The sequence below is a fragment of the Oryctolagus cuniculus genome, chromosome 9 (genome assembly GCF_964237555.1).
Source record: "Oryctolagus cuniculus chromosome 9, mOryCun1.1, whole genome shotgun sequence".
Taxonomy (NCBI): Eukaryota; Metazoa; Chordata; class Mammalia; order Lagomorpha; family Leporidae; genus Oryctolagus; species Oryctolagus cuniculus.
The window spans coordinates 59079411-59151499 of NC_091440.1; the positions used below are offsets into that span (position 1 = coordinate 59079411).

General features: G+C 38.3%; 1 pseudogene; it reads left to right on the top strand.

Moving 5' to 3' along the window:
• Window positions 1-673: 673 nt before the first annotated feature.
• LOC100355542 (splicing factor 3A subunit 1-like) lies at window positions 674-33719 on the top strand (annotated as a pseudogene).
• The last annotated feature ends 38370 nt before the right edge of the window (window positions 33720-72089 follow it).

A 72089-nucleotide genomic window follows, 5' to 3' on the forward strand; every position in this document is an offset into this window, starting at 1 on the left:
AAGACCCTTCAGTTATACAGAGAATAGAGGAAAAGAGCCCAGGAGAGGTTACCCATAGAAGTCACAATAGCCTCTCAGTGGCTAGGATCCGACAGCTGCTTAATCTGAAGGAGAGATGTTACCCAATGTCCTCTAATGCAGGGTCTCTCAATAGCAGCACATTGACATTTTGGACTAGAGAGTTCTTTGTTGTGTACATTGTGGGATGTTAGGTGTCAGTTCTGGCCTCTATCAACATATGGGAGTGGCATCTACCTCTCTAGTTGTAACAATCAAACATGTCTCCAGGTGTTAAAATCACCCCTGGAGGAGTTGTCCAGAGCACTGTAAATCCATTCCACTGTCATTTTACCCAGTAAAAATTTTAGCCTGTATACAGATGAACTGTTCTTAGGTGCTTTTCTTTTATTTTTTAAAAAAATATATACCTTGTAGGATTGAAAATTCTTAAAGTATAAAAAAAGTTTTTGTATTTACTTTTGTGTTCAATAGTCAGCCAGGACAGCAAAATCTCTGCATAAATGTTCTGATTCCAAAACTTTTTGGAAGGAAAGTTTTGGTACTTTAAAGGATCTTTAATCATATCTATAAAGTTATAAGAATGATTCACATGTTTATAATGCAGGATACTTTACAAGCACTTCTGTATTCCTTATTTAATTTAAACCTCACAATGGCCATGTACCCTAGGAACAATCTCTATTATATAGAAGAGAGTCTAAGTGACTTGTCTAAGTGCATAGAAAAGCATTCAAGAGGAGCCAAAAATCAAACTCAGGTATTTTGACATTAAATGCAAGTATTTTTGAATGAATACTTGGTATCTCTACTAATGAAGCTTTAAACATTCAACAAAATATTCTCATCACTAAGATGAGTAAACCCAGAGAAATTAGTGTGTTAGAGTTCTCTGAATTGGCATACTCGATTGGATAAGCTTGCTAGTTTTTGAAAAGGGCTTAAGATTTTATCTAAATGAATGATTTGGGGGCCAGCACTGTAGCACAGCAGGTAAAGCCACCACATGCAGCACAGGCTTCCCATATGGGCATTAGTTCGAGTCTGAGATGTTCCACTTCCCATCTACCTCCCCACTAATGTGCCTGGAAAAGCAGCAGAGGATGGTCCCAGTGCTTGGGCCCCTGCACCCATATGGGAGACCTGGATGAAGCTCCTGACTACTGGCTTTGACCTGGCCCAGCCCTGGCTATTGCAACTATTCGAGGAATAAATCAGTGGATGAAAGAACTCGATCACTCTCTCTCTCTCTCTCTCTCACTTTCTCTCTCTCTCTCTCTCTGCTTCTCCCTCTCTATAACTCTTTCAAATAAATAAATAAATAAATCTTTTAAAAAGAATGATTTTAGCTTTTAAATTTTGTCTTTTTTTTTTTTTTTTTTTTTTTACAGGGAGAGTGGATAGTGAGAGAGAGAGACAGAGAGAAAGGTTCTCCTTTTGCCGTTGGTTCACCCTCCAATGGCCGCCACGGCTGGTGCGTTGCGGCCAGCGCACCGCGCTGATCCAAAGCCAGGAGCCAGGTGCTTCTCCTGGTCTCCCAGGGGTGCAGGGCCCAAGCACTTGGGCCATCCTCCACTGCACTCCTGGGCCACAGCAGAGAGCTGGCCTGGAAGAGGGGCAACCTGGACAGAATCCGGCGCCCTGACCGGGACTCGAACCCAGTGTGCCGGCACCGCCAGGTGGAGGATTAGCCTATTGAGCCAAGGCGCCGGCCTAAATTTTGTCTTAAAAGACAGATGTAATCTCACATGCCATAACCTCCCTGGTCTCAGTGCACATAATTATCCATTTCTTTTACCTTCTATTCAGGCAAAAATTAGACCAGCTTTTTGTCAGATGTAAAGATTGTACTAGTCACCAGAAATCTTAATGGACTCACCACACCTGGAGTAAATGAGGTTAGGAGAGGACAAAGATAGAATTATAGACCTATCTGTAAACATAGCAGAAGATCCTAGGTCCTATTTAATTCATTCTACTTGCACTTCACCTTTAGTAAACGTTAAAACAATGGGGAAAATGGGTTTCAGACCCGGATCTACAATTGACTACATCATTTCACACAAATCACTTTCCCCTTTCCTATCCTCCACTTCCTCATCCAGACAATGAAGATGATAATAGTACCTGCCTCAAAGGTTTATTGTGCAGTTTAGCTATGACAATGATTGGGATGTAACAGGTGCTCAAATGTATATATCAATATTAACTATGCTATGGAACAATTGTGAATACCATCACAGAGTCCATCTCTTATGCCACCACGATGGTAATAATTTCTAACAGCTCAGCTATCTACTCATTTGCATGACACCAAGTCCTACCTCAGACTCTGCTAATTAACACTTGTTTATACAAATGAATACTGAAAACTCTGCCCCATGTAATCTTTAACCTTTTCAGTTTAAATATGTTTATCACAGAAAATAACATTAAAATATCTCAACACACTTCTAAGAATCCTTGACAACACTGTTGAGAACTTTTGTCTAAATAAACAAGCTAATGGAAACAACAACAACAAAAGAAAACAAAGTGTCCTAGATTGTGCAGCCTATTTATATAGACCACACAGAAGAGATGCAAGAAATTTGGGGACCATCAAGGAAACTCAATCAATGAAGTCAGTGAAATTGAATAGTATTATAAAGAGCATCTTCTCTAAAACCAAAAATCAGGATTGACATTAAACAAACTCTCTGGGTATTTACCCATCCTTTCTTAATTTTTATGTCAGGTAGGAGCAAACAAATAGATTATCTTAGAAAGATAATATATATTAGCTAGTTAATATACATATGTTATCTTAGTGCTTAATAAAAAAATTACCCCCAACATTCAGCAGCTTAAAACAGCAAGTGCATATTAGCTCACAGTCTTTGTTGGTCAGGAGTCCATGCACTGCTCTGTCCTCTAAGCAGAATGTCTCACATGGCTGCAGCCATGTCAAGACTTCCTGGGTTGGCTGGCGCCATGGCTCACTTGGCTAATCCTCTGCTTGCGGCGCCGGCACCCCAGGTTCTAGTCCTGGTTAGGGCACCGGATTCTGTCCTGGTTGCTCCTCTTCCAGGCCAGATCTCTGCTGTGGCTCGGGAAGGTAGTGGAGGATGGCCCAAGTGCTTGGGCCCTGCACCCTCATGGGAGACCAGGAGGAAGCACCTGGCTCCTGGCTTTAGATCGGCGCAGTGCGCCGGCCATAGCAGCCATTTTGGGGGTGAACCAATGGAAAAGGGAAGACTTTCTATCTCTCTCTCTTACTAACTATACCTGTCAAAAAAAAAAAAAAAAAAAGATTTGCTTTGTGTATGAGACACTTTTGACTTCAGCCCAAGGTTTGTTGATGAGCCTCAGTTCTTTGCTGGCTATCAGTCACAGAGATAATGTTCCTTGCTTCATTAACTTCTCCATAGGTCAACTTAGAACAATAGCTAGTTTCTCTCAAAGGGAAGCAATATAAAAATGGAGTAAGGAAATCATAACCTTTCTGGAATCTAGTCTTGGAGGTGAAATCCCATCACTTTTACTGTAAAAAGATCACAGCCCAATTTACAAACCAGTAAACAAAAATACCCAAGGGTGTTTTGTACCAAAAGATCGGATCACTGGGCACTCTCAGAGGCCTTGCCATGTGGATCAATAGAAAGCAGGTAGGAAAAAACAAATGAAAATACTGGGTAAGTAAGGTAAGTTAGGTTCTGTGTTTCTTGCATCCTTCACAGTTAATGTAGGTCCCATACCAAGAGAAAATAAGTTGTTTTTGAGTGAAGAGTTTCTGCTTCTTTTTATGATTCCAAGTTTAGAAGTGCAGCACTTTAAGAGGGGAACAGCTCTGTACCAGTCAAGGCTAATGAGCAAACACCATGATACTATTTCTAGAAGTGTCACCTTTCTGGTGATCTTTTTCTTTAAAATTCCCCTTGAGGTCTGCATTTATGTCTGTTGAGTAGGGAATGTGCAGTTGCTCACTGCAGAAAGATGGAGTCCTGCAGGAGGAAACCTTCTACAAGATATTATTTATTCTCTTCCTCCCTACTTATTCTAAAAGGAAGGGAAATTGAAATAGAGGAAGCTTTTGAACACAGCATGAATACAGAGCTTGTAACTGTCGTGTTACTTTTAGTTTAAACTTAAGTCTCCCTCATTCTTCCAGAAGACCCTTTGAAACTGCTGTTGCCAGTGCAGAGGAGACCACATTATTTCAGAGTGACTACTTTTCAAGCAAACACTGCATCTAAGTTAATTAAAATGCCCACGTTGTTTTCTTTCTCAAGCCTTAACAGCTTCAAGAAAAAAGCAGACAATTCAGCTGCCAGGAGGAAAAAAGCAAAGTCAAACAAATTGACAAAAAAATCATGGGCTGAATGCAATCATCACCACATCCTTCAAGCCGTACAATTCTTTTATTGGAGCTTTGTTTTCAACTTGTTCCTTCTTTACCTGTAGCATGCTGATGATCTCCTATCCATTTACCTCTGAGTTTTAATGACCATGTCATTGTCAATTACAATGCTTTAGACTCCTTCCCCTCCTAGGAGGTCACTGGGCTGCTGCTGTGAGCTTTGCCTGGTCTGGACAGGGAGATGACTGTGCCTTACCAGCTCAGCTACATATGTAGGCAGAATTAATGGCAACATGCTGTGATATAAGCAGAACAGCCTATTATTAAAGTGTTCAATTCTTATATTCAAAATTCCTCCTTATTTTCTGCTAGTCTTCCACTTTTTAAACACTTTTGAGACAAAGAATAACTCAGGCAGGCACAAATAACTTCATGTGGATTCGTTAATCAGGTTGCTTTTCTTTGAGAGCACTAGGACTTCCTTGAGACTATTAAGAAAGCAAAACATCAACTTATAGGGACTGTTCCTTCAACCTTAATTCTATATCCTCTCCATCTGTTGCTCTGGAAAACTAATGAGAAGTCCTTGGAAATTATAACAAAACTTCTGATTGCTACAATCTGTTAATGGAGCTGGGGGATTGTTCTCAGTGTGTCTGTTTGGCTAGGCAATGGTATCCAGTTATTTAAGCAAACACTAACCTAGATGTTTCTGGAAAGCCATTTTGGAAACTTCTACAATTAGTTGGTTGTAAGCAATGGAAAGTGCCCTCCCTAAAGTTTCTGGGCCTCATCCAATCAGTTGACAGGCAGTAAAGGCAAAGCCGAGTTTTCCTGGGAAATATATTCTGTCCCATTAGTGTAGCATCAACATAAAATATGTATGTACAGAATTCATTTTGAAAAGTCTTCTCTTTCATTTCATTATCCAGTGACATCAAATCTACCTTATAAATGCCTCTGCAATGAGGGTAGCAGGGAGCATAGCAAGAGAGGAAGGAGTTTGCATCTATTAGGCTTGGTCGCCAATTAGATGCACTAGAGAAAGGAAGAAGAGCAAAGGATGACTCCAAGATTTTCTATTAAATAATGACTGTATAGAGATATCTCCAATTGAGAAATTAAACACAGAGAAAAAAACATTTTTTAAAAAGAGGTGGATTTAACTTTAAAATTTTGATCTTTAGGTGTCGGTGAGTTTGCTAAGAGAAAACACATAGTGAATTTTTGACTTCAGAGAATTCTGGGTTAGGAATAAAAATATGAGAACCCATTAGGCTGTGTGCATTAACCTAGGACAAAAAGGAGGTGAAAAAAATCTTGGTAAGATTCCAGGAAACATGAAGGGAAGTTGATCAGGAAATGTCAAGGAGATCAAGAAAAAGCAGTTGAGACTAACTAGAGTTTTATTTTCTTCTTTTTTGTTTCTATAGAAAGGTCCAGGGTCCGCCGTCAGGATGGCCAAGCGGTCTAACATGCTGCGATCAGAAAGGTCCAATGCTGAAGTGACAAAAGGTAAGATTTCAAAATTGCCCATCAGTGTCAAAAACAAAGAAGTTATGTGGTGAGGTGAGCAAGAGAATTTCAGTGGAACAGAAGCCAGAAGGCATCTGACTGAAGAATGTGTAACTGGGGATTGTGATTATACTGTTGAGGGGAAGAAGAGAAGCAGTTCTACCTAGAAGACAGCATGCTTTCAAGGAAGAATGTGCATTTTAACCACAGGACAGCCTGCAACATAAAATTGTGCATTTCTTTCTTTCTTTCCTTTAACTAGAGCTGAATCTTTCTAAAATATATTTACAAGCTAAAGACAAAGAAAGATGGGGACAGGTGTTCATAATTTGAGAAATGCTTCAATAGTCTGTAAAAGATCCAAAAATCCCCAAAATTATATTTATCTGTGTATCTCTCTCTAGATATACTATTTTATTTTTAAAGAATTATTTATTTATGATTTGAAAGGTAGAGTTACAGAGAAGCAGAGCAGAGAGAGAGATTGAGAGATCTTCTATCTGCTGGTTCACTCCCTAGATGGCTGCAACGGCTGGAGCTGTGTGGTTCAGAAGCCAGGAGCCAGGAGCTTCTTCCAGGTCTCCCACATGAGTGCAGGGCCCCAAGGACTTGGGCCATCCTCTGCTGCTTTCCCAGGCCATAGAAGAGAGATGGATCAGAAGTAGAGTAGCCGGGACTTGAACTGGTGCCCATACAGGAGGCCAGCACCCCTTGCTGTGGCTTTATCCACTACGCCACAGCGCCAGCCCTTCTAGATATACTATTAAGTGTAAGGGCTTTTTTTTTTTTTTTCCTGGGGAGAAGAAACCAGTCTTTGAAAGGTCTCTAACACACACCTGTGAAAGTTTGATTGAATTGATAATTAATGAGATAATCATGGGGATCTGTGGCAGAAAATAAAAGGATCAAAGGAATCTTCAAAGATTACGTGAAAGGAGGGAGGAACTATTTTATACCAGGTAGAATAATATTTACATCTAACAACATACAGGTTTTTACAGACCCCCATGTGGACCGCACTGAATATATTCAGAGTCCCCAGTTAACTCTGAGATGACAATGTGTTAGTTTCAAAGCCTACCCAGCATTCTGAAAAACCTGTCAGCATATTAAGCACCAGGCCAATTACATATGCTTGATGAAAATCTCTTATTTTTGAAAAAGAGAGAACTCTATTATGAATTTATAGACTCTTTCTCTTGTTTTCCCCTGACTTTATATCCCAAACAAACGCCTTCTGATAATTGTGACCATTAATGAATTTCCTCACTCACAGAATAGTTTGAAAAAAGGCAGTGAATTTTAGTCTGGTGTCTAGTCTCAGTCTCTGAGAAGGTCGTGTGCAAGAGATGAGCTGCACTTATTTTTTAAAAATTTTTGCAAGCTTTTCTCTTAATGAGGGTCTGGAGAAACAGCTAAGATGAAATTGTAATGGGAGGTATTCCATCCTGAAAGATTAACATAGAAACAAGTACTAAACCAAACAAACCACAAATATTTAAGCTGTAAAATGAATGAAAAATATATTCTAAATCTATATTAAAAGTAATGTCATGTAGCTGTATAAAGCTCTAGTGAGGGTTATGGAATGAATCTTTAATGGTATCATTTACGCTTGTCCCAATGCACTATGTTCACAATGAGAACTGCCTACAAATCTTGATGTACCATTTTATTGCACAGAAAACTGGCCACCATCTCACAGAGCAGCAATTGTAAATTAGAAATATATTCTGTTTGGTTTGAGCACAACACATTTGGAAATTTATGAAGTTGCATAAAAGCACACAAAAGCATTTCGGAGACAGTTTAGTCCTGTGTCTTTCTTCTGGTTTTGGGATTCAGAGAAGGGGGAAGTGGAGCTGCTGACTGTGCTGTTACTTCATCAAGAGTCTCTCAGAGCAAGTGTACCTCAGTACAGCGTCCCACTCCTCATTACTCAGCTGGTAATCACTCCAGCATTCCCCTAATGGGCACTCGTAGAGATTACCTGATGGCTGCAAAACCTGAATCCTTAAAACAGTAACTCACTACATGAGCATGGTGAGGTATGTTCCCATCCTTCTTAATATTTGGCCACATTTTAAGCAAACAAGACCTTCTTGTAAGTATGATATTACATGGCAGACACAATAAACTTCTGAATCAAATTTTCACAATAAAATTTGCTTGTTTAAAAAAATGTTTTTCAGCAGTTATTTTTCCTCTTGATTTGGATCAATATATTAAAGATCTTGATTATATTTTTAATTAGTAAAGTGGGAAATTTCTCTTTCCCTGGTTCCATTTTGCTAAAAATGATGCTGTATCTGGTTAGTTTGGTCCTAAATTATGTACTGATAAAAATCTTGAAGAATGGGCTTGACTTTCATTAATTCTCTTCAGTATTCTTTGTACTTAATATTGTTTTATTTCAAATCAAATAGAAAATTTAACAATCTATTTTCTAGATATTCTTCCTGATTTATGGCAATCATATGAACTAAGTATTCAAGACGGGATAGTAGGTAGTTAAGAATGATAACTATATTTTATTTTTACAAATTAAATTCAAATTCGATATGAAAAATGTACCTAGATTAAATAGACTCAAGCTTTACTTTCTTCTTAAAAAATTGAGTTTCAAATAATTAGAAAGTACAAGAGGGCAGAAAAATTATTGTCACCGAGAGGAGAATGCTACAAATTAAAAGATAGAATTGGGAAAAAAAAGGGAAATTTTTAGTAGTTGGAAAGATTCATTTTCTTTTTTTTTTTTGACAGGCAGAGTGGACAGTGAGAGAGAGAGACAGAGAGAAAGGTCTTCCTTTTGCCGTTGGTTCACCCTCCAATGGCCGCCACGGCCTGCATGCTGCGGCCGGCGCACCGTGCTGATCCGATGACAGGAGCCAGATGCTTATTCTGGTCTCCCATGGGGTGCAGGGCCCAAGCACTTGGGCCATCCTCCACTGCACTCCCTGGCCACAGCAGAGAGCTGGCCTGGAAGAGGGGCAACCGGGACTAGAACCCGGTGTGCCGGCGCCGCTAGGCGGAGGATTAGCCTAGTGAGCCACGGCGCCGGCCTGGAAAGATTCATTTTCAAATACCACTTCTAACTTGAGAACTAGTGGGGAAATTATAGAGAAATATAAGGTGACTGAAACTGGTCAGTAATTCCCACTATATACACACAAAGCAGGGATCCGTGCTAAATGTATATTTTAACACCTGACTATGAAGGTGACCGTATTGATGCAAAGAACTGCTCATATCTCGGGTAGAAGGTGCTTGAAGTTATTAAGCAGAACATGGTTGAATATAATAAAATATGATATCCAATATCAAGAATTCTTGAAATTGAATAGGTTCACTCTATATCATACCAAAATATGCCACTCTGATATAAGCATAATTTTGTGCTCAAGACAATTGAGAAAAAGCAGACATGGGATGAGACCTCAGCCCTCCCCTATTCCTCTTGTAAAGGTGTTTCCTCAGTCTTTTCACACAACCTCATTTAATATTTTTAATAGAAAACCTTTATTTAATAAATATAAATTTCCAAAGTACAACTTTTGGATTATAGCAATTCTTCCCACCATAACCACCCTCCCACATGCAAACCATCCCATCTTCTACTCCCTCTCCCATCCCATTCTTCATTAAGATTCATTTTTAATTATCTTTATATACAGAAGATCAACTTTATACTGAGTAAATATTTCAACAGTTTGCACCCACACAGACACACAAACTATAAAGTACTGTTTGAAGAATAGTTTTACCATTAATTCTCATAGTATTTCTCTTTTCTCTTTTCTTGTTCTTTCATTCAGACAGTATCTGTATAAGCCCCAGTTCTAACTATTTCTTTGAGTTACTCATCACTGCACACGTATGTTTGCTTACACATTAACAACTGTGTTTACCCTGTTCAGCTGTCTTGTCAGTTTAAATTTTAGAATTCAAGTGAAAAACCTGGGAGTGTAGAAGTGAATATTTTTCTCCTCCCCTCTCTTACAGATTCTTCAGGACTTTGAAATTTTCCACCTACCAGAAATCTGGTAAAGATGTTTGAACAAAATTACTGATGTGTTTTAGATGTTACACTACATAAGGGTTGATGCAGGTCTTGTTTGTAATGCCATAGAAACACTCTAGTCCTATAGCATGATATTGATTTTTCCTTTGAAGAATGACCCAACCTCAGAATATAGGATCTTTAGCTGCCAAACATATATTAATGATTGTCTGACTTCTGAAATCACTATGGTTACTCAGTTGCTTATGCACAAGTAAAAACAATATTTATTTTGGAGCAGTTTTATAGAAATTGAGGAATTGTTTAGGAATCAGCAGAAAGAGAAAAGGGAAAAGTGATAGGGAGAGGTTAGAAATTGAAGTTCGTTGACAAAGTTCACATGACTTCAATGAACCTATTTTTTCTGTTCAACTGTTGAAATCTTTACTTAATATATACTAAATTGATCTTCTGTATATAAAGATAATTGAAAATGAATCTTAATATGAATGGAATGGGAGAGGGAGCGGGAGTTGGGAGGGTTGCAGGTGGGAGGGAAGTTATGGGGGGAAAAGCCATTGTAATCCATAAGCTGTACTTTGGAAATTTATATTTGCTAAATAAAAGTTAAAAAATGGAAAAAATATAAAAGTATTCTTAAATTTAAAAAAATTAAGTTAAACAAGTTTTATGTATTTCCTATATACAGATTTAGGAACATGACGGTACTTCCCTCCCTTCCACCCATGCTCCAAACCTTCTTCCTTCTCCTTCTCCAATTCTCTTAATTTTTACAGAAATATACTTTCAGTTTGCTTAATGATAAGGTTAACCCTACACTAAGTAAAATAATTCAACAAATAGTATGAAGAAAAAAAATTGTTCCTCAACAGAAAGACTATAAATATTCACTGAATCTCAGATCCTACAATGTTCATATTTTGAGTAATTATTCAAGAATTAATAAGCTTCCTATTTTTTCTATTACAAGCTCATTTAATATTATTTTAGAAAAATATGCTATTTTTCTCCTGATTTTACTTAGCTAACATAATTCCTATATGCCCCAAATTAATTGTTGAATAAACTACCTTGCAAATGCTTCCATCTGGTTTCATAAATGAAATAATTAAGGAATAGTTTTTTGATAATGAAAAAGTAATATATTAGAATTAAATATCTAAATAAATTAGTGCAATTAATGCAATGCATTTTAAAGCACACTCATATTTCACATTATCTATGATAGACAACTTCTAACTAAGATGGCCCCCATTGGTCATCCTTATCTTTTAATCCTTTTCTTCTGGGTTCAGACTGAATCTAATGACTTCTGTCTAATACACAGAATACAGCAAAAGTGACCGTATGACATTTTTGAAATTTTATTTGAAGTTGTTACCATCTTGCTTGTCATCACTCACTCTTGCAGACTTGCTCTCAGAGAAGCTAGTAGCCATACCATAAGCTGCCTTAGGAAGATACTTGCATGACAAGGAACTGACCCTTAGCCAGTGAAGATGTCCAGCCTATCATTAGCTACTTGGAGTGAACATGGAAACACGTCTTCCTCCAGTTGAACCTTAAGAGTCTTGCAGCCCAATCAATACCTCATGAGAAACCCTGAACTATAGACATCAAAGACCAAACTAGATTCCTTTTTAATTTTTTTAACTTGAGAGACAGAGAGAGAGGGTGGTATAGATAAAGAGGGAATGCTCCCATATGTTGGTTCACTCCCAAAATGCCCACAATGGCCAGGGTAGGGCTGGAACCAAAGCTGGTAGCTGGGAATTCAATCCAGATCTCTGACATGGGTGACAGGAACCCAACTACCTGTGAGCCACCATTGCTGCCTCCCAGGTTCTACATTAGCTGGAAGCTGGAGTCAGAAGCCAAAGTTAAAATCAAACCCAGGTACTCTAGATCTAGGACATGGGCATCTTAACCACTAGATCCCCATCACCTCAATTTCTAATCCACAAAAACTTTGATATAATAAATGGTGTTTTAAGTCAGTATGTTTTGGGTTAATTTGATATGTAGCAATAGATATATAATACGTCATCTAAAAATAGCATTCATCTCAGATCATTCTTATGAAATTCTGGTACCTGGGAAAAATTGTTTTGTGTCCCCAGTGGGAACATTTGTACAAAATACCTGTATGCAGATAATACTTGGCTAAATTTATAATTAAAGAAATTCTTAAGAAGAAGAGATCCAGTCAAGGTAAAGTGCAAAGCCTGAGTGATACAAAACAGTAAGAAAGGGAAAATGTGCTTGCTTTTACATAGTGGAATTGTGGTGGTGGAAATACACGGGAGATCCATCTGCAAGGATTTCCCAGGGAATGTACACTGGCTCTTACCACAATAATTCACACATTTTTTAATAGCTGTTGTTTCTGAATATGTAAGAATTTCATCAAGTAATGAAGAAGGAAATCAAGAAGGAATTTTGAGATCTTATTTACTGGCTTTTCATTGGGAGAACCATGTAAACTAAACACTTTATATGTCATTTGCTGTTTTTAATGTGTGCTGTCCAGCCTTAAATGTCTATAGTGACTCAAGCACAATAAATGCCCCATTCTTGTTTAGATGATGTTTGAGTGTCAAGAATATAGAATAACTATAATTAATATTTAATGACTGAAGTTTGATGCCTTGTATCTAGTCACCTAATCCAAGGAGGAAAAAGAACTCATTACACTAAGAAAGGTCTTCATTCATGAGTCACTAATCAGAAGTCTTAAGGGGAAAAAATGAAATTTGAAAAGATAAGTAAATTGGAATTGTGGGATGACTACAATTTTATTTCAAGGTAATATTTCTTTACATTTTCACCATGTCATGCCCTTAATGTAACTTTAGCATGAAAATCCCTAGACATAAGTAAAAAGGATTTTGGGTACTTCAAAATTTCAAAAACGCAACTGAAAAAGAAAATCTCCTAATTAGCGACCTGACATTATTTTGCAAAGATTCATGGGATAAAATAACAACCCTCATATCTTTTCTCTCCTTAACAGTCTTAAGCCATTAGAGAAACAGAGATGGTTTAAGGGCTCTTAACACCTAGATTTGCCAGATCCGGTCACTATTAATTCTAATGTGTTTTCTGTTAACACATCAAATCAAAGGACTTGAAATAACAGACCCTGAGCTCTCTGCTTCCCAGGAATATGTCTATATACTCTGCTTCACAGGAATATGTCTATATACTCTGCACTTCTGAAGTCATTTTCAGAGATTATTTATTAAAGATTGTATTGAGTATGTAATGAAGTTTAAGGAAAGTTTTTTTAGTTAGTTACTTAATACAAAACACCTTGCCACTTTAAACTTCAGATTAATTAAATATCTGCTATTGCAAAGTCTGCTTTTATTTTGTCCCACTACCACAAAGCTCATAAAACTCCCTCGCCTATAATTTCCTAGCTTATTCATTTATATACTTATTTTGAAGTGTTTTTACAGGAGACTTTCTACTGAACCTTGGTCTGTGTCTCTATAAAGATTTAGAGTAACATCAGTGTTTTATAAGCAAAACAGTGGTGATCTTCCATAATGCACACAACACAACAATGAGTAACCCTCAGTAATCTTTCTCTGGCACGACCTCCAATCTTAGGGTTCTGGAGCTTTAAAGCTATCCATCAACGTTGTATGACAAGCAGCAGAATCTGGGATTTGGTGTGACCTTGTACCAGCAATCATACCCTTAGCACACTTTCTGTCTCCCCTTAGAACACAGGCGAGCTCTTTACTTCACTTTTGACAGCAGTAGGAAGATAGTGATTAAGATCAATATGTCAGAAGTCAAAAGGAAAAGTTATTCTCAAAAAGAAAGCAGAATCAAAGCCACAGTGAGAAGGCATTCTAAAAATCGTCTGTGTTTGCCGTTTCCTTCTTAAGATGCTTTTCTGAATGAGGCAAATATCTATATGATTAATAAGAACAACAGGAAGCTCTTACAAATCCATAAAATAGAGGATAGAATTATTAATGACAAAATTATTCCTAATTTTATATTTAAAATTCTCTAAGTATTTGTTTACAGGTAATTAAGTTTATATGATGAGAAACTGAATGCCTAAGTGTCTCAAGTCATTCTTAAGTATCAGAAATTATTAAGAAATTTAAAATTATAATAATTAAAAGACATTTTCTTTTTAACCTACTAGACTCTTAAAACCTAGTTAGCAGGCCTCCTCACGGCTCATTAGGCTAATCCCCCACCTTGCGGCGCCGGTACCCCGGGTTCTAGTCCCGGTCGGGGCACCGGATTCTGTCCCGGTTGCCCCTCTTCCAGGCCAGCTCTCTGCTGTGGCCAGGGAGTGCAGTGGAGGATGGCCCAAGTGCTTGGGCCCTGCAACCCATGGGAGACCAGGAGAAGCACCTGGCTCCTGGCTTCAGATCAGCGTGGTGCGCCGGCCGCGGCGGCCATTGGAGGGTGAACCAATGGCAAAAGGAAGACCTTTCTGTCTGTCTCTCTCTCACTGTCCACTCTGTCTGTCAAAAATAAAAAAAAAAAAAAACCTAGTTAGCAAAGGCCAGCTCCACGGCTTACTTGGCTAATCCTGCGCCTGTGGCGCTGGCACCCTTGGTTCTGGTCCCGGTTTCGGGCGTCGGATTCTGTCCTGGTTGATCCTCTTCCAGTCCAGCTCTCTGCTGTGGCCCAGGAGTGCAGTGGAGGATGGCCCAAGTCCTTGGGCCCTGCACCCCATGGGAGACCAGGAGAAGCACCTGGCTCCTGGCTTCAGATCAGCGTGGTGCGCCGGCCGCGGCGGCCATTGGAGGGTGAACCAATGGCAAAGGAAGACCTTTCTGTCTCTGTCTCTCTCTCTCTCACTGTCCACTCTGTCAAAAAAAAAAAAAAAAAAAAAAACTAGTTAGCAAAGGCCAGCTCCACGGCTTACTTGGCTAATCCTGCGCCTGCGGCGCTGGCACCCTGGGTTCTGGTCCCGGTTTCGGGCGTCGGATTCTGTCCTGGTTGATCCTCTTCCAGTCCAGCTCTCTGCTGTGGCCCAGGAGTGCAGTGGAGGATGGCCCAAGTGCTTGGGCCCTGCGCCCACATGGGAGACCAGGAGGAAGCACCTGGCTCCTGGCTCCAGATCGGCACAGTGCACTGGCCGCAGCGCGCCGGCCTTGGCAGCCATTTGGGGGGTGAACCAACGGAAGGAAGACCTTTCTGTCTCTCTCTCTCACTGTCTTACTCTGCCTGTCAAAAAAAAAAAAAAACCTATTTAGCAAAAATACTAGATTATCCCCCCTCTTTTATCTTCCATGGTCTCACCCTTCATCACCAGGGCTGGAATCTCTCTCAGATGCTCTAGAGAGAGGGAGATGGCAAATGGATGATGTAAATATACATATTTTCCATCCCTTTTACCCATTTCTATGCCACCTACTTAGTCCAAGGTCCACCATTTCTCACTGAACTCCTTTTGCCACAGCTAAAGAAAGACCATTCTCCAGCCTCTTCTTCACAATGCCCTTTCCCACCTCATCCCTTACCATGCCCACAATTCCTTTCTGCTCTCCATGCTTCAGCCACACTTTCACCTCACAATAGTTGCTTCCACTACTCATCTTATCTCTTCTTTCAATTGCTTTTCTTCGTACAAAATTCTGTCCTTAGCTCACAAATCCCCAAATGCTTTTGGTTGAATTCCCATCAAAATAACATTTTTAGGATAGGAGTAGTGGCACAGCATGTTAAGCTACCTCTTGGGACACATGCATCTCACATGAGATTGCCACATCCAGTCCCAGCTACTTTGTTTCTTAATTTTTTAAAAATTGTATGTAAGGTAAACAAATTTCATGTATTTCATGTATACACATTCAGGAACACAGTGACACTTCCCACCCTACCGTCCCTCTCACACATGCCCCACCCTTCCTCATCCTTCTTCTCTTAGTCCTTCTCTTAATTTTTACAATGATCTATGTTCAGTTTACTTTATACTCAAAAGATTAACCCTACACTAATTAAAGATTTCAAAAATAGTAGAGACAAGGATGGAAAACAATCATTACATCTCAAAATGGTTTATTTCACCAAGTATAATGGCTTTCAGTTACATCCATTTTCTTGCAAAAGACAGCACTTCACTCTTTTTTATGGCTGAGTAGTATTCAATCACACACACACACACACACACACACAACAAAGATAAAGCCAAAGGCATTAAAATACCAGATTTCAAGACATACTACAGGGCAGCTATAATCAAAACAGTACGGTACTGGCACAAAAATAGACATGCAGGCCAATGGAACAGGATAGAAACTCCAGAAATCAATCCACACGTATAAAATCAACTAATCCTCAACAAAGGACAATCTCTTCAACACATGATGCTGGAAAAATTGGTTCCTGTGTGCAGTTGTATGAAGCAAAACCCCTACATTACACTTTTTACAAAAAAACTCAAAACAGATCACAGATCTAAATCTATGACCCAATACCATAAAATTACTAGAGGCGAGCATTGGGGACTCTCTGCAAGACATTGGCATAAGAAAAGACGTCTTGGACAAGACCCCAGAAGCACAGGCAATCAAAGCCAAAGCTGACAAATGGAATTACTTAAAGCTGAGAAGTTTCTGCACTGCTGAAGAAACATTCAGCAAAGCAAGGAGACAACCAACAGAATGGGAGAATGTATTTGCACACTATGCAACTGATAATGTGTGGTGGAATGAGAAGGCCATGCCAAGATGACCACTGGCAACAGAAACTGCCTGGCAACAGGCTGTGATTGGATGGTTTCAGAAACCACACAGCAACAGAGCCTGACTGACAACAGGTCGTGACTGGATGGCTTCAGAAACCACATGATAACAGAGCCTGCCTGGCAACAGGCTGTGATTGGATGGCTTTGGAAACTGCCTGGCAACAAGCTGTGATTGGTTCGGGCATAGACTGCTCCTTGAGTGGATTGGCTGCCTTGGCTATATAAGCTGCTGTAGCAACTGAAATAAACAAATCTGCAGGCTGCTCGCCTTTGGCCTGCTTTCATCCTGCTCCCTGATTCCGTGCGGTGACTCCATGCCTCGCCTCCACCATGCTCCTCCTCTCAGAACAATTCACAGCAACAATAAAGGATTAATATTCAGAACCTAAAGCTCAATGAACTCAAAAACAACAAAACATGCCAGTTAAGAAATGGGTAACAGAATTTAACAGGCATTTTTCAAAAGAGGAGATTCAAATGGCCAACAGTCATGTGAAAATTCTCTGGATCACTTGCCATCAGGAAAATGGGAATCAAAACCACAATGAGGTTTCACCTAACCCCCAGTTAGAATGGCTCTCATATAGAAATCAACAAACACCTGCTGGCAAGGATGTGGGGAAAAAACTGCCCTAAGCCAATGTTGATGGGAGTGTAAACTAGTACATTCATTGTGGAGTACAATACAGAGATATCTAAGAAAGCTGAAAATAGATATACCATATGACCCAACAATCCCACTCCTGGGAATTTACTCAAAGGAAATGAAATCAGAATATGAAAGTTTTCTGTGCCCCTAGATTTAGTGCAGCTCAATTCAGAAAAGCTAACATATGGAATCAGCCCATCAGCCACATCAGCTGATGCCTGGGTAAAGATATTGTGGTATATACATATAGTATGGAATACTACTTAGCCAATAAAATAATGAAATGCTGTCTTTTGCAACAAAATGGATGTAACTGGAAACCATTATACTTACTGAAATAAGCCATCCCAAAAAGACAAAATACCATATATTTTCCCTGATCTGTGGTAATTAATAGAGTATCAAAAACATAATGTATAGGAGTGAACTGACGTTTTGAAATGTGAGGTTTTACCACCTTTGTTTCTACTATTGATGAACAGTGTTTTCTTCTTCTTAATATTTCTTTAACTCTTTAATTAGTGGAGTTATTCTTTTAAGTATAAAGTAAACTGAAAGTAGATCATTGTAAAAAATAAGAGTAGGAATAAGAGAAGGAGGATAAGGAATGGTGTGCATGAGGGAAGGTAAGGTGTGAAGTATCACTATGTTCCTAAATCTGCATAACTGAATTACCCAAAATGTGTTTACCTTACATAAAATAATTTATATAAAAAAAGATGAGTTGGTTTTGTCATTTCATTCTGGTCACATCTGAGGCTAGCACTCCTTGATTTTGAGTTAGTATTAACAGAAACTTCTATTCATTTCCTTTTTGAATTAATTTCACATTTTTCCATTTTAAAGTCTTAGCTTCCTCCTCAGCCTCTCTTATCTTAAGACACAAGTTTTCTTCAAATTGAATTGGATGATGCCCAGAAAACTGGGTCTAAAAAGAGGTAGACAGTCACCAAATACAAAACCTAAAAATTTAAAACTAAAAAGAATTCAGCAAGAAAAAAAAAGATTACACAAGTAGTTTTCATTTATGAACCTCCCTCCTAAATGATACTGACTACGCAGTGATTAAGGTTGACAGACATAGTAACTATCTAAAAATGTTGTAAAGCATCCATGATTGAGGAGTGTGAGAAGTATTTCGAAGTAGAATTCAAGGGATGAAGTAAAGAGACAGTAAAATACCTGCTTTTTTTCTGGAAATACTTTGAGAATGGAGTTGTTAGAATAAGAAATCAAGTTCTGCAAGGAAAAAAGATAAACAAATAACAAAAAATCATTTGTTGCTCCTAATTACATAGAACAGAATTCTCTCAAGGCTAAGTAGTGAAGGATAGCCCTACAATCCCCAAATAATCTATTGGACTGGTAGAATTACTTGATTTTTTTTACATCTGAATTTTCAAATTCAATCAATTTCCAGCCAGCATTCCTACTTTGCCATCTGCTTCTAAAAGAAAACTTAACAGAAATCTGTGGCGGATGAGGTTTGTTTTGATTCTTTTCAATCTAAGATTTAGTGAATCATGTCTAGGCTAAATTCCAGGTTGAATGGATCATCAAAACACAGCATCATCCCCGCATGTTTTCTTAACTTCAGAGTTGAGCATGTCGCCTTTCTTGATGCATTCTTTGAACCATAGAAATAGATTTACAATGCTGAAAAGCATCCTAATAGCACATGCAGTACTGCTTCCTAAGTAAACAGGCAGTTAACAGGTATTTCAACACTGTTCATCTCAACCAAGTACCAAATTCTCTGCTGTGTTAACCCTAATACCTTTTGAAATTTTGTTTACTCTAAGTTTGCTGGAGCTTATGCAAATGAATTTTACGTAATTTGTGTAGAAAATTCTGGTTCATGTTGACATATAAGGATGAAGAAACTTCACACATTCATTATTCTGATATCATGAGTTCAAATTATGTGACTGGGCTATTAGAATTCACTATTATGTTACAATAAATTTCCATACAGCAATAATTATTTTGTTTTCCCTATGTATTAAATATGCAGTTTCCATTGAAGTTTGGAAGAAAAAGGAATAAAAACAATGCTCAGAATGACAAAAAGATGGTAAAATTATAATACCTAACAATTGAGGCAAAAATAATATGAGGTTCAATTGACAAACGATACAAAAGAAGTAGCTGGTACATTAAAAGAATTCAATAAATAATATTTCACAATTTTATTAGACTCAAAACACTAAAAATTCTGATTTTTAGCTTTTAAACGAACACCTAAAGCAATGAAATGCTCTCCTTTTGCACACAAAAGCTATAATTCATTTAGGTAAAGTAAAATCCATTTGGAATCTAACAGTGGGGCTGGGTGTTTAGTGCAGGAGTTAAGACACCTTTTGGGGTGCCTACATCCTGTATAACAGTGTCTGGATTCAAGTACTGGTTCCACTTCTAATTCCAGCTTCCCGGTAATGTACACAAAAGCATTTTTCATGGGCAGTGCACTATTTGCTTCCCATATAATTGGAAGATAAGGGAGTAAAGAATAAAGGAATTCTTACTATTATTTTTTCTTCCTTAAAGCCTTATGAGGTTAAAAGTAGAAAGAGCTAAAAAAAAAAAATCTGAAATAGTATACATTTAACTCTGGTTACCATTAGATATGAAAACAGTTGAGAATATCAGTGATTGTTATGCATATATATATTAATAAACACAATGTGTATGTAACATCTACATGAAAGCAAACTGCAGTATATAAGATCATTTTGGATTAATGAATTGATTAATAATTAAATATTTATTCATTCTAAGAAATTACATCAGACTTCCATTAAGATCATAGATATATTAAAGTTAGTTAATATTTTCATCCTAAAATATCATTCAAAATCCTTCTAAATAGTTTCTGTATTTATTATATATTATAATTTAAAATATCAACTTATCAGTATTTTTAAAATGACTTCTAAATAGCGATATTACCACTACTACATTTAACATAATTCAAATAGCATTCATTCATGCCAAAGATTCCTAGGTATTTAAGTAGAATTTATATGTTTTCATAATAATTATCAAATCCAAGAAAATTAGTTAGGTAAATTAAACTGGTCATCCCCATTTTTTTTCTATTTCAAGTTAACATTGTGATATGATTCAAATATGATGAGCACTTGTGTCAATGACTATATTGTAAATTAGTATAGTTCTCACTTGAAATAGGAACTATTGTCCCAATGCCTACATTTAAGATAAATATATTTCTCATCTGAAATGGCAGCTTGATATAAAGTTTGCTAAAGTATTTTAAAATTTTTCCAAATTAAAAACAAATAATTATGAAATAGTGGAAATGTTTCACCGATAGGAATGTAATAAAGACACATCAATGGCTCACTTCTGGTCTCTCAGAAATATCATACCATGACCTTTTCCCCACTTGATTCTCTGAAGTTCTTTCTAAATACATTTTGCATTGACATAATTCACTTCTCTTTATACCCAATCGTTGTCAGTCCAGCTTTTGTACTTACTCTTAGTCTTGCTTGTCTTTCTTCTACAGATTTCTACAACAGCTATAAATAAGCAGGGCTTGGAAGACAAGAAAAAGAAGATCAAATTGGTTCAGCAACAAGCTTTTGGTTCCCTTTCTCTGTTGCTTATAGAGGATTTAGCTGGTTTTGTCATTTTCCTCCTGTGCTATAGACCATGAAAACAAAACCTTTAAAGTTCAAATGCACAAACTTGGCTGGAGAAACAAATAAAGAATTGACTTGTTTCAGCAATGCAATGTTAATTGGCATCTCAGAGGTTCAGTTTTCATCAGAAGGGCTATTGGCACTGATCCTGCCAGTAAATTTGAAAAAAAAAAGGGAAAAAAAAGAAAAAAATTCATGAGGACATTAAAAGAGTGAGAGAAAGAGAAAGAAGATGCTAAGAAAGCTGGCTGGTTGAATAAGGAAAAGTTCAAACCTTTTCAAAATTAGTTCACAGTCAGATGGTTCCTTGGGCTTTCATATTTTCGGAGAGAATTCTCCAGAGTCTCTCAAATTTCTACACATCTTACAAGCAGTACGCTGATGAGTTTCATACTAGTCTATTGTTTCCAGTATATTTGTATATAGAACAGCCAAGGGTGATTACAAACTGTCTTCTTGCAGATCATAAGGTAGATTTGTTACTGTCTATATGTCAAAGATAATGTCTCCCTCTGGGACAATGTTTAAGCAAGTTTGCTGGTGGCTCATTATAAAAATTGGGGTTTTGTTAGCTTGGGTTCCTCAGATAAGACACAAACACATTGTCTCAATAGCATTCTTATCTGTCTGCATTGCCCTGTGGTACCTGAAGAGCATGGAGATCTAGTGGAAACATGAAGCTCATGCTTCCTAGTGCAACATGAGTAATAACTCCTTTGTCTGATCTAGGAGCCTCATGTTTTCTATCAGCATTTATGAAGTTACAGCTGACTAACTTCTCAACTAGCAAGCAGAGTAAAATCAGAGACCCTTCACAGTTCTTGCTACCATATTCCAATCATTTCTGAACACCCAATGCACCTGCTTTCCTCAAGCCTCACAGAAATTTAAAATTTTCCCATAAGGAGATGTTGACTTGGTGACAATGTTATTTATTCATTAGTTGCTCACATTATTTAATCTAGAAATAGCACACCAATAAGACATTAAGAATGCCAAGAAACCTTTAGTGAAATATGTATAGTACCTACCATATTGAATATATTCTATACAGTGATTCTGTCTCTTCTGGTTTCTGTTGATATACTAGTACTGATCAGAAGAGATTTGAACTGGCACACAAAAATAATCAGCAAAATATATTGGGAAAATTGTCTAGGTAGAATTTTCCACCACTGTTAATAAATTCTTCCCATTTATAAATAGTCAAAGAGATGAGTGATCACCAGACTGACACTCAGCTGGTACACAGACAGATGTACCGTCCAGATGATTGCACTAGACGCATTATGAGTACCAGTCGCTCATGGCTAGCATCTCCCCTGACTGGTCTTACAACCAAACTGTCTTTGGTATTTGATATCACATTCCCTTTGGACAACAACACTGTTTCTAAGTGGGACATTCAGAATTTTATATATATATATATATATGTGTGTGTGTGTGTGTGTGTGTGTGTGTGTGTGTATGTATGTATGTATGTATATAAACCAGGATCTCTTACAACAATTCATCTAAACAAAGTCTTTCCTAGTGTAAGGAGAATCTAGGAAGTATCAGAAAATTGGCCAAAGATCTCAAATAGAATTAGCAACCCACAGCAACCAGGAATAGTTCTGCTTAAGAGGAATTACTACTTATTATGGAACTAAGGTTGTATATGGTAGACTCAAAATGACTAAAGCTGCTAAATTTTGCCAATACTAGTACTAGTACTAGATCTGTACACTTTTAGGATAAAAAAGAAAGTGTAAGAGATTGGTGGACTAAAACTACTTGAAATTAATAAATTATTTCTGCTAATTATTGACTCAAAGAATAAAATTAACTTAAACCTAGATATAACTAAAAATTGCAAGCTACATACTAGGCAAAGATAATTATTTGCAGCAATCTTGAGAAAGTTACTTCTTAATTTTATTTCAGTTATACAAGTTTTATGTGTTTCATATATAAGGTTTAGGAACATAGTGATACTTCCCACACTACCCTCCCTCCTACCCATACTCCAACCCCTCCTCCTCCTCCCTCTTCCTTTTCCACTCCTAATTTTTACAAAGATCTACTTTCAGTGTACTTAATTATCATAAAGTTAACCCTACACTAAGTATGAGTTCAACAAATAGTATGTAAAAAAAAAAAACACTGTTCCTCAGCAGAAGTGACAAAGTCTATAAACAATCATTGAATCTCAAAGTGTCCATTTCACTCTAATACATTACATTGTAGTTATTCTAATAGTTATCTCTATTAACCCATAATTTACAAACAAAGGTTGCTACCTCTTATACTTCAAAGAGCTAAAGAGGGCAGAACACTAGTTTAAGCCCACATTCCCAAAGCCTAGTTTGATCATTTTTGAAATTAACCTACATAGAGTATGAAGATATGAAGAAAGGATAGGCAAAGTACTTAGCACAGTATCATACATATAGCAAATAACTGAATGCTATTATTGCTGAGAAATTTATTAAGGTAGAAAATTGTCAGCCATATTTGTGTCAAATTTTACTTGAACACAAGCCTGCTTCATTAATTCAATAAATATTTTTCAAATGCTCGCCTCTATACAGACACTGGAAATGTTGTAGGCTGGATATTCACAAAGAAACTTAACTCTCAGTGAGCTTATTATTTAGTAGAGCAAGCTCCTATCCACTGGGTTACTCCTGAAAAGCCCACAATGAGTAGGGCTGGGCCAAGGCTGAAGCCAGGAGCCAGGAACTCAATCCAGGTCTCCCTGGTAGCAGGAATCCAGTTACAGGAGTTATCACCGCTGAAGGTGGAGCCAGGATTCAAGACTGGGAATCTAATCCAGACACTTTGATATGAGATGCAGGCATCTTAACCAATAGGCTAAATCCCTGCTGCCTCGCACTTGGGCAATATGAATGGCCAGAAATGGCAACATCCTGAGAAACCAGCAATTTCAGCACACATTCTTAGTCCTGTTGTTTGACACTACCAAAGACAGAATTAACTTCTGTAGCTGATTTACCTTCCTCCTGAGACTAGCCTCCAGCAATGAATCAAATTGTGATATCTTCCTCTCTGAGTTTGTCAACACTCAAGAAAGAAAGGGCAAACTGTACTATTTTTCCTAAATTACTATCTGTACATCCAAAATGAATGAAGAAAGAATGTGCTTCAGGAATATATTCCCTGTTCAATCAAATTTGAAGTAAAGTAGCTTTTGACTTCACAAACTTCCTGAACCGTCTATGACTAGGTAAACAGGCTGTAAATAAAATCATTTAAGCTACTTATTATGATCCAAAGGTACATCTCAAGCTCCCTTGAGGTTCTCTGCCTGTAATACCTGCATAAAGTTTGCAGCCAACTCAAAGGTAAAGCAAATCCCCCAGAAATCAGAGCATTGGAAGAGAATGCTAATTACCTTGGGGAAGTTAATGTTGTAAAGCCACATTTCATCCTCTCCATCTCCCTACAATCTCTAAAAAAAGAGATTTGAAAAAGAACATACTCTGTCCTTTGTCCACTTTTTGAACTGAAACAACTTCCAGTTTGCTAAGAATTAAAATAGCAAACAACAGAGAAGAGATAAGTAGATCATTAAGTCTTTCATAGCTACAAAAGCAACAGTGGAAAGCCACATCCTCCTATAGTGTACAACTGCAAGTACAGGGCATAAAAACACATATTTAGATTTACTTAGGCCCATTTTTCTATAAATAAGACTAAATTGTGTAAACATATCACTGAGCTGGAGCCAACATTTACTTTCTTTCCAAGGAGACCCAAAATTTCTACCAACAGACAACCAACACAGGGAGATCCTCAAACATCCAAATTGTCACAGGAATTTAATGTATAACCTTAGAAGTGATTTCCTTATAACTCTAGGGTATCAATAAATTGAAGGTTTGTAGAAGTGACAAAACTGGATACTTTAAGACAATGCTACCTGAGCTACCAATAGCAAATTGAGATGCTAAAAAATATTTTATACATCTGATTTTTTTTTCTTCTTTAAAAAAGTTTAGGATTGTTTCATCTCCTTATAGGCAGCAAAACCCATAAACATCAGATCATTTGTCCTGATATCTTGGAGCAAAGCTATTGCTCTTGTGAGCACAGAAGATGCTGAAGCAGACTTGGTGAATTAGAGGAGATGAATTGCGCCCAAGTCAGAGCATACCCATCACTGCCAATGATTTAGGTCCCTAAACGTTTGCCTCTTTAAAACACCTTGAGTAGATGAATATCTGTGTTTACCTATGAGGTTTACACCACAGGATTCCTGAAGGGAAATGAAACAGTAGAAAGCAAGCCTGATTAATTCTGATGTGAGGGGCATTCTATGCAATGGAAATTAAATCTCAGAGCCTTGGGGACTGTTAGTTTCTTCAGTTCTTGAATAAAATTGGAGGTTGCAGAGGCTTTTGTAAGAAATGCAGTCTCTGACTTTTAGAGGAAAAAGGTTAAATGCTTTGTTTCTTTTTTCCTCAACAGTTATTCTTTTAATAATCTTAGACTTTTCACAGGAATTTTCTTGAAAAGCTTTCATTTCCATGATAGGTATGGAAATGTGCTCTTTTAAAAAGTAAAATGTTCTCTAAGTGCTTGTCTATACAAGAGAAACACACCCTTTCAAGGAGAAATAAGGTGGCCTCTCTTTGCATAGAGGAAGGCATCTAACATTTTGGGGAAAACATCATGTGCCCCAGCTATATATGTTAATCTTAGTAATTCAATAAGTTAATATGGGTAACAAATATTGATGCAGTAAAATACACTATCCTGACAGTGTCAAGTGACCACTCCATTAGAACCAGTGTGGCTACTCTTATTATCTTTCTTATTAGCACTGGTAGATGTAAAGACAGTAGTAGTATTTAGGCATATGTCTCAGAGCCATAGGATAGGCACATTAGATAAATCATTTCCAATCCTCACAATGATGCTGATGTGTACTATTATTCTCACTTTATAAACGGGGATTCAGAGTTTAAGCAAGAGTTTGATACCTTATAAAAAGTTCCGCTTGAGGAAACAAGCTGCACAAAGAGAAAACTCAGCCCAGAAGGAACCTGTGGGGTAAACTGCACCAAGGCCATCTCCCAAGGTGGTGGAGCAGTTATATATCCTAAGTCTATAAATTGGAATTTTGCTTTTCCAAGACTTAGCTGAATTCATTTTCAAACACAAGGAAATATTATAATTCTACCGTTGTCAAATCTCTGTCTATTGATAGAGTTCATCTAAGAGCTGAGGTATAGCGTTCTCTTGTGAGAAAGCCCAACAGGGAAGGGAAGTGCCTGGACCCTAGCCGATCACTCAAACTGGCATTCACTAAGACAAGTCAATTTCTTTTTGATCTTTGGCAATTGTGCCATACTGGTAAGTGCTTTAATCTACTTCTCTGTGCAGCCACAGTAATTTGGTTCTCTGAACTTGTCCACGTGTAAAGATCAAACATTATTTCTCTCATCATGTTTCAAGCACTCTGCTAATCTTTCTGAGTCTTGCCTCCATAGTTACAAACACAGATACTTCTATGTTCTCTCCTGAGAATCATCCTAGATTTTCGTGAATCTGGGAATACTATCCATAAAGCGAATCCAGAGAAATCCAGTAGCTTAATTTGTGTGCAGCTGCCCCGACCTCATCTTCTGTGAAGCTAATGCAGAGGCATATTAAACAAGATGAACACATGATACCCTTTGATAACAGAAGTGATCTCCACCCCTCCCACCATGCTGTCTCCCACTCACCACTTCCTCCCTAAAAATTCTCTGCTCTGGATAGTGCCAATATAGAATCGGGTGAGAATAAGAATGCAAGCATTATAGATTATGAAGAAATGCTATAAAGAGGATTTGAAGCTAATTGGACTTAAGGAATGCTGGAACAAGTTTCAGCTTTGAGGTCAAAGCACAGACCAAATCCTGCAGCTACAGTTTTCCAGACAGTTTGCCTATTAAAATTTTTCTTTACCTTTAGATATGTCAATGTACTCACTTGAGAAGGGCACCATAACACCGTAATTACAAGAGTTTTGTGAGCATTAAATATTAACTAAAGATAATGCTTTTATAGAGTTTTCATATGTCAGGTACTATTTGAAAGGCTTTATGCATAATAACTTATTTAATCCTTACCTAACCACATTAACATATGTTACCATTCTCGACGTTATAGCATTAAGAGTGTGGAGGTATTAAGGAAATTGTTCAAGGACACATGACAATTAAGTGACAGAGCTTGGATTTTGTCCCCCAGGGAGTTTTGTTTTTGAGTCCATATTTCTAAGCACTCCACAAGATTGCTTCTCTACCAACATTCCTCCACTAACTGGCCATATCACTGGTTGTCTAAAACATGATCCTTTGGAGTAAAAGTGGCACTATAATAACAACACTGACACAGAAAGTATAAACAGATTTTCAGGAAAACCAGAACACAGAGCATGTTCCTAATCTTGTGTCATTCAATACCGCACATTGCCCATAATATCTCAAATGGGAGAAAGAAACAAAAGCAATGATAACAACAAAAAAATGGTGATTTAATGTGCAGAACTAAGGCACAGGTGCACTTATTCTGTTGAATCCAAAAATCAGAGATTTATATTAACAGTATAAGAAACCAAAATTAAGCTATTTCTTTCATTACTAGTGGCCAACATCTATATCAAATTTCTCTCCCACTACCAACCTACAATCACAATTCTCCACTTTTGTTCTCCCACCATTCACCCACAGAAATGTTTCTCAGCATCTTTGCAAATCACACCCGTCTTCAACCAACAGAAAAATCAATCCAGGTCTGCACCTCCACTGCCTTTAAAGCCCTTCCTCATTCTTTTCTTTTCTAATGATAAAGCATCATTTATCATCCAATGGCTACCTTCTCCTTCTTCTCAGAGTCCAGAGGTGGCAACAGGAGAGCTTCACAATGAGAAGCAAAAAGGTGCTCTTTGGTTATCACTGTTGTATTTTACTTTCCAAGCACAGCTCACATTTATTTAAGCTACATTGCAACATTGATGACTCACAATCTGTCTGGCACTCAAAATAAATCAACCGACATCAATCAATGCATATGTATTGAACACCTATTTTAAGTGTACAGGAGTCTGACCTTCATTTTTACACTGTCAACTATTCCCCATTGTGCTGATGAACAGTTTGCTTTTCTCTCCAAGCCCCCTCTACTTTGCCTTTGCTCTCGCTGACCTTCATTTAGGTCTTGACTTCCTGCCCAGATCAACGTGAATCTTCTGAATTCTGATCCAGCTTTTCTGTATGTTGGCCACTCTCCTATGTCTGATGCAAGTAGAAAATGCAGCTAATCTTTTCATTATTGGTTCTCCATCTTGCGCAGGAATGACTCACAATCCGGAGTGTAAGAATGGAGGTCGATGGAAATATCCTCTATACAGTAAGTGCCAACATTGCAAAAACAACCTCTAAAAACAGTGGCTTCACACAGTAAGTATTCATTGTCTCACCTACATTCTATGGGACCAGTATCACAGCAGCTCTGATGGGTGGATGTGGTTCGAGATCTCTCATGAAGTAGTAGTCGAGATTTCTGCCAGGGATTCAGTCTTCTGACAGCTCAACAGGCAAGTTGAAAGCTCATGTCCAAAATAATTCATGCGGCTGTTGTCTAGAGGTCTCAGTCCCTTATCATGTGGATTTCTTTATAAGAAGGCATGAACATCCTCAGGGCATGGCAGTTATCTTCCTATAGAGACTGATCTAAAAGAGCAAAACAAAAGAAAGTCACCATGTGTTTTTATGATTTAAACACATGTGTGCTATTCACTAGAAGCACTATTCACTAGACAGCACTGAGTCAAGTCCCCCAGTCCAGGAAGAGGAGTAATGGGCCCCACCTTCTAGGGAGAAGATGTCAAAGAATATGCAAATCTATTTCAAAACCATCTTGACAAGATTAGTCACGCTTCTCCAAAGAAACAGGACCAATAAGTCGCATACACAGGAAAACACATACACATACTTATCCGTAACCCAGAAATAGACTTATTATAAGGAACGGTTGCACATGATGACAGAGGCTGGCTTGTCCAAGATCTGCAGACCTGATATCTCCCTTCAAATCAGAAAGTTGAACCGTGCATTAGAAACAGGAAGAGCTGATGTCCTGGTTCAAATGCTACCAATAAGCAGGAAAACTCTATCTTAACTCAGAAGAGGTACAGCCTTTTGTTCTACCCAGGCCTTCAGGTCACTGGATAAGTCTCATTCACCCAGCATCTCATTTATTCAACTTCACTAATTTTAGTGAAAATTTCACCCAAAAACACCCTCACAGAAACATCCAGAATAATGTTTTGCCAACTGTTAGGCACCTGTAGCCCAAAGTGACCCACAAAATTAACCATCACAGTCAACCTTCAAACAATTAATCAATAATGACAGAGTTGTGTTGTTCCTCTAGAATTTCATTAATTTACTAACCTGTTCTCTGGAAAACAATATCCTGTGCTTGAGCGGAATATTAAAACTTACTAACTACTTCTCAAAAGCTTTTTACATTTGAATTTCACAATATCTGTGATGAGAAAACTAAGGTTCAGAGAGGTGAAGTAAATACTCACAACTAACTGAAAGTGCAAAATTAAAAACCTAAGGAGAAGTGCTGGTTCTACAACCATGGAATTTTCCTTCATGCAACCTTTTATTTGTGGGATTGTATCAGTGGTTTCTCATAATGTCAACTGCAGTCAAATTCTTTTTGTAAGTAATTGTATTCAGAGGATATGAGTGAATCTGCCAGATAGAAGAAGACATTGGAACATGCCTGTTCTGTCTACTTTTCTCACCTTCAGGGACCTTTGGGACCACCAAGCATCTATCTGTGAGTCCTGAATTGAAATCTAGTAGCCCAGGTCATATTCATGTCCATCTCAAAAATCAGGCTTTGTGGCAGGAACTGAAAGCCTGTTTCTCAAGTCAGGAAGGGCTGCTATTGTTATTGTCATTTTAATTTCACTCAGATGGTCACCTCACTCTTGGCTTTGAAAGCAGCTCCAGGAAAAAAAATGAGTTTAGATTTAGAAGGCAGTGTATTGCACTGTGACTTATCTTGGATCAAATGCACTCACACCTTTGCATACAAGTTATAACACTTCTGCAGCTGAACTCTCTTCAGTTTTCTGTGTTGTAAAAAGAGATTTACTAAAAGAAAGTAGGATGCCAGAACAAGAAATGGTTTTGGAAAGGTACTTGGCAAAGTGAATGGGAACATAATTTAGGATGTCTGACTACATTACTTTTTATAATTAGAACATTTCATGATTAGAAATGGTTGATTATAAAACCTCAGCAGCCTGTCAGCCAGATACCTCCAAAAGCTTTAAAAAAGAGGAATTTTTAATCTCAAAAAAAGCCCCACCTCCACAAAATTAAGATAAAATAACACTCCTATGTCCCAAGTGAGAGAAGAACAGAGGTTCCCAAAAAGTCAAGCTAAAATCAATATACTCAGCTCCTATTGTCTACTACAGGTATGGGCTGCACTTGATATTACCTCTCTCTAACTTCTTCCTGCTCAGGATCACTTAATGACATCCTGTCATTGCAAGCAGTCCAAAGCACCAATGGCTCCCTATTGCCTGCAGCACAAATTTCAATATCTGATCCAGCATACTGGAACCCCAGTCATAGTTGCCATCACACAGGAGGCCTGGCTTAGAATCTTGACTCCTGGCTCACAGACTCAGCCTGGATCAGCCCCAGCATTCCCTGGGCACACAGGCAGTAAGTCAACAGCTAAGACTGTTCGCATTCACTCACTCTCTCTGACTCTGCCTTTGTAGTTTTGTGCCATCATGTATTTCAATTCAATGCAAATAAATCTGACAAATATCAGTAGAGAATTAGTAAATTCTGTGTTAGTAAAGATGATATAATCACACATTAAAATGCCACCCTGAGAAACTCTCAGCTCAATAGGATAAACTAATGGGTACACAAAATCTTAAATATGTCATGACACTTGCAATGACAGATATAAGGGTGTATCAGAATTTCATGAATGATGGGATTTGGAAGGCCTGGAGTGGGCAGGTCTGAAGCGAACGAAGGCTAAAGGTATAGGAAAGAGGGGGCCTTGAGGTGGCAGTCCTGGGGAGAGTGGAACCTCCAAAGTTAGAGGCCAATGGGAGGGGACCAAGGCCAGAGGGTGGGTGATGAAGAATTTCTCACCTGTCTCCAGCCTCTGGGTCTGACTGGCTCACAGAACTACCCAAGCTGCACCTGGACTCCTGGGACACCCAGCCTTGCTTCCCGAGTGCTACCATGGTAATGGCGTGTTGTGTGTGTGTGTGTGTGTGTGTGTGTGTGTGTGTGTCTGACCAGGGGGCGGGACTAGAAGTTACTGCCTAAGAGCGGAAGCTGTGTTGACAGAGCAACAGTCACCTACAACAAGGCAGTCTGGCAGCCCTGTGCGTTGCCAGATCTGTACAGGCGGTGCCTCTGTCGCACCTGGGGTCACGGAACCCAAATAGGCAACCAAAAAATATGCATCTCCAAAGGATTCCACCCCAACCAAGCGCATGGTGGGAATTATTTACCCTTCTCCAGAACTCAGAATATTGTTGACAAGACTGCCAGCTTCGTGGTCAGAAGGGACCTGAATTTGTAGCCAGGATACGACAGAATGAGATCAACAACCTCAAGTTCAACTTCCTGAACCCCAGTTACCTTGTCTACTATCTCCACAAAGTCAGCGAATTCAAGGAGAGGAAGGCCCAGGAGCCCTCAGCCACCATTCCCAAGGTTATGCATTAGCAGCAGCATTGCACCTACCAGCAGCTGCCCCAAAATATCCAGGCTCAGGTGATCCAAGAGACCATCATGCCCAAAGAACCCCCTCTTGAGTTTGAGTTCATCACTGACCCTCCTTCCATCTCAGCCTTTGACCTGGAGGTGGTAAAACTCACAGCCCAGTTCGTGGAGGAATGGGCACCAGTTTCTGACCCAGCTGATGCAGAAAGAGCAGGCAACTACCAGATTGACTTTCTCCACCCACAGCACAGCCTCTTTGACTACTTCATGAAGCTTGTGGAACAATATACCAAGCTTTTGAATCCACTCAAAGGCTTATCTACAAAGCTCAAGAAAGGTTGAAAACCCCTGATCAGGTGTGTTACCTGGTGGAATGGGCCAAGTGCCAGGATTGAGAGAGGACGAGGGGGAGGAGGAGCAGGTGGCCTGTGCTCAGATAGACTGGCATGATTTTGTGATGGTGGAAACAGTGGAGTTGAAGCCCAATGAGCAAGGGAACTTCCCTCCCCTCACCAGGCCAGAGGAACAGGATGCCCGAATCCTGATTCAGGAGCGATATGAGAAGTTTGGGGAGAGTGAGGAGGTTGAGTCTGATGAGGAGGATGAGAAACAGAAGGCCGAGGAGCCTCCTTCCCAGCTGAACCAGGACACCCAAGTGCAAGACAAAGATGAAGGTTCAGAGGATGACAAAGAAGGGCAAAAAGTACCCACCCCTCCAGAAACACCCATTCCTCCACCTCTGCCCCCAACTCCAGACCAAGTCATCATCCACAAAGACTATGATCCCAAAGCTCCCAAGCCCCTGCCTCCACCTCTGCTCCAGATGAGTATTTTGCATCGACCATCACAGGGGAGAATATCCCTGCCAGCAAAATGCAGGAACACATGTGCATTGGGCTCCTTGATTGGGGTCACTCCATCCGGGAGAAGCAGAGCAATGATGAGGTATATGCACCAGTTCTGGATACTGAGAGCAGCTTGAAGCAACTGGCTGAGCAGCATACTGACATCTTTGTTGTGGAAGAAAACAGTCATGGGTAAGAAGGTTGATGAGGAGGAGATCCCAAAGCCAGAGGAAAAGGTAACCTGGGACAGCCACTCAGGATGTATGGCCCAGACTCAGCAGGCTGTGCAGACCAACATTATCCTCCAGGAGCAAGCTGAGGCCATCTATAAGGCCAAGAGCCTGGTGCCAGAGAACGACACCAAAGAGAAGACTGGCCACAGCAAGCCCACTGAAATCCTCCAGCAGCCACCGCCTCCATCTTCAGCCACCAACATCCCCAGCTCTGCACCTCTCATCACTTCAGTGCCTTGACCACCCAAGTGCCACCTCCAGGCTGAACTACAGCTGTGTCTGCAGAACCTGTCATGCCCAGCATCCAATGGCATCTGTGGTCCAGCTGCCTCCGGCCTCAGTGATTGCCCCCATGCCACCCATCATCCATGTACCCAGGGTCAATGTGGTGCCCATGCCTCCCTCAGCACCTCCTATCATGGCACCCCAGCCACTGTTTGTGATTGAACCAACAGCCTTTGTGCCTGTCTACCTGTGGCACCTGTCCCAGCTCCAGCCCCAGTGACTCCTATTCACCCTCCACCTCCCATGGAAGATGAGCCTGCCTACAAGAAACTGAAGGCAAAGGACAACCTCATGCCTGAGGAGTTCCTGCACAGGAACAAGGGTCCAGTATCCATCAAAGCCCAACATGCAGGGTAAGATAGAATGGAAGCTGAACGGACAGGTGCTGGTCTTCACCTTGCTTCTCACAGACAGGTCTCTGTCATCAAAGTAAAGATTCATGAAGCTACAGGCATGCCTGCAGGAAAACAGAAACTACAGTGTGAAGGAATCTTCATCAAAGATCTCAACTCGCTGGCTTACTACAACCTGGCCAACGGCGCCATCATCACCTGGCCCTCAAGGAGAGAGACAACAAGAAGAGAGAAACGTGCTGCCAGGTCCCTGCGGTTTTGTGTCCCGGTCCCCCATATTTGCCCTAGACACACAGGAGGCCTCCCTGGGGTAAGCACATGCTTTCACTTTCTATTTGGACATTCAGAATGTCCTACCGAGGTTCATTCCCTGGCCTCCTTTCCACGTTAGTAGCAGTAGCAGGGCTTTTGAAGCCACTGCTTGGAACCCTATTGTGTTAGGGTATGGTATGAAGGCACTTGTTAGTTGGAGCAACCCATTAGGAGCTAAGAGCCCAGAAATGGCCCACAGGATAGGTACATTGAGCCAAGAGGCACTTGGCTGATTGAATATGGTTGTTATGGTCATTGATGATTTTTGTATTTTGCTGTGGTGTAATAAACTTCTTGAAAAAGAAAACTTCATGAAAAATGGAACTAAAAGTTTATTTTGATGTAAATTAAAATCCACATATAGAGAGGTATTTAATCAATACACAATTATTCTTAAGTGCTGAAACTAACCGAAAAGTGATCGCCGTTAAATATAAGAGTGGGAATAAGAGAGGGAAGAGATGTGCAATTCGGGACATGCTCAAGCTGACTTACCACAAACGGTAGAGTTAGAAACATACCAGGGGATTCCAATGCAATCCCATCAAGGTGGCATGTACCAATGCCATCTCACTAGTCCCAGTGATCAATTTCTGTTCACAATTGATCATAATGATAAGACTAAGAGCCAAAGGGATCACATAAACAAGAATAGTGTCTGCAAATACTAGCTGATAGAATCAAAAAGGGAGAGAATGATCCAACATGGAAAGTGAGATACACAGCAGACCCATAGAATGGCAGATGTCCTAAACAACACTCTGGCCTCAGAATCAGCCCTTAAGGCATGGGGATCCAGCTGAAAAGCCCATGAGAGTATTTCAGGCATGGAAAGCCAAGACACTCTGGGGAAAAAAAAAAAAAACTAAATTAAAGATCTCCACAAGTGAGATCCCAGTGGAAAGAACAGGTCATCTAAGAAGGAGGTACCTTTCTCTGAAGGGAGGAGAGAACTTCCATTTTGACCATGGCCTTGTCTAAATATGATCAGAGTCAGTGAACTCAGGGGGCTTCCATAGCCTTGGCAGCTCATGACAAGAGCCTAGGGTGATTACTGAGGCCATAAACAAGAGTGTCAATTTGTTAAGTCAACAACAGGCGTCACTGTGCACTTACTCCTCATGTAGGATCTCTGTCCTTAGTGTGCTGTACATTGAGATCTAATGCTATAACTAGTACTCAAACAGTATTTTTCACTTTATGTTTCTGTGTGGGAGCAAGCTGTTGAAATCTTTACTTAATGTATGCTAAACTGATCTTCTGTATATAAAGAGAATCGAAAATGAATCTTGATGTGAATGGAAGGGGAGAGGGAGTGGGAAAGGGGAGGGTTGCGGGTGGGAGGGGCGTTATGGGGGGGAGCCATTTTAATCCATAAGCTGTACTTTGGAAATTTATATTCATTAAATAAAAGTTTAAAAAATGCATATTATGAAAATACTGTGTATGGATTTCAAAAAAATGTTGTACCAAAATAAATGTCTCTTTTTTCAAATATTTATCTTATTTATTCATGTCAGAATACTAGACAGAAAGAGACAGATAGAATTTTCCATTAACTGGTTCACTCCCCAAATGGCTGCAACAGCTGGGGCTATACCAGGCTGAAGCCAAGAGCCCAGAGCCTCCTCTAAGTCTTCGAAGTGGGTGTAGGATCCCAAGCACCTGGACCATCCTCTGCTTTCCCAAGCACATTAGCAGGGAGCTGGATCAGAAGTGGAGCAGCCAGGACTCAAACTGGTGTCCATATAGGATGCCAGCATTGCAGGAGGTGGCTTTCCCCGCTATGACATAGCGCCAGACTTGAAACTTTCAATTCCATTGATTTCATGAACTTTGTAAAGTGCCTTTGTACAAGGGAAAGAGAAGGAAATGATAAAGTTGGAGACTTCTCAGTATAGAAATCGTGTGCCAGATGTTAAAGAGCAAGCTGATTTTTCCTACAAATAGAAAAGCTAGCCAATTGTGGGGAAGGGTAGTCAAGTTGTTACTGAAGGCACAGTAATAAGGATGAATTTCAGGCACAGGGGATAACCCCATCTAAAACTTCATAGATGACCCCAAGTTTCCATACCCAGCAGCCCTGTGGGAAGTTTCACCAGCACCAGTCTAAGAGGAGGCTCCTAGCTCCCTGCTTAGTGGCAACAGTGACATGCCAGCCCCAGCAGGGGCATTGGCAGCTCCTCTGCACATCAGTCCCTAGTCCTCATCCCAAGGACTGAGCTAATTTTGAGTAACCACTTACTTTTCTCTTTTGCTATATTGACACTTCTAGTATGCTTTTAACTAATTTTCTATGTTGAATTCTCTCTACTTGAAATGCCTCAAATAATTTATGTTCTCCTGGTTGGATATTGACTAACACAAGCTCCTAGCACTGCAATAGCCCCACATAAGAAAAGATGCTATAGATGAAAGGATGAGTGGATGAACAGATACATGATGAATTAATGAGGATGTATTTATTTTAAAATTAAGGCTGAGTTTTGTCAAAGAAGTCATATATTTATAGTGACATCATAGGTGGAAGAACAGATTCTCTGAGGAATACAGAGTTTTCTAATATCCATATGTAAAAATGAGAATGAGCAGAGATTCTTTGTAAGCATGGTAACTACAATAGAGATTTTCTAATAATACGCCATGATCCTCCAACAAATAAGAGTGGAGAAAAATAGTAATCAGTTTGAATGCAGATATTATGAGTTACAGATTACACCCTGTCTTTTTTTCTCTTAAAAAATGAAAGTGCCAATGGAAAGATTTTACATTTTTTGTTATAAGCTTTCTTAATCTGTGTGTTTACTTTGGTTGTATTTTTCATATAGCCTTTGGAGACCAAATCAGAGTTATCTGCAAACAGTTTTCATTTTCAATAAAGCCATAAATTTTAAAATGTACAGAAAATCATGTATTGACTATACAGCATTTGAGGCTATTAGGACTAAAGCAAATAGACTATTCTTTTCTTTTGCTAGGGGACAATTTTGTCGGTATCCTCTAGCAAGCAGAGATCAGACAGGGGAATTAGAGGGACAGTTTGATTTCTTAGGGAGATCAATGAATATGACAGGTTAATAGATGGCACACAGCTGGTGTCAGGTTCAGAAGAAGTGATGACAAGGGACAAAGGAGAAGACAAGATGAGCATTTATAGCACGAGAGTCCAGTTCTGTGTGGAAAATCAGAATGCCCTGGGGAAGATGAGGGCTATGGTTATCTTTCCTGGGATAAGCAGGGCAATCAGAACATCTTAGACATTCAGAGAGCCCCCTAGGAACCCAGCCACTTTCGCCTCAAAGCCACTGGGACTTCTCTGAACAGCACTCTGTGCTATGAAAACGTCAGTCACGGCTTTTGGATTAGGTTTCCTATGTGACACACTCCCCCAGGGAAGACAGGAGCAATTCACACCTGGTCAAAGTCAGAGACAGGGAGACAGTTTTTTCTTGAGTCCATTCCTACCCATGGGACAAGTGCAGCTGAGCAGGGGTGAAAAATGGTCACAGAAATTAAATGCCCCTGCTCTGAACTCAGTATGTACCATTCATTAACCAGGCCTATTATTTTTAGCTATGAAATGAGAATAATAATAATACCTATATCCATTGATCATTAAAAGCTATAAGATAATGATAATTGTGATGGAGATAATGATACTGTTTGAAGTGACAAAGGCAAACATTTGTGGGATATTTATTTTCATATATAATTCTAAGTGCTTTACATACAAGTTATTTAAGGTTTATAACATTTATTAAGTGCCTGTATAAAAACTGGCACATTGAAAATATCTAATAAATGATTGTTACATTTCTGCTGCAGGCTGGTGGAGGTAGTGAGCGTGGTGTATTAAACTGAACATGCCTTCTCAGGTTCATGCTAAGTCATCAGCAGAAACTTTTACCTGAGTACATTATAGGCTAAGCGGAATTTAGACCACCTGCAAGAAAGGAAAACAGCATTTCTCATACTATTTATTCTCACTCATGTATCTAAGTCCTACTATAAATGGAAACTATGTTATTGCAAAAAATAAAGGAAAAAAAAAAGGAAGGGAAGGAGGTGGGTTGAGGTATCGAGGGCGGGGGTGGGGGTGTGGGGAGCAACTCGGACTAGACTAAGTTACTGGAATTAAGACTTATTCTATGCATCTGCTCTCCCACAATATGGCGTTGGGAGAGGAGTAAACAACTTCTACACAGCTGCCTCTCACCAATTTGACTGATGAGCTGATCTTGCTCCTGATTGGAGGAGAGCAGTGTGCTGGGCGTGTGGGTAGCAGAGTTGGGATTGGTGGAAGAGGACTATAGAGGAGGAGAGAGACAACATGCACCAGGAACATCTATCTGAAGGAACACCTGTGCAGCCCCCGAGAGAGCCGGCCGGCAGTGTGCTGCTCCCCCACGGAAGTGGGGAAAGTGGCAGGGGGAACCGCCCTTCCACGGAGGTGGAGGGATCGGCAGCCAACCCAGGAAGAACCAGCAGCAAACCCGGGAAGGGCCGAGCAGACAAAAGAACAGCGCAGGGTCTAGTGTCGTTCCTCCGTGAAGAGGGGGCGCGATAGGGAAGAATCAGTATCTTCTTAGAATTACATCTCTGAAATACATTAAATCTGTTCACTTTATGTTAATAAAAAGAAACAACAAAATTTAAAAGAATTTTAAAAAAATTGAGAGAATTACCAGGAGGATAATTTGTAGCTGGTTAAATGTTGAACTACAGGATTAAAAATACTTCACAATCATTACACCAAGCTATTTATTTAATTTAAAATGCAGAGTTACAGATTCATATTTTATGAGAGAGATCTTCCATATGCTGGTTTACTCCCCAAATGCCTGCCTACCATAATGAGGGCTGGGCCAAGCTAGACAAAGACAGGAGCTGGGAACTCCATCAGGATCTCCCATGTGGATGGCATGGCAGGAACTCAAGTACTTATTTATCATCTGCTGCCTCCTGGGTGCATATTAGCAAGAAATGATCAGAAACAGAGGCAGGGTGGTCAACATTGTGGCACAGCAGTTTAGGCTGCAGTCTGGGACACATGCATCCCATATGAATGCCAGATGGAGTCCCAACTGCTCTACTTTTGATCCACCTCTGTATTAACGTACCTAGGAAAGGGTCACAAGATGGCTAAAGTGCTTGGGTCACTGCCACCCACATGGGAGACCAATATGGGATGGTGTCCAAAGAAGTGGCTTAACCCACTGCGCCACAATGCCCACCCTGGTTTAAGCTCTTCTAAATGTGTACTGAAGAAGGGTGCATTAGAAATGAAAGTGCATAGAGAAATGCTAAGTGATGGAAAAGAAAATGTATAAATAACGTGATGTATCTATCCCTTATATTTAAGATATATTAGAAGTGGTTTGATAGCAATTGTAAGTGCTGAATGTATTAAATCATAAGATCACATTATATATCAAAATAAATACATAGAACATAAAGACAAAGGCAGAGAAGTATTTGATCCAGAGAACATATACTGGAACATTTTTGTAAGTATTTTTTTAAATCACATATAAAAATATTTACAGATATACGGAAAGAATAGAAGCAAGTACATTGTTATTAGAGTCAGGCTCCTAACCTGGCAGGCTATATAACATGCCTTCAGTTTCTTGCCCTTGTCTACTAAATGTGCATTTAAATACCAGTCTCATTGATCTTGATGCGTTAAATGAAATGGTATTTGTGAAATGCACAAGGTACTACTCTCTGCATAGTAGTCACTCAATAAATACTAACATTTTCTCCAACTTAAAAGTAATAAATTCTTCAATACCAAAGCTAGAGAAAACATGTCTAATTCACTGGATTAAAATTACCTGTTGGTGGACACTTCCTAGTACCTACAAAAAACTTTAAATAAAAAAACCCAAGAACTCTTAAGGATTTTGCAGGGATAGCAGATGTTTGAATTGTATATTATATGAGTAATGGTTAGTATAATTCAATACATCATAACAAAACAGTAAGGATCCATAATCAGTTTTGTTCACTGATATTTTATAGACTACAGAATACTTTTAAAGGTGACCTATAATAACTTGATAGGAAAATGAATAGAAACTAAAAATTAGGTAACTAGATAACAATACTCAGATTTTTATAATAATCCTTAGCAATGAATTAACTGCATTAGGAATCCAAAGAGGAAAAAAAAGACTTTAGAAGAGGCCATTGTATACAGGTAATATATATAAATGTCACTCTGTCACATGGAGAAACAAAACTTGAAATCAGCACAAACTACAGAAAATAAACTTTTGTAACAATAAAATGAAAAATGAAAAAAACTATTATGAATATTTTGTATCACTATTTTAATTATATAAGTATAGCATGATTTTGTTATTCAAAAAGAGTTTCAAATAATTGCTGAAACTGGTTTGGGAAGGGGATGGCGTAGTGGCCCAAGAAATGCAGTATAAAGAGGAGTTTTAGGAAGTCTGGTTCAATTTTTATCACTGGGTTTCATATGGGGGACATTTGCTTGTGTACAATAGACATGTCCAATAGAATAGTAGGGTGAAAAAAAGAAAGGCTGCCTATAGGTTATCAGTTCCACCAGTAATAGAAAAGGGATCACATAAACAAGACTAGTGTCTGCTAATACTAACTAATATAATTAAAAAGGAGAAAACAATCCAACATGGGAAGCGGGATACACAGCAGACTCATAGAATGGCAGATGTCCTAAACAGCATTCTGGCCTCAGAATCAGCCCTTAAGGCATTCAGATCAGGCTAAAAAGCCCATGAGAGTATTTCAGGCATGGAAATCCAAGACACTCTGGAAAAAAAAAAAATAAATGAAAGATCTCTGTGAGATCCCAGTGGAAAGAACGGGCCATCAAAGAAGGAGATACCTTTCTCCTTTCTCTGAGGGAGGAGATAATTTCCACTTTGACTAGGGCCTTGTCTAAATATGATTGGAGTTGGCAAACTCAAGAGGCTTCCATAACCTTGGCAGCTCATGACTAGAGCCTCGGGTGATTACTGACGTCATAAATAAGAGTGTTAATTGTTAAATCAACAACAGGAGTCACTGTGCACATACTCCCCATGTAGGATCTCTGTCCTTAATGTGTTGTTCTATGTGAATTAATGGCATAACTAGTACTCAAATAGTACTTTATACTTTGTGTTTCTGTGTGGGTGCAAACTGTTGAGATCTTTACTTAATATATACTAAATTGATCTTTTTCTATGTATAAAGATAATTGAAAATGAATCTCTTTTTTTTTTGACATTTAGAGTTAGACAGTGAGAGAGAGAGAGAGAGAGAGAGAGAGAGAGAGAGAGAGAAAGGTCTTCCTTCTGTTGGCTCACCCCCCAAATGACAGCTATGGCCAGTGCACTGTGCTGATCTGAATGGGATGGGAAAGTGAGTGGGAAATGGGATGGTTGCAGGTGGGCGGGAGGTTGTGGGGAGAAAAAGCCACTATAATTCAAAAGTTGTACTTTGGAAATTTAAATTTATTAAATAAAAAGTTAAAAAAAAGAAAATGCTTTTCTTAGGTTGCTCCCCAGTTTTTGAGAAACATTTGTTTTTGTTTGCTTCTCATTCTTGATCAGTAGGATCCCATCTGAAGTGAAATGAGTAAGCATTATGCCCAAATCTTGACAACTGGTGCTTTTGCAGTGAATTGACTGATTTTAAATAACTCAGAGTGATATGTATCTACATATACCCATGAAATACATACCCACTAACTAAAAGGAAAAAAAAAATTCATTCCACTGTAGAGTTTTTTTTTTTTTTAATTTTTAACAGAATATTTCACATCTTTCTAAAATGTTTGCACCAAATTATTTTAAATTTCAAATGCTTTCTCTAGATCCATGTAGAAAACAATTTAAATATGATTTTATAATGTTTACATTTTAAGTGAAGGGAACAGAGAAGGATTAAAATCACCTGCAGCCATTTATACCTCAAAATCTGACTAGAGAGTAGAAATTCCTCTGGAATTCCCTTAACTTTCCATGCTAAATATTTATCGAGCAGTTACTATGTGCCAAGACTGTTAAGTGTTAACTGATTGAAACTAAAATCTACCCTATTTTCCAAATCTCTATAAATAGCAAATGAAAATATAGAGAAGCTGTAAGAAAGTGATCCAGTAATAAATGTGATTTTTTTCAGTTATAAATCAATCAACATATTTATTAATCATATATTCTCCAAGTTAATATACTTATTAGAAGTCAACATAATATATTTTTCTGTTACAACCCTCACTACACAAAAATGCTTTCTCACTCTGCCCCCACCCCTCCCACACACACATAGAAGTTGAGGCCAAAGAGATTTAAATTCAGGCTCTGCTAATGTATGAGCTACAAAAGTGAATACTTTGTGGTGATTTCAACTTTAATGATACATTTTATAAAGTGAGGAAGAAAACATGAGCTATAATGAGACACAAATATAATATTATTATGTATTTATTGGCATGTCAATGTATGCTAGATAAAAGAGACACTGTGCCAGTCAATAATTGCTCAGGAAATACTTGTTTTTCGGTGTGCAAAACTCTGCCACCTCAGCAAAGTTGGGGAAGGGTATGTGGCAACCAAAAAAAAAAATGTCAACCTATAATATATTGAATTTTACCCTCATGGAACTTCCACTTGCAGAAAACATTAAATTCATTTATTCATTAAAAAGGAAACTCCTAACTAATCTTTTAGTATATAGAGGTTTATATAGAAATACCCAGATTCTAATGGAAGATTTTTATTTTATTTTTATTCATTTATTTTTTATTTGACAGATAGAGTTAGACAGTGAGAGAGAGAGACAGTGAGAAAGGGCTTCCTTCCGTTGGTTCACCCCCCAAATGGCCACTACGGCAGGAGCTACGTCGATCTGAGGCGAAAAGCCAGGTGCTTCCTCCTGTTCTCCCATGCGAGTGCAGACGCCCAAGCACTTGGGCCATCCTCCACTGCCTTCCTGGACCACAGCAGAGAGCTGTACTGAAAGAGGAGCAGCCAGGATTAGAACCCAGAGCCCATATGGAATGCCAGCACCACAGGCGGAGGATTAGCCAAGTGAGCCATGGCATCGGCCCTGCCCATACTCTTATATAGCTAACTATAACCATGTGGAATCTGAGGTTCACAATGGATCTTTGGCTTATTTGAGAAAATTCAATAGTCTGCAATTTTTGCCCAATTTTCCAATTTTAACATGATGACAAATTCAAGGTGTTATTTATTATTCTGTGAACCTCAAAAAACATTTCTCAGGCCACAAGTTTGTGTTTGCTGACTTCAATCTTATTTAGACAAGGTCATAGTCAAAGTGGAAGTTCTCACCTCCCTTCAGAGAAGGGTACCTCCTTCTGTGATGGCCCATTCTTTCCACTGGGATCTCACTCGCAGAGATCTTTAATTTAGTTTTTTTTTTTTTTTTTTTTTTTTGCCAGAGAGTCTTAGCTTTCCATGCCTAAAATACTCTCATTGGCTCTTTAGCCAGATCTGTATGCCTTAAGGGCTGATTCTGAGGCCAGAGTGCTGTTTAGGACATCTGCCATTCTATGAGTCTGTTGTGTATCCTGCTTCCCATGTTGGATCATTCTCTCCCTTTTTTATTCTATCAGTTAGTATTAGCAGACACTAGTCTTGTTTATATGATCCCCCTGACTCTTAGACTTATCAGTGTGGTCAATTGTGAACTGAAATTGATTACTTGGACTAGTGAGATGGCATTGGTACATGCAACCTTGATGGGATTGTATTGGAATCCCCTGGCACATTTCTAACTCCACCATTTAGAGCAAGTCAGTTGAGCATGTCCCAAATTGTACATCTCTTCCCTCTCTTATTCCCACTCTTATATTTAACAGGGATCACTTTTCAGTTAAAATTTAGACACCGAAGAATAATTGTGTGCTAATTACAGAGTTCAACCAATAGTATTAAGTAGAGCAAAAAAATAATAAAAGGGATAAAGTATTAAATTGTACATCAACAGTCGGGACAAGGGCTGATCAAGTCACTGTTTCTCATAGTGTCCATTTCACTTCACCAGGTTTCCTTTCTTTGGTGCTCGGTTAGTTGTCACCCATCAGGGAGAACATATGATATTTGTCCCTTTGGGACTGCCTTAATTCACTCAGCATGATGTTTTCCAGATTCCTCCATTTTTCTTAACACAGACACTAGAGTTAGTTTCTTTATGTTGATTACACTTTTTGAGCCCTGAAGAAATCCTTGCGTATTTATAAATCCTTGAGTATGTCATAAATATGATAAAGCGGGTTTTTTTTTTTAATTTTATTTACTCATTTGACAGACAGAGTAACAGACAGTGAGAGGGAGAAACAGAGAGAAAGATATTCCCTCCATTGGTTCACTCTCCAAATGGCCGCAACGGCCAGAGCTGCACCAATCTGAAGCCAGGAGCCAGGTGCTTCCTCCCGGTCTCCCATGCGGTGCAGGGGCCCAAGCACCTTGATCATCCTCCACTGCTTTCCGAGGCCACAGCAAAGAGTTGGAGTGGAAGAGGAGCAACAGAGTCTAGAGCCAGTGCCCATATGGGATGCTGGCACCGCAGTCAGAGGATTAACCTAGTGTGCCATGGCGCCAGCCCTGATAAAGTGTTTCAAAATAGATGAAAGCAGTCTTCTTGTTCATATTTAGTTTAAAAAAAAAAAGGAGTGAACCGGAAAATATCTAGAGAATGTAATTTGCAGTCAAAACCAAATTAATTGTGATGTGTCTCTGTCTCTTTCTCTGTCTCTCACCTCTACTCTCCCTCCCTTGGATCCAGGTTGTCTTAAAAATGGCTCTTTTCTTTGTACAAACAACCCATAGGGAAAGTAGACAAAGTAACTTTCCTTAAGATCAGCCCAGAAAAGACTAGAATATCGACCATGAAAGATTTTAATTACACTAATATTGATTGTGATAATGGCAATTTAATTATAGAAAAGAGTAAAAATTCTGTCTTCAGCTACATTGTTTTCTGTTTCTAACATTTTTCCTTGGCTAAACTTTATGTGGAGAGAAGTTTTTTGTTTTGTTTTTTTCCTGGAACTTTTCCTAAAAATTCAGCCAAGTATGATAAATCAGATTGAAGCTTGGGAGCATCTCAAATCTAGTTATCAACTTATTATTTGATTTGAAATGCTCAAGAGAGTATGCTGTTTATGAAGAGAAACAATACAAGCATTTTTACTTTGAGAAAGAAGGCTTTGAATGAATGCAAAGTGTCTGAGGAATGTTGATTGGAATTCTATAAGGTATGAGAAATCTACTGCACATAAGTAAGGAATTGAGCATTTAGGAAACAATTGGAAAGACTAGCATTGAAATTCAACTGAGACAAATAGTAATCACAGAGCTGAATTTAGAATGAAAGAGTTGAATATGAAATAAAATGTAAGAATGCTAACTAAAAGACCACTAAAGGCAGTGCTTGTAGTTCAGAGGCCTTTAAAAATTTCCTTGTTCATGATACTGTTTATCTTAAAACACCTAAAACATCCCCTTACTTTAAATCTGCAATGAGGTAAATACCTTTGCATGATGTAATATTAGAGAATATAAATACAGCCTCCAATTAAGTACTTTTTGTGTGAAATTTATTTACTCAAGAGAAATAAAACTAAGAAACTTGGATATTTAAAGAGATTAAACTTTCCTGAGAATTTTTCATAACTTCAAGGAATAGACTTCATTATAATAAAAACAATTATTTGCAATTGTTTGATAGAATTGGAATTATTTTGCTATCTAGAAATTTGGTTTAAATGATATTTGTTAGAAGCAACTTGATCCCAAGTTTTATATATATGTATATATATAGTCAAAAATAATAATTCAAACAATTACATAGAAGCATGAGGAGGAACATAAAACATTTCAATGTGTGAGGGTCCATAACCTGCCTTCTTTTAGTTTAGTCCTTTAAAATTTCAATACATTCATTCTATCCCTTCATTCTGGCTTACATTTCTTATTTTAACTCTTTGATCAGTTTCAGTATATATATTTTTTACAGGATCTTTCATATTTCCCCCCAAGTTCTCAGTAGGAAACTTCTGCCTGTCTACAGTGGCTGACTCCCTCCCTGGTTATAACCAGGAGTGCTAGATCCCAGTTATTTGTGACATCAGCCAGGACACTTACTGTTCTGGCTTTAATCTCTACCTAGGGCATCTGAATTTTCCATGTCTTTGGTTTCAAATTCAGGGTTTTATAATTTTTTGTTGTATTCCATTTTGTTACTACCGATCTAGATTTACATTTCTGACTGAAGGATGCTCTTATTCAATTAGTCTTTCACCTTGCTAAAATCAGATGTCACCATCCCCACTCGATAATGTTGGGAGAAAAAAAGATGTGTGCTCTCTCTCACACACACACATATGCACACGTGTGTGCACATGTGCACACACACACATGATCTGTCAATACAGAAGAACAACTACTCAAGATTCTTCCCAAAGTTTACACAGGGCAAGGACTTAAACCCCTTTAAAATTATACAATAACGTATGAGGAAAAACCTTCTCAACATGCTGAATCAGCCATCAAACATGTCTTCCTTCTACCAGAATGGTGTGTCCACTGATGCAACAGAAATTTATCAAATGTGAATTTTTGGTATAATTTAGGCCAGCCCAAGATTTGGATCAAAATAGGATGATTCCATCAATGTGAGTAACTGTCCACTGTAACTATCTTAACCCAACAGAGGCCAGATGCCAACATGAAATGGGTGGGTATGGCGTGGGGTGGTAGCAGCAAAGGATTATGGGGCAACACCCGATTTCAAAGGACTCAGTTAGGAACTTCCCTTCTCTTTAAAAAAAAAAAAAAAAAAAAAAAAAAAAAACTTCTTCAGAGTAGCAGCTGCAACCAATTGCCACCAGATAAGTCCAAGAAGAATCTGTGCATGCCAGAGTCCTAGAAAGGGAAAAGTGACAAGTCTAAGAGCCAGGTAGGGAAGAGGAAAGTGGAAGTCAAAGTCTGATATCAGGGAAGGGTAACAAAGTAGGGATCAGAAAGGCACCAGGAGGCATCCAGGAGGTACATTTGCAACAATGAATTATACCTAAAGTTTTATGAGCCTCTGGTGAAATTCTAGCACTTATGGTAGGAAGTGCATGATCCATAGACATAGCCATAACTGACCTCTATAGCATATTATATTGCTTTACAAGACACTGTCAAGGGACAGGCGCCCAAAATGTACATGAGCAGTGTTTCTGTCACTTACAAAATGGGAAAGCTCTTTCCTAAAAGTTGCTAAAGCTGAAGTGGTGTTCTAGTCAACAATTGTTTGTAAATATGAAATAATTTTATCACTACTAGTATTGGTATGTATGTGTTCAGTTCTTGCTGAATGCATAAATGCATATATTTATATCCAAGTTTAAAGCCAGAAGATACCTTAAAGAGCATATAATCAAACACCTGCACTTAGAGAGCAGAAACTGAAGCCCAAAATTTGATGTAGTGTGGTCAGATATATACTACCAACCAGTAGCACTGAAAACATAGCGGAGCAAATGTTTATAGTCAAGTCAAGTTTTCTCACTTTCAGTTCAATAGATTTTCCAAAAGGAAACTGTTTTGGCATACTTTTAGTAAATTAGTCATAGTCCTCATAGTCCTTAGCTATCAGTATATTGCCATCTTAGTCTACATATACCTCCCTTAGAAGTTTCTTCAGTTTCTGCCTTCATCCTTCATCCTCCGCCTCTATTTCCCCTCCTCCACATGGCAATCTTGAAATGTGAGCAATACGTAATCATAAATACGTAAATTTTAACTGCAAATTGTGTAACTGTGTATAAATGTGCATAAATGATTTTCATTTACCTAAATTGAATGAATATATTTCTTACTCATTTTCTTAAAATCTGCATTTTCAGAAATCAGTATGGTGTTACACATATACCCAGCTCATTGCTCTTACAATTTCATAAAATCCCATACCCATTACATTTTGTATAAATCAGTTCCCCTAATATTAGAATTTTATAGAGCTTCAGATTAATTTTCTATTAACAACTTCATTTACTAAAATTCAAACAATCTGTACAATGTACAGATTTTTTGGTCTAGCAAACTATAGTTTCCTTTTGTTGATGTTGTTTTTGTTTTGGATGATATATCAGATAGATATCTGCAGGCTTCCTGTTTCCAATTTGTAAAATATTTTGCTGTAATGGCATTTCTTATGCATACTAATAGCTAAGTCAATGGAAAAATAAGAGTTGCTACAGTAATTTTGGATATGTATATATCATAGCCAGGGTGGGTGGAGTATAGATTTTCTGTAGAATTAGAATTGTGTTTTGAAGTAAATTTATTTGTATAATTAGCACTAAAATTATTGGTTCACAAAAGAGAATAACTTCATAATATGTGGGAATATCATCTGCCATTAAAATTCTAAAAATATAAGTCAATTATTCCCTTGATGACTTTAGTCACAAGTAAATGATGAGAAAGTATTCACAGTACCATGTGTGGGAGCAAATATTCAAAGCAAACAATGAATCAATGATACAGTATCCCACAGACTAAATGTTGCAAAACACTACCACGAATGCCCAATTCTATTAGGGTATTTATTCAAATCTGGTAATGTTTTCTGTCTAGTATGCATAATGCATTTTTACTTACAATTTTAAACTGGAACTTAAAAAAGAAATGAAAGGACATTAGGCATAGACAAAATTGGGATAGAGACTCTGGTCAAGCACCATAGTATGACAAGATAAGAATTATGCCATACATATTTAAGAGTTACATTAAAATGCAGCATGAACTCCATGCTGTGACTGTCAGGAAAGCTGAGTTCTAAATGAAACACCTTGTTTAATTGATGTATGACTTTATGTTAGTTATCTAACCTCTGAAAAATATCCTGTTCTTCTATAAAAAGAGAGAAAAGATTTGTCCTAACTCACGTAACATGTTGTGTTCATAAAATCTAGGGACAGTAGAGCAGTTTGAGTAGAAATTAACATAAATGTTTTAATGTTCCTGTAGTGCGCTTCATAGCAGAAGCTGATGTGCTGACCGCCAAGGACACATAAATAATATGGAAACTGATGCAATAGGCTTTTTAGAATGTTCCCTTGCAGATAGATTTCTTCTTATTGAATTTGATGTTATTACAAGAATACTTAAAAAAGAAGAATATTATTTACAAGATTATTAGGCTACCAAATCTAAGTTATCAATCAGAATGTATTAATGGATAACACTGAAATATAGCATAGTGCATATACATAGTCCATGTCATAAGAGTGGAAAAGATACCATTGCAGAGAAAATATGAGTCTGAGTAATCAAACTATGTGCACAATAAAGCTATCTCCATACCATCCACTCTGCAAGAAAATTATACACAAATGCACTTGCACAAGTGCACACCTACACACAGAAATTGGAACAAAAAATCAAGTTGAAAATAGTACCTTAACAGAGTCAATGGGGCTGGCATTGTGGCATAGCTTGTAAAACCTGGGACAGTGGTATCCTATTTGCATGCTAGTTCTTTCCCTGGTTGCTCTACTTCTGATCCAGGTCCCTGCTAATGCCCTGGGAAAAGCAGTGAATGATTATTCAAGTGTATATGCTCCTGCCACACATGTGGAAGACCCAGATGAAGCTCCTGGCTCCAAACACTGGCCTTTGTGGCCATCTGGGGATGTAGCCAGCAGATGGAAGATCTCTGTCTCTCTCTCCTGAAATTCTGACTTTCAAATCAATCAATCAATCTTTAAAACAAGAGCTGAATGAAAAATGATGATAAAAATGCTGTGATGAAAGGTAAGAAGCTTAGAGTGCAGATCCAGTAAACATTCAAAATGAATTTCAAAACAAAACAAGAAGAACAAAAGAGTCCAAGATGGCAGAATAGAGAAAGGATGCATTGCTATAGGCTAGAGGAAAATAGCAAAAATTACTTAAAAAATAATCAAAAGTGGAAGAGGTACATTCTCAAGGGAGAGTTAGAGAGAAGACTGAAGTGGAAGTTTTATGGAAGGAAGAGGGATGCTCTGGACCTGTGTGGAAGGTACAAACACATAGCAAGGAGCGTGGACATACCGCATGATCCCAGCAGCTTAAAGCCAGATAAAGCACCAGCACTGAAGAGTCAGGTGAGATCAGACTGCAGCAGCCTGTGCCACTGGTGACATACCCAGAGGGAGAGCCTGGTTTGTGAGTTTGGCCTAGAGCCCTAGTGGGGACAGGGTATCTGCTAACCTAGCAAAAAATAAAAAAGTGGGGGCACATTTCTTTCTCCCCATCCTCTCCACAATGGAGCTGAGTAACCTGCTGAGAGAGGGCAGGAATCATACGGGACATAAGTAACAATTGCAGCAGCACTTGTGCACTTGCCCAGCAACTGACTCGAACAAGATGCCATCTGTCAGCAGCAGCAGCGGCAACAGCTTGGGTGTGAGCACCTGGCAACTGGTGGGGAGAAGGCACATTGTGAAGTGAGTAGGGGTTGCAGCCTTTGGTTATTGTACGTGCTTGTGACCCAGAGATTTTAGCAGGGGGAAAAATCTGCATTCCCCACCGACTATGAATATGGCTGGGAGGATAGGCAGGGAGCTGGGAAGCCATGCAGGACTCTCAGGTGCCCAGTCTCTCAATATATCACAGGCTTTAGAGCTCAAACCACAAATTTGGAGTACATACAGGCAGCTGGCTATGGGAACATCTCTGCCTCTCTGTGGATAGGACAGGCTAGCAAGGCAGAGCAGATCCTTTGCACCCCATGACTGTGGGATCTTTGTGTGATGAGACTGTGGGAACTCTGTGACTGCATGAGAAGGCACAGGGTATAGCTGGATCTCTGGGCAGTCACTGTGAATGGCTCCACACGCTCAGAGCTCCCTGCTTGCCTGTGGTGGGTCACTGCATCAGGATCCGTGCTCACACTGAGAAATGAACAGATCATTCAAGTGGTTCTTGTGGCGGCATAGATGAGTGTTGTACCCATTGTGCCCTAACACCCAGGCATTGATCACCATGGAGGACAGAAGCTGAGGGTATTATGCCAATAGAGGTGATCAAACCCTCCCACTGCTGACAATAGAGGACATCTACCACACTCAACTTGGGTGTCACCTTGGATACTCACCTCACCCTGGAGCACTGGCTAGAGCTCCCTGGCCATACCTATGTGTTCAATGAAAGAGCAGATATTCCATTAAGCCACTGAGGCATAGCTCAAAGTTAAAAGCCATCAGATGAAAAAAAACAACGATTTTTTCCACAAGTTACTAAAAAATAATTGCAGATATTCAAAAAATAAGAATAAGGAACACAACATGACTAATCCCTGCCAAAGTAACACAAGACTTCAATATTAGAATTTGAAGATAAAGAGGATTACTCAGAAGCAATGAGAAGCAAATTTATGAGGTAAAGAAATCCATACATGAAATCAAAGAAAAATCTTCCCATGGAATTGAGTACTTGAAGAGAAATCAAAATGAAATATTAGAAAAGAAGAATTCAACATGTCAAGTGAAAAATACAGTAGAAAGTCTTAACAACAGACTTGGTGAAATAGAAGGAAGAACACTGAGCTAGAAGACAAATCTTTGGAAATTTTCAGTCAAACCAAGAAAAAAAGTGAAATTATAAAAATTAAAAACATGTTGGAGTGTTGGAGATTTATGGGATACTATCAAACAACCCAACATATGGGTCCTTAGGAATTTCTAAGGTATATATAGAGAGAATGGATTAGAAGGCCAATTCAGTGAAATAGTAACAGAAAACTTCCCTGATTTAGAAACAAACAGATGTCCAAATACATGACACACATAGAACTCCTAATAGAAAAGACCAGAAAAGATTTTCACCACAAAACATTGTAGTCAAATTTTCAACAGTAAAACAAAGATTCTAAAATATGCATGAGAGAAACACCAGATTACTTTCAGAGGATCTCCAATTAGACTCAAAACAAAGTTTTTTAAAAAAGACAGACTGGTTGAAAGAATTAAAAAAGAAGACCTTCCATTTGCTGCCTACAACAAACACACCTCACCAACACACATACACACAGACTGAAAGTGAAAGCATTGAAAAAGGTATTCCACGCTAACAGAAAGCAAAAATGAGCAGGTATAGCCATCCTAACATCAAACAAAATAGATTTTAACACAAAAAAAAACTGTTAAAAGGGACAGAAGGTTACTATGTAGTGATTAAGGGACCAACTCAAGAGTAAGATGTGACTATAATAAATGTATATGCAACCAATGCTAGGGCACCTGGCTAATTAAAATAAATGTTAATGGATCTAAAGGCAGACATAGACTCCAATACAATAGTAATGGGGGACTTCAACACCCCACTATCATCAATGCATCAACTGGACAGAAAATCAACAAAGAAATAGCAGAGATAATCAACACTATGGACCAGATTCACTAAACTGATATCTACAGAACTTTTCCTGTCACAGTTGCAGAACACATGCTCTTTTCTATTAGTGCATGGAAATTTCTCTAGGATAGATCATGTGCTAGTCCATAATGAAAGTTTCAATAAATTAAAAAAAAAAAAAACTGAAATCATGTCACACATCTTTTTTGACTACAATGGAATGAAGTTGGAAATTAACAACTCAAGAATCTCTAGAAAATATGCAAATATATGGAGATTAAACATGCTCTTGAATGAACAGTGGGTCATATAGGAAATAAAAATAAAATTGTGGAAACAAATGAAGACAACAGTATAACATGTCAAAACTTATGAGACAGCAAAGGCAGTATTAAAGTTATAGCAATTTGTTGCTACTTCAAGAAACTGGAAAGGCACCAAACAAATGAGCTATCAATGAATCTTGAGGACCTAGAAAAAACAACAACAAAACAAACTTAAAATTAGGAAGAAAAATGAAATAACTACAGAACAAAATTGAAACTAAAAATCCAATACAAAGGACTAGTGAAACGAGCTGATTTCTGAAAAAAAAAAAAAAAATCAATATACCATTGACAAACCTAATCAAAAAGAGAATCAAATCAATAACTCAGAGATGAAAAAGGAAATCTAACAACAGATACTACAGAAATAAAAAGAATCATCATAAATTACTATAAACAACTATATGCCACCAAGTCAGAAAATTGAGAAGAAATGGGTAGATTCCTTGAGTCATGAAGACAAAGAAACCTAAACAGACCAATTACCAAGGCAGAGATTGAATCAGAAATAAAGATGCTCCCAACAAAGAAAAGACTAAGACTGGATGGCTTTACTGCTAGATTTTACTATATAAAGAAAAACTAAAAAAGCTATTCAAAACAATTCAAAGGAAGGGAATCATACCAAACTCCTTCAGTGAAGCTAGTATAATCCTAATTCCTAAACCAGAAAAAGAAACAACAGAGAAATAGAACTATACCAGTAACATTAATCTTAGATCCAGAAAAAAGGATGCTAAAATTCCTATGGAAACACAAGAGACCCTGAAGAGATAAAGCAATATTTTAGCACAAAAACAAAGCCAGAGGCTTTCAAGAAATACTACAGGGCACTTATAATCAAAACAGCCTGAAACTAGCCAATATATATATATATATATATATATATATACACATACACACACACACACACACACACACACACACGCAGACCAATTTAACAGAATAGGTACAGGGAGAGATCTCTGGTATTTTTCTGGGGCAGGCATTTGAAGCAATGGTTAAAACCCTGCTTAGGGCACCCACATCCCATATCAGAGTGCCTAGATTTGAGTTTCAGTTTCAATCCCAGTTCCAGCATCCAGTTAACATGGATCCTGTGAAGCAGCCAGTGATACCTAAAGAACATGGGTCCATGCGACCCATCTGGAAGACCTGGACTGAGTACTGGTACCTGACTTCAGTCAGTTTTCAAGCATTTAAGGAATGAACCAGAGACGGGAGATTTCTTTCTCTCTTTCCCCACACCCTCTGCTTTTCACATAAATAAAAGATTTATTTTTTTAAAAAAAAGTTGATTTCTAAACACTGATTTAATAAAGAGAAAATAGGAATAGATACATATCAATAAGTTGAAAGATTTTTCAAAAGTACTATCTAGATAAAATCCTTCAAAATCTAAAAATCTAAAAACATAGGAAGTTAGCACAGCATCATTGTGAGAACACCAAAAATACTAATTAAATATAAAAAATTACAAGTTAGAATTCTTCTAAATAAAAACTTGTCTTATGAAGTATTTTTTAAAAAGTGAAAATACAGATACCTCAATAAGAACTTTTATCCATAATATATAATGGTCATGATCAAATCAATTTCAATTAAAAGTAATACAAATAAACCATCAAAAGTATTTTAAAAAAGAAGATATTCAATAAATATGTGAAAGGTAATCAAAGTCACAAGGCATCAGAGAAGTACAAATTAAAACTATAATATTGCCTTTCATTTCCACTAAAATAACAGGACAACGGATAATTCCCACTGTTGATGATTATGTGTCATAACTGTCATTCTTACTCATTACTGGTAGAAATGTAAAGTGTTACAATCACTTTGGAAAATAGCTTGGCAGTTTTTCATCTGGCTCTATTCATGGGCCAATAACAATAGTTTTTGGGATAAGTCAAAAATAAATGAAAATCTATTTTCATAATAATGTGTAGACACAAACCCACACACTGTTTTAGTCATAATGGATATAAGCTGGAAATAACTCAAATGTCTATAAGATCATGAATTGATAAAGAAATTATAACATTCACACAATGGAATACCAGTCAGTAATAAGTAAGAGTGATTACCAATACAAGAAACAAATGGAAGAATCTCAAAACCATTATATTGACTGAAAACATCTAAACAGAAGACTGCCTACTAATTTCATTTATACAAATTCAAGAACTGGTCAATTTGATCTAGCATGATAGAAAGTAGAATAATGGTTTCCTCTGGAATGGCTACTGGAAAGCACCATGATGGAATCTTTTAAGATGACAGAACTGTTCTATTGGGATTCAGTGTCTAAACTCATCAAACATTGTATTTAAAATCTAAATATATTGCTGTATATAAATTATACCTCATAAAACTGAGTTTAAGAAAAAGATTACAAATGAGACTATGAATGAGTAAAATTGACATTACTTCTAAAAGAAAATTTAAAGATATTTTAAGAAAATTCAATCTTCAAGAATAGAAATAAGATTTATGGTAGTTTTAGGTATCATTTATTAAATGTCTTCCACATAAAAGTGCTGTCCTATATTCTTTAACATGATCGCTTTTAAACCTAATAATGAAACTGACATTATTGCTTCTGTAATCCATTCTCTCTGACCAGATTCAGTTTTTATATGTCTCCATTCTTTCCCCACAAAATCAGGTGCCTCATGGCATCCTAACTACACCTTCAGCTTCACTGGGTGGCCCAAGGTCTCTGACTTACTTTGACGATTGTTTTAGGAATATTCAAATGACCAATTCGGACCAGTGAGATGTAAAGAAAAATCTAGTGGTCTCCACTGTCAAGCAAACCACAAGAAATCATTACCTTTGTTCTTCTTCTCCACATGAGTGGATCTCCATCATGAGTGGATGCAAGGCCTAGAATGGCTGCAACCATAATGCTATCTTGAAGCTCTTGTTCAGTTATTTGTACGTAAAAACAGTAAATGACTGAGCTAGTTATTAGTGTCTTGATAACTTGCCTGAGGTGACACAGTAAGTGGTAAAATTAGGATGTATCTCTGGATCTACCTCATTCTGAAATTAATGTTCTCTCCCACATTCCTTTTTGTCTCTAGCCAAGATTATGTTACAGGTGACATTAACTTTGTAAAGCTCTATAGATCCTAGTTTATTGTTTATTCTACTGCATCGTGGAGTAATATATCCTGTTAGTGAATGTGGGAAGGACAGGGTTAACTTGCTGCTGCTTTTCTTATCTTATTCAGACTGTCTATCTTGTGTGCCCTGCCTTAGAATGATTGGGAAGACTCAGGTTAAATGCTTCCTTTGGTAAATCTTCCTTCGCTTGTGTGGACTCTATTTACTTTCCTTCTTTTGTCAGCCTGAGTGTGCACACACCCACCCTTGTAAACAGGCATTGTAACTTTAACTCTAGAACAAAGTACCATGCATAGTACATCATAGACAGTTAATGATAATGGAGAAGTCATTCACTAAATTGTTGAGTGATTGAGTGAGTGAATGTAGATGCACCATTCTGGAGTCCAGCTCTACTAAAATTCTAAAAGGATAAATTGATGTTGTTATACCTTTACACTCTGAGTTGCAAAATTCATATTCTCTCAAGCTTCCTGCCCTTACATTCAACCTTACTGCCCTTATATTCTGCCTTCTATTCAATTGTGTACACATTCTTTCCTCCTAATTCAAAAGTTTCTTGAGATCTTTGTCAACTCAACTAATGCCCTCATAGCACTTAGCATAATGTCTTTTACTTTATAAAAGCACAAGAAATGTAGGAGACAATTTAGAAGGATCTCGTCATTAAAGGGAGAGACTTAGACTCAGCATTTTGAGGATGACCTCTTCGAAATGTGGTGGGGTTATCTGAGCTCTACTCATAATAGAGCAAGTATTCTCTACTTCTTGATTTGATTATCTATATTACATTTTTGGAATTACTGAAGTACTTAGCACCTGCACTTCAGTATGTAATATTTGTTTATAAACAGCCTTATATTGTTTACTAACTGTTGAACAACAGCAAGCCCAGTGTTCTTTAAAAACAACTGCTAGTCTAAAACGACAAACTGGAATGCAAGATCTTTAATGATTCCTCTCCTTGAGTCTATTCTATTTCCATTCAAACGGTAAGACATTTTGTTTATGATGCCTACCAAAGTACTTGTGAGAGTAAATACTTGCCAATCCTTTGGATAAACAGGATAAATGTATGATCAAATGTGGGTGGGCTGGGTCTGAGACTAGTGAGCAGCATTCACCATGTTAAATCTTGACATTTGTAGTCTCACAAAAGCCATATCCCAGTAACGGAAATTATGAAAGAAAAAGGATGATGACAGTGTTCTCAAGTTGGTTCACTGCACCAGGGTGAAGTAGGGATGGAGGAATATATATCAATTAATATACAAATTCATGCATTACCATTTAAAGTCACCCAGAAAACAGCAGTATAAAAAGGGATTAATTAGATAAATTTGGCTCAAGAACATAACTGATTTAGGTAGAATGCTTGAAAGTTGTAACGTTTTTTCCACACTCTACGTTCCAGAAAATGGGTAATTGTGCGGTCAGAAAAAAAGCCTCACAGGCCAGCTACCCACCAAGTTATTTACATATTACATATGGCTGCTTCTTGAAATACAGGGGTAGAGGTGAGTAGTTGCAATAGAAAATATGGCTTGCAAACCTCTGTTTACTCTCTGGGTCTTTCAAAAAAGGCCCAGATCTCTCTAATCTAAGTGACATACAAATATCAAATTATTATAAAAGTATTCCATCATAATTAAGACACATTGCAGAAGATGTGCTAAAGTTCTATTTGACATGATTAAGATTAATTAAAAACTTTCACTAGTTTTGAGGGGGCAATTCTAGGGGTATAGGGACTGTGTTCAAATCACAGCATTTATTGAATTACACAAAATGAAAATTTGTCTCAAATGCCAACTGGCCTGTTTTTCTTCATTACAAAACAGTCACTGAAACATGTACAGTATGGCTTCATCACAGCAGCGACATTCTAATTGCAGGCTGTGAACAGTTCTAATTGAAATAAGATTAATGATGAGCCATGCCAACCTCCCACAATATCACAATCTGTGTGAACACTTAGCTTCTATGAGTCATTCTCTTCCCCAAAATAACTCAAATTGAACAGTGACTTCCAAACTAATGGCAACATTTCCGTGGAGATTTCTTTTTTATGTCTTGCATCATGTTCCAGGATACAGCACACAGAGCAGGACTCATCTTCTACCATCAGCTAATGTTGTTAAATGTCAGGCATTTAATAAAGTTAAAGGGCAAAAAAGTTTTTAAGCATTCATTCTAACAATCCATCCATGAGAAGGTTGAGGAAAACTCGTTGTTTTATTGACTGCATCAGAAGGAGAAATTTTCCCATTAGATTGTGAAGACATAACCCAATGCCCTTAGAAATTATGAATCCCTATGAAGTATGTCCATATATACTCATCTGTATGTATATTTCTGTTTGATCATACATATGTGTTTACATATTTACCAAATGTAAAATAAACACAGCCTTGTACACTTCAATTATGTACTGCACACAGTAGCAGATTGGGCTGAATTCGGGTGTTTGTAAGCCATGGCACAATTCCTAAAAAGAACTGATGATATATTGGCTAAGTGTTTCGCTATTGGCCAAGGCATAAGGGAAGACTCGAGGCTGCCAATTCTGCAAACTCGGATGAAGGCCCTGCCCTGGTGATTTTTCCAGTGTCCTTCAGGGAGGGCATTCTCTCAATCTGCCTCCTTTTTTCTGCCTTTAGACTTGGGTGAAAAGACAGTGCTTCACTCTATCACTTTGCTATCCTCTTTAAATATTGTGTGGGGAGAGGGAATAGGTTGTTAGAAGTTGAGGAGAAAATAATCATTCAAACACTTTAGAGAATAGAAAAATGAATTTTCTAAGAAAGGAGGATAGGAAATGTTGGCAATGTTAACCACCTTGTACCTTATTGATTTCCCATTCCAAAATGGATATTGGCACACTCTGGTTTAGGTATGCACAGTTAGGGTTTCTCCTTGTTTCCAATACATACAAAGGATTGATGTCTCTGTTACCTATCTTAAAATGGAAATTCTACAAGGAAATTCTATAAGACTTTGTTTAGTAAAATATGTATTGCGAAGAAAGCATCAGTGACTATCATTATACTACAGAAAAACAATTAAATGGAAAACAAAGTCTTTTATATTTATATATACATATGTGTATATACATACTATATATATATATATATATATATATAAAATATGCTTTTAAAACACTCAGAGCCAAGTGCCATGAGCCTGAGAAATTGCTTCTTCTGATCTCTCAGGTTTTAATGATGAGCTAGCAGCATTCAATTAAAACTGGTCATTAACAAGAAATCTAATTGCTCTCAGCTGAAAGGTAAACAACTTCATATTGTCATCAAAAAGTGCATGGAGGGTGATTTGATGGTACCAAATGAAATATAGATTTTTCTGAGGAAAAATGGTAATGCCATCATATTTCTAACCTATATTGACCCTCCTCTTCAAATTGATGGGAAAAGAGGAGTAACTACAGATGACCTATGATACCTCCTTTTTAAAAGTTCAATGCATGTAAAACTGTTCAATAAGCTATAAGTCCCACATTGTAGGAATTAAAGTCCTAGCATCATTTAGGACTTCAAAAACTAAACTATTATTGGTAATTTGTCTTTTGACCAAAGATAATCAAGAAAATGTACCTATTATTAGATTACTAAATGTTATTATTCATTAAATTGTGTTTATTAAATCTATAGATATTGTATACATTTACTAAAGCAAAAATATAAACTATTTTTGATAAAATATGAATTTCAGATAATGAAATATTTAAATTTAGCTTTAACAGTTTCAGTCTTCCCTTTAAAGAGGTCCGTGCTGGTTACTTCAACTTGAGTGCCAAAGTCACTCTTCAGCTCTGTGGAGTCTCCCAAGGTGATTCCACATCACTTTTATCAAGTTATCACTTAAAGCTTAGCAACACAAACACACCTGCAAAAACCTTCTAGAATCTTTTTCACTCTAGGTAAAAGAGGTAACAGCTGTGAGCACTTGCAAATAGAATCCTCTACTAAAAATCATTAGGAGCTCTGGTAAACAGAAATTAAAGCAAGTTCTTATAAGAATTGCTCTATCTACATATTAACCCTGTATCTTTGGTGACCAGGCAGCAGGGCAGACATCCCTGGAGATTTATTTCTACTTTAAAACTCCTACTCCTTGGGGCCGGTGCTGTGGCTAGGTTAAGCCTCTGCTTGATGCACTGGCATCTCATATAGGCGCTGATTCAAGTCCTGGCTGCTCCACTTCTGCTCCAGCTCCCTGCTAATGTGCCTAGGAAAGCAGCAGAAGATGGCCCAGGTAATTGGGCCCCTTGCATGCATGGGGAAGACCCAGAAGAAGCTCCTGGATCCTGCCTTCTGATGGGCCCAGCTCTGTCCATTACAGTCATTTGAGGAGTAAACCTGAGGACGAAGGATTTATTCATTCTCTCTCTCTCTCTCATCTTCCCCCTCTCCCCTCTCCACCTCTCCCTTTCCCTCTCTCTGCCTCTCAAATAAATAAATCTTTTTTTATAAAAAGTCTCCTACTCCTAATTTTGTTCTCAGTACTGTATATCTTTGTCTTTGATGGAAGAGAGTAAACCAAGTGACATTCACCCTAAACATCAGTTTCAAAAGGTCCACAGTCTCTGTCTTCTCTAAGTTACCTCTCAGCATTCAGTAGTCCCTATGTTTAAGAAAATACATAATAATCATGTTTGCTTGTCTTCAGTCTAAGTCCTTGCCACTTTGCAAATTCATTTTCTCTTGTTTTCCTCTTTGGAGACAGAGAACAGCTGGTTGTCATCTTCCAAATGCTGTAACAATCCCTCATATATTTGAAGATAGTAATTAAGTCATCCTCTCAGCCTTCTCTTTGTGAGAAATTCAAATTTCTTTTTAATACAAATTATCAAAAATTGCCACAGCCATGGACATGATAATTGTTATTATATAGCCTTTCTCTTTAGAGCCCTTTGTTTCTGTAAATATGCCTTCTCCAAGAACTGCACTTCGCTTTGGTGACCTCAAGCCCCAACTGCCTGACCTTATTCTCTTTCTAACATACCATCCCCAGCGAACGTGGCTTCTCCACTAACCTCCCACCAACACTTTGCAGCTCTCAGGTAAACTTAGGTGACTCTTACCTTCCAGTCACCTTTCACTCTCTCTCTCCACCCCCTCATATTCTAAAAATGAGACACAGCGGGAGGAGCAGGCTCTTGAGCAGCCACCACAGCAGTGCAGCTCCAAATATGTCCTAGGCTGCTTGAGCCAAATGCACTGTTCTCAGCTGGGGCAGTGTTCTCCATTCAGTGTGAGTATGGTAATGATTTTAAAACACCCGAAGATTTCTCTGTAACTGTCTCAATATTTAAAAAGGCACAGTGCTTTTGCACAGAGATATTTAAAAAAATCAGGTTTACTGCCTGTGGGATTCCAGACAAGTTACTTACTCCCCTATTTCCCTTTTCTGTAAAGGGGACATAATAAACTGCAGAGTTGTATTAAGAAACTGATGAAATTGTCTATTACCACACTTTCTGACAATTTTCTCCACTTTGGCACCCAAGTGGCTTTTTCATCCCTTGGTGTAATGTTCCTGGTGAAAGGACAACGAATTGGGGTGGCTGTCCAGAACAGTGATCAAGACGGCACTTGGAATGCCTGCATCCCATGTTGGAGTGAATGGTTCAATTCCTTGTTCCTTTGCTTCCAATCCAACTTCCTGCTAAAGCAGACCCATAGAGGCAGCAGAGATGGCTCAAGTGGTGGGGTCCCAGCCACACACTCCCACAGGAGACCCAGACTGAGATTAGAGCTGCTGGCTTCAGCCTGCCCCAACATTGGCTTTTAAGGACATTTGAGCAGTGAACCAATTAATGGAAGATATCTGTCTCTGTCTATCTTTCTGCCTTTCAAATAAGATGAAACTAAATGTAAAAATTTTGAAAGTACAATTAATGAATCACATATTTGCATTTGATGAGGGGCTTTCTAGAGTTTTAAAGTAAAAAATGAGTCTAATAATAAGCATTCTAAGTGGCAAGTTAAATTTGTAAGGAAAATGCTTGATGCAGGACTGTTCCATGCATTGAGAAGCCGGCTTACAGATGTAAATTCACCTCAGATGTGAGGCTTAAAACTGTTTATTTAGAGGCCACTCTCCTCAATATCAAGGATGCTGAGTCGTTTACAACATTTTCTCTGAAATACAAAGCTATATATTTTTTTCATTCTATTACTTCACAGAGGTAAAGAAGATAACCTTAATCTTAAAGAAATTTAACATGCCAATTTATCCACACTATAGACCTGTAATATTAATGCATCAACTTTTTACTTCATTTTCCTTCAACAAAATAAGACAATTACTCTGCTTGAGAATAGAATATTTCAAGTGTGAAAACAGTTGAAGTTTTAAAAAAAAAAAAAAAACTCTGAGTACAATTTAACTCTTCATGTCTCCTCTCTCTCTCCCCCTCTCCCTCTCTTGAAAATAAGCAGAACATGTCAAGTAAAACACTGACTCTCTGCTAAGATTTTAAGGTAAAATTCTTTGGGAATGATTTGACCATCAATTTACTCTAATAGTTTCATGTTTCTATGATTGGCTTTTTTCCTAATATCCACAGGAAATGATGGCTGATCTGTCTAATATTTAACTTCACTTAATTCTAGGAACTATAAAGAAGTTGAGGAAAATTGCCTCATATGTAGAAAATATCTATTTCTATTAGAAAAAGGGAGGCAAAATTAATTTTCTAAGCAATATAAATGGCCCAATCGGTTGCAATATAAAACACTTTATGTATAATGTAAGCAACTTAAATGTCAACTAATAAAAGTCAGCACTTCCCAAAACTATTTATCATTTTGTGTTTAGAAGAAACCTGCCTATTTATAAACCCAGAAATGAGTTTTGGGCAAGAGGGTGTAATTGTGTTTGTGAGTGTATGATGTTTGTGAGTATGGGGCACATGGGAGGGATTATACATATTTAAAGCTCCTTCTGCTCCTCTCTTCATTGCAAAATTGACTTGCTAGTTGGTAACTCATTACAAATTTTATTTGAATATTTGAAAAAATTCAGTGGTGTTAAACAAATTGTGTTTTGTTCATGAAATATGCTATCTCCAAAACAACCCTTGTAGACCACCAACCAAGAAGTCAATTCCTGCAGTAGACAAACACTGAAGTGTATAAAGTCTTGTTGAGAGGAAGCTAAAATTGTGGTGGAACAGGTTAAGCCACCACCTACAACACCAGCATCCCATTTGAGGTACCAGTTCAAGTCCTGATTACTCTGCTTCTGATCCAGCTCCCTGCTAATGAGCACAGTAGAGCAACCCAAGAAGAGCCAAGTGCTTGGGCCTCTACCAACCATGTGGGAGACCCAGCGGAAACTCGTGGCTTTGGCTGTTGCAGCCATTCGGCGAGTGAAACAATGAATTGAAGATCTCTCCCCAACCCCCCGGCTCTGCCTCTCAAATAAATCAATCTTTTTTAAAAGAGATTATAAAGGCCTGGCCTAGTAAAATGGTGGTAGTGAGAATGTTCCAGGCTCCTGGTTTCAGCCTGGTCCAGTCCCAGTTATTGCGGATATTTGGTGAGTGAACCAGCAGATGGAAAATATTTTTCTCTCTCTGTAACTCTGCCTTTCAAGTAAATAAATAAATATTTTTTAAAAAATAAGAAAAAAATCTAGTTGGGAATGACTGATGAGGAGAATTTTCCCTAAGTTTTGGGGGTATTTTACTCTTCTCGTTGGGAGTGCTTATTCCATTTTTAAAAAGTGACATGTGACCTGTTTTTAAATTAAAGTTTAACCAATGTTCAATGGAATCCTACTTTTACAAGGGTTGTACATTTTCCTCTAGGAAAATCTGAGTCACGTATCTCCTCCTTGGCATCCTAGAACTCTGTGTAGGAAGCAGATTTCTGGGAATCTGTTTGCTAAGTAACCAAGATGACTGTACAAAGTTTGGGATTTCAGATCAGATTCTTTTTTTTTTTTTTTTTTTTTTTGACAGGCAGAGTGGACAGTGAGATGAGAGAGACAGAGAGAAAGGTCTTCCTTTACCATTGGTTCACCCTCCAATGGCTGCCGCGGCCAGTGCACTGTGGCCGGCACACTGCGCTGATCTGAAGCCAGGAGCCAGGTGCTTCTCCTGGTCTCCCATGGGGTGAAGGGCCCAAGGACTTGGGCCATCCTCCACTGCACTCCCTGGCCACAGCAGAGAGCTGGCCTGGAAGAGGGGCAACCGGGACAGAATCCGGCGCCCCGACCAGGACTAGAACCCGGTGTGCCGGCGCTGCAAGGTGGAGGATTAGCCTAGTGAGCCATGGTGCCGGCCTAGGAGAAGGATTCTGAACACCGTTTCCCTCATGGATGCCCATGCATTTAACCCCTCTCAAGTTACATACTGTAGATTACAGTACTTTTTTTTTTCCTTTTAGATTCAAAGTTTCTCAAGGACTTGTGCTCTGCTCAACATTTGATTCCTCTAAATACTTTTTGTGAGAGGAACATTGAGTAACTATCTACTCAACTTACTTGTACTTGAGGCCTATTGAGCCATGGCACTGGCCTCAGATCATATTCTTAACCAAGCAAAAACAAACAAGAAAGAACAGATTTACTGAAGTGACTTCTAACCCAACACTCCTCTAGGTAAGCAGTTAGACCATTTATTTTGTTTGTCCCTCTATCTCAAAAATATTGTTTTGAAAATTCCCTGAATCATCCCTTCTGCCAGTCAATACCCATTTGCCTGGATTGTATTATATACTGATTTGTAAATATTACATGTAATTTTGCTGTGATTTTAAAGGTGACAGTAGCAACATAAATTGCCTCCAAGACTTCCTAATTGGTCTTCTTGGCCTTGTTTTATAACTTCAGTTTTTGAATGTCTGCATTCAATTAGTATGTCCCTTTTCCCTAGTTTCTTGATTTTTCAAGGTCTTGCTTTCATCGGTAATGTTTTTCTCCTTTTCATCTGTGACTCCTTAATTTCTACTTTTTATACTATCAATTTTCTCTTGACTATTAATAACACATGTGTTTTACATATCAAAATATATCAGAGTTACATATGTGTGTGCATGTGTATATATATATTCATTCTAAAAATTAATATACTGCCGGTGCCGTGGCTTACTAGGCTAATCCTCCACCTTGCGGTGCCGGCACACCAGGTTCTAGTCCCGGTCGGGGCGCCGGATTCTGTCCCAGTTGCCCCTCTTCCAGGCCAGCTCTCTGCTGTGGCCAGGGAGTGCAGTGGAGGATGGCCCAAGTACTTGGGCCCTGCACCCCATGGGAGACAAGGAGAAGCACCTGGCTCCTGCCATCAGATCAGCGCGGTGTGCTGGCCGTGGCGGCCATTGGAGGGTGAACCAATGGCAAAGGAAGACCTTTCTCTCTGTCTCTCTCTCTCACTGTCCACTCTGCCTGTCAAAAAATAAAAAAATAAAATAAAATAAAATAAATTAATATACCACAATTATTTTGGCCACTGGGGATTAAGACACATGTGTTTACAAAGTTCATGAATAATTTCTCTACATGAACATCAGCCATAGTTCGCTACTTCATGTAGCCTTGAGAAGCTCCTCACCTCTATAAGAAGGTTACAATAACAGAAGAGAATCAGTCACTGTATATCAACATAGTGGTACAGCAAAATGACACTCTCAGACAGAGACCAACGAAGAGTAGAAATCATGAGCATAATGAAACTGTCCATTGCTTATTGAAAGAGAATGATTAACACAAGTCATGTGTACAGCCGAAGGGTAAAGGATGAATAAAACAGGGAGTTTCCATAACAAAATTGTGGCCAAAAAGCAAAGAAAATAAGCTTAATAGAAACACAGAGAATCAGTCAGTAACACGCTCTGCACATTTTTGGTATACAAGCAAGTGTACATATGAATCTTCCTAAGCAAGCAAAGAATAAGGTCAGGTAAAAAAAAAATAGAAGTGGCTAACTATGGGAAAGTTTTAAAATTAAATGGCTTAACAAAAGAAGAAAATTTAAAATCTAGAAGCACATTTCCACTGTAATTATCCCATTCACACATAAGTGTGTTCATGTGTATATGTGGACAAGAGGATAAAGAATTCCTTGACCCTAGTATACAAAATTTTGATTATTAGTTCAATAACTTCTGTCAAATTTATATACTCAGGCCACAAGTCATCTCAGACTCATGCCTTGGTTGAACAGTAGACTACTCCTACCTATATGTGATATTGAATTGTTTTATAATATCTTTTATATTCTGATAATCTTTCAAAAGTAATTGAATACATTAGTTAAAAAAAGTAAATTAGTACATAATTAACAAATTCATCATGACCTTGTTATTACAGTGTACAGGCAAATATGTCATTGATGAAGCATGTGTCTGTATCTGCACAGATCTTTCAAATCTGAAAACACTGAATTATTCTAAGTCACGTTTTATCACAAAGAGTTTTAATTTCTGAAGAATAATCCAAAATGGTAAACTTGAGAGGGAATGGTATACATTTATAAAAATAATTAGGAATAATACTATAGAACATTTAGAACGGTTTACTTCTGGTAGGCAATGTTTTTCCAAATAAAAGTGCAGGGTGCATTAATTATTGTAAAATAAATACACAATCAAGCAAACAACATTTTATAATTCTGAAACAAGCATAGAAGAGAGAGCATTTCAAAGATGCCTAATCCAAAGAAACTGGCAACTGGAAGCAGATTTGTGAATTAGAAAACGTAATGATCTGGCACTCAGAACTCGAGCTTCCAGCGTTTGAATGCATGCAATAGAGAAAGCACACAAGAAATTAAATACAGGCACCATGTGAAAAATTAAGCAGGTGGAGGAACAGAGAAGGGGAATGAACAAACAAATCTAGAGGGAGTTAGAAAGCAGGGAAACTGAAGGAAGAAGAGAGGGAAATGAAAAAACATTTGAGTACTCAGAAAATGTATTTATTTTCTTTGTTCAGCATCTCCTATTGATCACCATCAGTGCTGGCAAGTAGCTAGAAGCTGTGATCCTGAATTGATATTTAATTAAAATCTAGTTCTATTTTAATAATATGGTAAACACATCACAATTCTCTATGTAAATAACATCAACAGATGAAAGATAAAAGGAAAATCAAAACTAAGTGCTAGGAAGTTTGCAAAGAAGGCAGAGAGTGAATCATGCGGAGAAAAACAATAATTAAACTTTGCTTCCAATTTATTGTTATTGTGGTCTTATTAAGATTCTGCTTGAGTCCAAAAGTTATTTTCTTTCTGTTTTATTTGTCTTACCAAGGAGAAAAATAAGCGCAAACATCATTATATTTCTCTTATCCATTATTTCAGAGCCAAATTCTACCCTGAACAACCAGTTCCCAATTTTGCATGGGTTGGGTAATTTTTTTCTGGATAATGTTCTTGATCATCATTCTTAATTCCATCTGAGTAAAATTGTTTTCCCTAATTCGTAGCCCTGGTCCCACTAAATATCAGGTAAATACAATTAAATACAATTACCTAGAGAACCTTTTGGCATCTGAGATACATTCCACCACTCAGTCTAGCCAACTTTTTTGAAAATTACTGATTTCTAGTGAGATGGCATTGGTACATGCCACCTTGATGAGATTGAATTGGAATCCCCTGGTATTTTTCTAAGAATCCTAACAGATCCTACTACACATCCTCCTAAAGGTCATTGATATATTGCTTTAAAAAAAAAAGATTCATTTTTTTACCTGAGAAGTAGAGTTACAGACAGAGAAAGGAAGAGACAGAAAAATATCTTCCATCCTCTGGTTCACTCCCCAGATGACCACAACTGCGGGAGCTGGGCTGATCCAAAGCCAGGAACCAGGAGCTTCTTCCAGGTTTCCTATGCAGGTACAGCAGCCCAAGCACTTGGGCCATCTTCTACTGCTTTCCCAGGCCATAAGCAGAAAGCTGGATCAGAAGGGAAACAGCTGGGACATGAACCAGTGCCCATATGGGATACGAGCACCACAGGCAGAGGTTTAGCCCACTATACCACAGCACCAGCTCCTAATTACTTATAAAATTTGTAGGTATGGGCTAATATAAAATGAATAAATGTTTGAGATTTCTTTGTAATTTGTAAACCACTTTCAAAATTCAAAATAATTTTAAAATTATGATTTGCCAGTGTCACAAATCTTTGTGCGCTGAATAAGAAGTAGGCTTAATTGTAATTCCTTAGGGGCCTGGAATAGCTATGGCTGTAAAAAAAACTTTAGACTGTCCCAGTACAAAACATACTGAAATAGCCTTCTCCTCCTCTACCTGTAACTGGAAAAAGTTCTTCATGAAAAGAATCATTTAAATTCCTATCTTCTCTTTGATTCACTGTGCCTCCAATCCAGAGGAAGAACACAGGAAGTGGATTGAAACTGCAAACAGAGCCTCTTCTTTAGGATCAGAGTGGAATGAGCAGGAGAAAACAGTCCCCAGTCTAGTTACAAAGAGAATGAAATGCAAGGTTCTTGATAGAGTTCACCTGTACCTGCCTGTGTCACGTCACCTGAGCCTCCCATGGGCAACATCACACAGAAGCCTCCATGGGTTTGAGAGGGGAAGGTAAATAACTATCCCACCACTCCTCACACCCTTTGCTCTTTCAAAACCACACAGTCTAGTGCAATTCTTCTCACCATTACTCTCTTGCAAAATAAACAGACCTTAGAAATTTAAGTTTGCTTTACTGAAGGACTCTCAGGATGAATGGAACCACCTATAGGATTTACCTATAACTCAGAGATGTGTGTAGCAGTGTCTGTATAGGCAGTAGCAACAGGAGATGCTCATTTTGCTTAATTATTCCACTTGAACTAGATGAAAATTCAGAAAGAAGAATATTAGAGTGGCCAAAAAGGAGATTTTTTTTTTTCTGAGACCCACAGAAGGAAAGGAAAGCCACAACTATAGCTCCACAGCAGTTAGGCACACTAATTATTTGAATAGAAAGAGACGTGCCAATGCCAGAAACATAAAACAAATTCAAAGATTTAAGAAACAGATATGATTTGGCTAAATCATTAATCTGCCTTTCTGCATTTCCAATCCACTTTAGGTCAAGCAACTCGCATCTGCTGTTGTGTGTGTGTGTGTGTGAATCAAGAGGAAAACCTCATGGATCAACCCTGAGGAGCTCCAGGCTGGGAACTAGGCCTAGGGGCTGATGGAGGTTGTGAAAATCAGAGCAGGCCAGCTAGACAATCTCAGTTTTAGATGTCATGGTTTTGCAACTTGAGTATCTCCATTTTAGTTAGAAGGAATAGATAGCCATCCCAGTCCTGAGAATTTACCCAAACCAAAAGAAATTAACATATGAAAGAGTGATTTGTACCCCATATTTATTGCAGCTTAATTCACAATAGCTAAGAAATGGAATCAACCCAGATGTCCTAACTGAAGACTGAATAAAGAAATTATGGTGTATATACACTATAGAATGCTAAATAGTGGTAAAAAAAAAAATGAAATCCTGTCATTTGCAACAAAATGGATGCAACTGGAAACCATTGTACTTAGTGAAATAAGCCAGTCCCAAAAAGACAAATGCCATATATTCTCTCTGATTTGTGGTAACTAATAGAGTACCTAAAAAGTAACCTATAAGAGTGAAGTTGATAGTTTGAGATGGGATGATTTTGAACAGCCCCTGTTTCAACTGTTGAGGAACAGTATTTTTTTTTCCTTTATATTGTTTGTTGAACTCTTTACTTAGTTTAGGGTTAATCTTTTGAATATAAACTTAACTGAAAATAGATCTTTGTAAAAATAATAAGAATGGGAATAGGAGAGGAAGAAGAAAGAAGAGTGGAAGTGTGGCCAGGAGGGCAGGGTGGGAAGAATCACCACGTTACTAAATTTGTATATATCAAACACATAGTTTGTATACCCTAAATTTTTTTTAAATCTTAAAAAGAATAAAGATGAGATCAGTTATGATAAAGATGAGATCAGTTGTGATATAGTCAATCAGAAGTAAAAATCATACTGAACTTAGTGATCTCAGAAAATTAGGATGCTGCCATTATACTTAAAATGAGATCTGATGGCACCATGGTTCCCTCAAGTACTCAAAACTATCAGGCTAAGAATATAACTGAGAAAAAAGACTATGTTCCCAATTGCCTTAAAACAATGTACAGACGAATAATCTTAAAAACTAGATTGACACATGGTGATCTCATAGGAACGAAAAGGAGGACTTCTCCCTTTGGAAGTCCTTTTGACTAACCTTATTCATAAGACTCGCTGCCAACATCTTGTATTTATGTATCCAAGTTCTATTCTCCTTTATAAATGAATTTTTCAGAGTAATTTATCAGAAGCTCCTTAATTCTGAGTCCGGTGTGAGCTGATAAAATAGGCACCATAAATTTGTGAGGACTCATGGGGTATTTCTCAGTTTAGCCGGGGTTCTCATTGAGATCCGTCTGTGAGTTAAAGCTCATTATTTTGTTCAATTCTCAGGGATCAGTCAGAGCTCCAGTACTTATTGTCTATATTCCCTTTGGAGGAGTTCTGAGATGTCAGATTACTTTCTGTTTTCCAAAATTAAAAAACACCAACACAGAATTTTTACTTTCCTGAGGATGTCAGTGCTGTATACAAATCTGGTCAGTCAGGAGCACATCTTATACTTTCGCACCATAACAGTGTTGTGAAACAGGAGGTCAAATGCTCTCACCACTCCCTTGAGTCTGGATTGTAAGAGCTACAGCCAAAAATGATCGAGGCATTCTATGGTCAGGGGAATAGCCATGGCCTGTCTGAGAAAGAACATGGTTCAAACTTTAAGCATGGCAGGATGTTTACACAAGGAGGTACAATACTTTAGGTATGCATATGGGGTATACTGGAGGTAGGCAACATTACTGTAACCACAGGGCCTGGTGAGGAACTTAGGAGGGAACAAGTAAGCATATAGAAAACAAAATAAAGAATAAATCATATAATGCATTGGTCAATTTACAGAATAGTATACAAAGGATGTGTGTATATGTGGGGGGTGGTATTTCTTTTTTTAATATTTTTTTCTGTTTTTGTAAATTGTTTATTTTCTACATATTCGAACTGCAGAGAAAGAGAGAGAAAGAGAGAGACAGAGAGAGAGAGCAAATGAGGTGAGCTTCCATCCACTGGCTCATTCTCCAAAAGCCTACGATAGGTAGGGCCAAGTCAGGCTGAAGCCAGGAGCCTAGAACTAAATTTGGATCCACCACACAGAGACTGTTACTTCCCAGGGTGTTATGTTAGCAGGAAGCAGGAATCAGAAATAGAGTCAAGGCTCAAACCAGGCGCTCCCACATGCGCTGCAAGTGTCCAAAGTGCCATCTTATCTACCACAACAAATGCCTACTCTCGTATTTCTTTATGGGAAGCAAACTGCTAGATCTGAAACCAAGACTGTAGGGTTCGGGCAGAAAGGAAGCACTGGAACACCAGGCAGAGAATCTGCAACAGTTTTTAATTGCATTCTTTCTTGAGCCTGTGTTTCAGAGAATGTTCCAGGAGAGCTAATCTTTTAACATTGTACTCAGAGGGGTCCTGACCAGCACAAACCAGAAACTCAGATGTGTGTGGCTCAAACAGGAGGGAGCCTCTCTTCCCTCTTTGCTACATATTGGACACTCACCAAACACTTGCTAAAAAAGCCCTAGCATTCTGTGTCATGAGTAGGCGATTTCTTTTCGGGAACTGTACTTTCCCATTGTCTCCTTTTCTTGCCACAACAAAGCTTCCCTCTCAACAACACCCTCTCAAGGCTCTTTGGCACTACACTAAGCGATAGCACACTTGTTCTGGCTAACATTTACATACGTATCCTTAAAGATGCTCTTGGGGCTAGAAGAATACAAAAACAGAAGTGTCAGCTCTTCATACCCGTGGTAGGTTCCACATTTATGGATTCAACAGAGTATGGAAACTACTTGGGAAAAATTTCTGTCTCATGAACATGCATTCATGTTTTTTTTTCTTCATTATTCCCTAGGCAACATAGTATTGACGCGGGTAAGAAGATAGACAGCAATAAGCAGCTTTGGTCACCAGCCCTCCCTGCAGTACCACTGGCACCCCCCAAATCCTCACCACTTCCACTTCCCATGCAATAGAAAGCTGTAGATTCCTTGGTTCCAACTCTCAGAACTGTCACCTGCCTAGAATAATCAGTATGGCTGTCAGATTCCTCTCCACAATGACCTGTGACTCATTATAAGGTTATAAAAATAAAGCTACCATGAGTGACTCACAAACTCCCATCACGTATCTGATGCCATGGCACTTTCAAGTCTTCACAAAAAGAGCAAAGAAATAGATGATATAGTTAAGCTCCTTTCCAAACTCTATCCATTATAAGCATTTAACTAAATTCCACCCCAGACACCACCCCTTAAAAGTTCAGTTCCTATAAAGGGATGTTCCCAAATGTTGTTGAGTGCAGCTTGCTCTTAGCATGTCCACACTCCTTTTTAAGTATGTATTTTGATTT